At 44.9% G+C, this 64,498-nt stretch overlaps 2 protein-coding genes and 1 long non-coding RNA gene across 3 annotated transcripts; 2 read left to right on the forward strand and 1 right to left on the reverse strand.

Annotated features, from left to right (window-relative positions):
* Positions 1–14,815: 14,815 nt before the first annotated feature.
* Positions 14,816–16,230, reverse strand: LOC146975316 (uncharacterized). Its single transcript, XR_015037339.1, has 2 exons — positions 16,033–16,230; positions 14,816–15,199 (listed from the first exon to the last, which is right to left on the reverse strand). It is a non-coding gene; the product is annotated as an uncharacterized LOC146975316 (long non-coding RNA).
* A 35,575-nt stretch (positions 16,231–51,805) lies between these two features.
* LOC146975317 (uncharacterized) lies at positions 51,806–54,127 on the forward strand. Its single transcript, XM_085794696.1, has 2 exons — positions 51,806–51,929; positions 52,799–54,127. The coding sequence occupies exon 2, from the start codon at positions 52,802–52,804 to the stop codon at positions 54,125–54,127; it is 1,326 nt and encodes a 441-aa protein (XP_085650822.1). The 5' UTR covers positions 51,806–51,929; positions 52,799–52,801.
* On the forward strand, positions 53,994–59,401 carry LOC146975318 (uncharacterized). Its single transcript, XM_085794698.1, has 11 exons — positions 53,994–54,132; positions 54,233–54,292; positions 54,374–54,442; positions 54,555–54,600; positions 55,122–55,674; positions 55,759–56,086; positions 56,436–57,237; positions 57,376–57,582; positions 57,728–58,083; positions 58,173–58,678; positions 58,765–59,401. Exons 3-11 carry the CDS (start codon positions 54,389–54,391, stop codon positions 59,399–59,401), a joined length of 3,489 nt encoding a protein of 1,162 aa, XP_085650824.1. The 5' UTR covers positions 53,994–54,132; positions 54,233–54,292; positions 54,374–54,388.
* Positions 59,402–64,498: the final 5,097 nt, after the last annotated feature.

The raw sequence follows: 64,498 nt of genomic DNA on the forward strand, positions 1-64,498 counted from the left end.
CGAACTGGTACCACTTCACTGTCGGAAAAATACGAGTTTCCTTGAACGCACCATAACAGTCCTCGTCGCTACGTCACCACATTCACGGCGTCCCTTGGCTGCCATGGATGTATTATATTAACTGGATACCGGACCGGAAAATGGCCGCCGTTCATTTCAATGGAAGTTGCTCGCCTGGCGCATACGCCGAAAAAGTTCCTGACTTCCGGGTTTACTTCCGCGTTATCGGGCCCATAGAGCATGCGCAGTTGAGTCACCCCCCATGATGCTCTGCGGCCTCCCATCATGCCCCGGGGCAATGAGAACGAGCAAATCGCGTTCAGGACAAGCGCTGCGCGCTCACGAGTCCTTGTGGATGAGTTAGACCGGTAATGACAGATCTACACAATCAAATTATGGATTTATAGGGCAAATCAACCGATGGTGTTCTCAAAGTCATGGTTATAGACTATACGTGGTTAATTTGTGTTGTTTTATTTTTTTTAAGTAAGGATAAAACGAGTCATTTTTATTAAGGTTAATCTAAAAAAAATAATAAAAGAAACACATGGGATTCCCCACAATAACACGAGCTGTCATAGGCTATTTATCAACCAAATGCCGGTAGGTATCTGTTTTTGTCTATTAATGATCATGCAGTCCGAATTTTAGGCGTAATTAACTTTGCATTTTATCTGTTTCTTTTACAGCTACGTGATAGTTTGGATATTACCTGAGAATGGGCTAACATATAAGTGTTATTCCTAGCCTGATAGTCATTTTTTCACAAACCATACATACACCATACAACGGAAATGTTTAATTACAAGAATGACAAACCATTATCATTCTTGTAATTAAACATTTCCGTTGTGTGTTAACATAATTTGGTGCAAATTGCAAGGTGTTCCATGACAGTCTGGTGTGTGTGCTGCAGCTCCGGCCAGAGACGAGGCCAAACTGCAGCGTGCTTTCACTCTGCCCAGAGGGTGATCGGCTGCAGCCTCCCATCTCTGCAAGACCTGTACATCTCCAGGACCCGGAGACCAGAGCCAGAATTGCTGATGACCCCTCTCACCCTGGACACAAACTCTTCCAGCCCCTCCCCTCTGGCAAAAGGCTCCGGTCCATCCGGACCAGGACCTCACGCCACAAGAACAGTTTCTTCCTCTCTGCAGTCAGCCTAATGAACAATGGCCCAGCTCCCCCTAAATAACCCCAAACCTATCGGCAGTCACTGCACTACAACATTTTGCACGATTAACTTATTTAATAGTATTTTGTATATATCTTTATTCTATTCTTTTATAAAGCATATGTGTATTTATGCGTTGTTGTTTTTTTTGCATATAGTAGCTACATGCGTTTTGCACTGGGATGTTGTAATTAATTCCTTTTTATTTTTTATTTTATTTTAATTCTTAATTCTATTTTTAACCCTCCCTTTAAACTATTTTTGGTACCTTTATGTTTGCGCCTGACATCAAGACAAGTTCCTTGTGCTGTAAACTGACCTTTACTGCTCTTGGCAATAAAAACAGTTCTGATTCTGATTCTTTATAATGAAACAGTTCAACGCTTTTCAATGTAATTGTGAAAGATGTTTTTACTGAACATGAACAATGTAGGAGCCATGTTTATTTACACATCTAGGTGTGGTGTTGCTGTTGTCAGGTGTTGCTGATGATGAGTGGAGGAGCAAACAGTTTTCGACTGTGCTTATAGCGTTTTTGTCTGTTTATTTTTTTTATGTGAACAAGTGAGTGTGGCTTCATTAAGAAATTAAATTACGATCATTATTTCAAGCGCAAAATAAGTTTTGTTTATTGCCCAAAGCAAACAATCAGCAAGGTCATAAACTATTTACAGAATAACAAAGGAAGGTACAAACTATTTACAACAAACAAAACATAACGAAATGAAAACAGGGTGAACAGTGTGATCAAAAAAAAAAAGAAAAGAAAAAGACAACCAAAAAGCAACAAGTTAAAACAAACAAAAAAGGCCACCCTCACTTTCCCTGGTCTATTCGTTAAATATATTTATTTAAAAAAAACAATAAAACCCACTATCAAGTTAGGAAAAGTGCTTGCTGGAAAAACAAAAACAAAAAAGGAAACGAACAACAACAACAACAAAAAAAACCCTAACCCCTAAATGTTCTAGACCTGATAGTGGGTTTTAAGGGCTTCAAAAATGTTATTTAAAAAAATGTCATTTCCCGAAGTGGAAAAATGAACTCCGTCGCGCATAAATAGACCAGGGCTGTTGAATTTGATTTGAGGGTGGCTCACAGAAAACCCACCCAACCCATTAACAAAAGCCCTGACCACACTGTTCACCCATCCCCTGGCCTTATTGACCCTGGCCGGCCTCTCCGCAATCTCCGACCACACCAAGGTCATTGGAGGAAAGTTCTGGTGGGGGTGCACCAGGTCCCGCTTCATGTCCGCCACCAGTTGGACACCCTTCTTCTTCCCCAGGTCGTTGGAGCCACAGACAATGAGGGGCAGGTCGGGGGCCGCCCTGCCCCTCAGGCACTCCTGGAAAAAGGGGCGCAGGCTGTGCCACCTCAGGCCACCCCACCCAAACCAGTGAACACAGGCGTCCAGGCCGAGGTTGGAGCCCACTGTCTCCCTGGCCCTTCCCTCTCCTCTCCGCACGTAGCTGGACCCAATTATCCACACGTTTTTTTCTGTCGAAAAAGGATCGATTTCTTGTGTTAGACCCATGAGCATTTATAAAGAAATTGACATAATAAAAAAAAGTGTAATGCTTTAATCACAGATGCTCTCTTACTGGATTGTTGGGGCTCCATCATGTAACGTTAGCTAACAGCCAGTTATTCCTTAAAACACTGAAAGATCAAGATTACATCAAATGTATTTTATTTTTCCCTTTGATGACCATATTAAGAAATAATTGAGTCCTCGTGATGGTTGAAAGCATAACTTTTTAATGAATTCTTTTTTTCTTTTTTCTTTTTTTTTTTTGGGGGGGGGGGTTATGCCATTTAATTTCTCTCCCATCATAACTGTTACAATTCAATTCAATACAATTCAATAATTAACCCTTTACAAAAACCAAACAAAAACAAAAAACAACAAAAACAGTTGCAGCAACAAACAATTCTCATTGAACAATCATCCAGACTCTCACTCATTCAGGCTCGCTCTGGCAGCTCTTGCAGGCGATGATGCAAACTTTATGCTTCTTGCAAACAGGCCGTTTGCATTTGTAGCAGACAGTGACCACCTTGGCCCTTTTGGTGCCCGTGCACAGGCGCCCCTCCAGGTTTGTCGCCTCCACCACTAGCTGCAGGATCTCCTCAGTGAGGAACAGCGAGAAACAGCTGGGGATGTCGGTTATGCGGCTGGCGGCAAACCTTGTTAACCCCGACTTGAGGAGCTTTTTCTTGACGTATGGCAGCGTCATACTGCTGTCGGGGTACCAGGTGAGGATTTCCCGCGGAGCCCCGGGGCGCCGCGCCGCTCTCTTCCCCTCCCAGCGGGGCCCAGATGAGTCATCCCCCGGCTCATCCTCCGACTCCCTGCCGCTGGAGCTGCTCTCCTCTTCGGGCTGGAGTGGAGATGCCCAGTCCTCATCCTCTGACGGGGAGTCAGAGTCGCTGCTCGGCGAGTCATCAGATTTGTCCGAAGAGGAAGAGGAGGACGACGACGAGGAGGACGACGAGGGCAGCTGACGAGCGGCTGTGTCCGAGCCGCGATAAGGCTGCGACTGGCCGGGGACAGCAGCCGCAGCTTCACGCTGACGCTCCATCTTCTCCTGCTCTAATAGTTGCTCCAGAGCCTGCCTCGGACCCATGGTTCTCTTGTAGTTTGCCATTTTCGACATCTTTCAATTTTTATCAAATCTGTAATGGCGATTCTCCCTCTGTTTGTTTATTTAACTGCCCGTAGGTGAGCTTTATTGTGCCGCATTTTCCGCTCTGATCTGCCGTAGGTGATAAACAGAGCTCTGATCACGGAGCGAAATTATTTAAATCTAACACTACGAAAAAAGTAAAAATGCTAAAAAACTGATATTTTCCATAGACACTGTCTGACCTCAGACAGTTGTAATCATGAAAAAAAAATCCATCTCTCATCACTGAATCTCTCATTTTTGGGCTGTTTCTTGTATAGAAATGAGTGCGCACTACAGAAACTGGCTTCTAAAGGGTTAATTAATTAATTTTATTGTTTGAAATTAACAGTAATTGTAGGAGAGAAGTTAAATAACATAATAAAAAAAAATGATCTCAAAATATAAAACCATTAAAAAGTTGTGGCTCACTAACACGAGGACGCAAAACGTCCTTTAACAGGGTGAAAGGGATTTTTTACTTAAATCTAACACTACAAAAAAAGTACAAATGCAAAAAAACTGATATTTTCCATAAACATTGTCTGACCTCAGACAGTTGTAATCACGAAAAAAAAATCCACCTCTAATCACTGAATATTTCATTTTGGGCTGTTTTTCTGTTAGAAATGAGTGTACATCACAGAAACCGGCCTGTAAAGGGTTAATTAATTAATTTTATTATTTGAAATTAACAGTAATTGTAGGAGAGAAGTTAAATAACATAACAAAAAAAAAAAGATCTGAAAATATAAAACCATTAAAAAATTATGGCTCATTAACACGAGGACGCAAAACGTCCTCCAACAGGGTGGGTTGGGGTATTTGTTTAACACATTCAAAAAAAAAAAAAAAAATTTTATTTTATTTTTTTTAATTTCAACATCACAGAAAAATACATCCCCGCTCCAAACCATTTTGCCATAGCATGATTGTAGCTAAAATGCTGCTCAATAATGGAACGGAAAAGGACGCAAAACGTCCTAAGAGGGCAGAAGGGTTCATATATTTTATCCATTGCATAGTTTCTGCTGATACAGATGTTTCATAATGATATCGAAAATCGATCGATTTAAAGATGAAAAGCATATAGCCTACCTCTCGAAAAATCCCGCGCGCGCTGTACAGTACAGTGCAGTGTGCAGTGACAGTTTGCAGTTTTGGACGGTGTGGGGGAGGGGCGGTTGATTGACAGTCGAATCGGATTTAAAAAGATGCACAAATCTGACACATTCCTTTTTCCCCGATCTCTGGACCGTTGTGGACGTGTGATCGACCCGAACGACAAAATGCCGTCCTGTGCTGCCATCAACTGCATCAATCGATCAGATTGCAAAGGACAACAGTTGTTTAGGTATGATATATTCAAACAAACATTTTTTTCAGTCCGTAAAATTAAATATCTGTCCATAATACATATCCGTGGTAGCCATCAGACGAACGCTAGCTGGCACTTACGGGCATGTAACGTTATTATATAGATCCACGGGTGTTCTACAATAGGCCTATCTGGAGTCAGTAATTTTGATTCATTCATACATTTGATTGATGGAGTGGTGGACCAGCGTGAAGTGGTGGTTTAACCGTGAATGGGGGTTCGTTCCCCGGGCGTGCGACCTTCCTGGGGGGAGCTTGCATGCTCTCCCCTGTCTGCGTGTGAGTCTGCCCCGCTGTGTTACATGCGTGGTTATATAGTTCATGTTTTTGTTTTCAAGTTTTTTTAAAAAGGAATTAAAAGTGATATTCTCACATTTGAAAAAATAAAAGGATTACAAACTAATTAAATTGTATCTGCATCTAGGTTTCTTTAATAAGATATTAACTTTTATAGATAGGCATTGTGTGTGATTCCCATGGATTAACGTAATAACCTGGTAACCTGGCTAAGTGGACCCAGCCTGGCCCACAGAGCCGCAGCGGGGCAGAAATGTATGTAACGTTTTTGTTTTAGGCAGAAGACAGAGAATTCTGTCTCTCTTGGGATGGTGGTTGCAGCTAACTGCTTGCAGACTGCGGTTTCCTGAACAGGAGAGTTTCTTGTATCTGATTCCTTTGATGATCCAATCTAATAAATAGTTGACCGGAACGTCGTTGTTTGTCCTCTCTTGGAATAAAGGAACACGCATGTCAGCTTTCCTGATTTTTCAACCTGACAAGTCCCTCCTGGAACTATAACGAGGTGCCTGGCCCCTGGGGAAGCCTTCTGGACAAAAATCCTGGAGCAGAGGACAGTTTAGTGATACTGTACACAATGGGCCCTATTTTGCTGGCGCAACTCAGGGTGGCGCAGCGAAGCGAGCCCTGACGCAGCTGGCGAAGTGGTATTATCGTCCAGTGCAACAACGTGCGCAGCGGATTCGGTAAATTGGCAGACTGCTGTGCGCTGAGATGGGAGTGGTCGCGCAGCAGGGGGAGGTGTCGACAGATCCACCGTGGCGCAGTGACAATTTGTTGCCGATAGACCGCGCGGAGAGTGCGCCGAAAGCTCGCCAGCTCCAACCTGGTCTACTCTCAGTGCAAGGCGAAGCGCAGCCAGCGCAGTGGCAATTTGACTGCCCAGCGCGCAGTACAGACACGTCACCAAGACCTCACAGGCAGATTTCCACACTTCAAGGCACATTTAAATGCAATTAACAATAATAATAATAATAATAATAATAATAATCATCATCATCATCATCATCACAATAACCCCTATTTATTGTATCTGAATCAGCACATACACCTATATCTATATAGATTGTCCCGTCACACTGATGACAGATCAAAGGCTTGCGTAATGGAAACTCAGCCTGACTGAATTAACACAGATGAAACCAGGGAGGGACTGAGACAGCCCTGGATGTCCCAAGAGCAGGTGTTGACACTACACACTGTGCCGTTGCAGATTATCAGCTATTTATTTATTTATTTACTTATTGATTTATTAGGGGCCAGCGCCGCATCGTCACGCGACCATAACAAATACAACTGAAATGCCTCTGTTAAGCACAGCTGTTTGTTTATGCTGTGATCTGTGCACACGTGTTTAAATATAGGTCAGATAGATAGATAGATAGATAGACCTGGATAACATCATAACCTCCTCCCGGTTACACCCCGCCTTTCCGAAGCCCCGCCTTTCCGACAATAGACTTCCATTCATCGTAATAGCGGGGTTTTCTATTTTTTCTAAAGACCCCGCTACTCCGAAAAGGCCAGTGGGGGAAACCCCCCCACTCCGAACGGACAGACGGACCTAATCAGAAAGGAACCAGAGGCTGTGCAGTGCGCAGTGCGCAGTGATCCTTTTTTCCTTTTTGGGGTCAAACGGATCATGTGCATAATTAACTGCAAAACAAGCAAATACTTCATACTGTATTAATGACTTATAATGTTCATTATGCTTCTAGCCTGTCTAGCCTCTACCTGGTCTTTTTACTAAACTTAACCAACTCCTTTCTTCATTGCCTAAATCCAACCAAAGCATCTCCCTCAGTCAGCTGTCAGCACGAGCGGTGGCTGCAGCAGCCTCGCGCCCCTGTGAGCTCAAGCCGGCTTCAGCCGCGCTCGAGCGGAGGAGGGGGAGAGAAAAAGAAAAAAAGTGTATTTCTATTACTGTGTGGGAGATCTCCAACAACGGAGTCTGGGAGAAAGCAAGTGGGACAGATCTGCCCAGTCTCTGAGCAGCGCACGTTTCACAGACAAGCCACAAAGCAGAATGTAAACAACGTCACACGGTTCAGCACCTTGGACAGCTGCGGGGGGGAGGAGGGGGTGTCGGAGTAGCGGTGTTTCGAAGTGGGGGTATTTCGGAACAGCGGGGTGTCGAAGTGGAGGTGTGTCGGAATGGAGAGCTGTCCCCCCTCCTCCCTCCCAGACTACTTTTGCATCATCAGCCCGTGAGGTCTGTTCGCGCGACCGGACACTGCCAGCTTGGACCGGACCAGAACATCAGTTTCCTCCCGTCTCACTTGCTCTGACAGATTGAGAGCTGTTGCCCAGTAAAAAAAAACAAAAAACAAAACACACACACCCCTTTTCCATTAATAAAGACACTCATATTTAGTAACCTATATTTAAACACGTGTGCACAGATCACAACATAAACAAACAGCTGTGCGTAACGGAAGCATCGCGGAGCGTCTCTCTTTTTCTTTTTTCTTTAGAATTTACCTGAGATGGAGATGTGAATATCTGCTCACTATGATGCCAGGCTGATTGTGGTTTGCTGTGAGAGATGATAGTTTATTTGTTATGGTCGCGTGACGATGCGGCTCAATAAATCAATAAGTAAATACATAAATATAGCAGATAATCGTGTAGTGTCAACACAGCAGTAATCCATCCTCATCTTTCATCTGTGCAGCCTTTGATCTGTCATCAGTGTGACGGGACAATCGATATAGATGTGCTGAATGTCTAGGGGAGCATACGTCAGTCCGACTGCCCACAAGTCCGACGGCTCATTTCTCCGACTACCCATTCTACAGTGTTGAGGTTAGGTTTAGGGTAAGGCTAAGGGTTAGGGCTACTTAAAGTGAAATTCCGGCGTAAGTGTAAACCATGGTCAAACACACCGTAACACCGAGTTAGACCCCCCCTCGAGAGATCAATTTGCCCGACCGCTACATTCACGAGATCCACCAACTTCAGCAAATACCGCAATATCGCCACACACGGCGCTGTCCGGATCCACTGTCTGACCGCAACCAAAACGCCACCATTTGCCCAAAATAATGCTCAGAACTGCACCAAATGTCATCAATAGTACACACAGAGTCCCAGCACGTAGTACGAGTTGTCAAACATCTGCTACCTTTGCCTGTTTTCTTTAGCAAGGAGATGCAACTCAACTCACCTACTTCTCCTCCGGGAGCCGCTCGTTGGTGAGGAAGCCCTGACGAGTCGATCACCGAGTGCACCGGAGTTCCGCAGCTCTTAAAAATGCTCATTTGCGCCTATATCGTGGCCAGCACTCGATAATAATAGTTATAAAGTGATATGCAAGATAAAAAAAAAAAAAACTCTGATTGTATTTCCATGAGGTAATTGTTGATTGAGCTGCGGAACTCCGGTGCACTCGGTGATCGACTCGTCAGGGCTTCCTCACCAACGAGCGGCTCCCGGAGGAGAAGTAGGTGAGTTGAGTTGCATCTCCTTGCTAAAGAAAACAGGCAAAGCTAGCAGATGTTTGACAACTCGTACTACGTGCTGGGACCCTGTGTGTACTATTGATGACATTTGGTGCAGTTCTGAGCATTATTTTGGGCAAATGGTGGCGTTTTGGTTGCGGTCAGACAGTGGATCCGGACAGCGCCGTGTGTGGCGATATTGCGGTATTTGCTGAAGTTGGTGGATCTCGTGAATGTAGCGGTCGGGCAAATTGATCTCTCGAGGGGGGGTCTAACTCGGTGTTACGGTGTGTTTGACCATGGTTTACACTTACGCCGGAATTTCACTTTAAGTCGGAGAAGTGGGAGGTCGGACTGATGACGCAAAAATAAAGAAATGTATGGTCGGAGTCGGAGAAATGGGTGGTCGGAGAAATGGGTAGTCGGACAGACGTCATGCGCCCGAATGTCTATGCTGTAATCTGTAGGTGCTGATTCACATCTTCTCTTCCACGGTGAAATCAAACGTCCGCCTTGCGCGCGCGGCGGATTTAAAGGCGAGGAGAGGAGCTCATTTGATTGGTGAAGATCTGACTCGGCTGTGTCAAACCCACTCCACGCCTTCTCTCCTCCCTCTATGCCATTTGCGCCGGTGGGAGGGAAGTAGGCGGGATGCGCTCCGCTGCGTCTCGAAGGAAAATTGCAAACTGCTCCTGACCACTCCCCGTTGGCGAAGCGCAGGCCTTATCCACTGCACCTGCGCCAGTCTACCAAAGTAGAGCCCAATGACTCAACTAAATTCACACACTTCAGGCACTATTCTACAGATGTAAGCCACAATAATTATGGTACATGTTCCACCAAATACTAACAAAGTGATACACCATGTCCAATCTCCCTCTATTCAGGATCCTGACTATCTCTGGTGTGATGTGTAAACAATGTTGTGTGCCAATCAAATAAAGTGAAAGTATCTCTACCAAAAGAAAAAAGTCACAAGCATGTTTGTTTGTTTTTCCAAACAATTTAATAATATGATTATGAGTTTAAGTGATCATTTAGCATACTGACACTGATCAAACACACACTGACGACGGTGAGGAGGATGAGGAGGAGGACGTCCAGGTTCCTCCGTCCCCGGTGGAAGACGGGGAGCAGCTGCACCGTCAGGCCACACGACACACACACCGACCATGGAGGAGATGTCTCGGTTTACATTTTACCAGCGCGGCATTAATTAAGCCGTAAAATAGAATTTAATTAATTAATTAACGTTGACGTTGTGAACGGAGCAACAGGTGTAGAACATCAGCCGCGATGAGACACTGTTGACACACACACACACACACATACAGCATAAATGACTTATCAAGCTAAAATTACTGAAAAATATGAGTTTTACAGGGAAAGTAATGTAAAACAGTCCGGTTTCACGTCAGTAAATGCAGTCACTACGAGGCGATCTCATCAATTAAAACGTTACGTTTAAGAATACGAGTTGATGAGAGACTAATAACAGACATTAAATATCATAAAGTTAAATTAACTCGATGTGACCAAACAAAAACTCACCTTTGAGCCGTGTTTTCCACTTTTCTGAGTGATTTTAGCGCCGGACAGAGTCTCATTAGTTCAGGCATCCTCGGTCCCGAGACACACACGACCGCGCACTGCTGGTGCACGGACACAGCCGTGACGTCACGGCCAGAAATGAGACTTTTCTGTGGCTTTTCTGGCCGTTAGAAAACATTTTGACGGATAAAAAGTCCATGACTTAAAAATATAGAATACAAAGATTAGTAATTAACGGAGGTTACAGCTGGAAGTGTCCTGTGAACAGTTTTACAGGCTTCTCTTTTACTATTGCGGTCTATGGGAAAAATCCTTCCTGGGCCGCATGGGATTTTTTGTTGCAGTACCACGGGTGGCCACTGGGAAAAATCGGCGTGCCTGCTGAGAGGATTACAGGGGGGCTGTTGGCTGCACACACAGCCCTGCATGCCGTTCTCTCTCCTCATTGGATAAAAACTGTAGGATACAATAAATGTTTTCTCCTGGGCTCAGAGCAGAGCAGAGTGACTGACAGACCCGTGTTTCAGACCAAACACTCTATAGAAGTGATTGCTGTCGGAAGATATAACTATTTAAGACTTATATTAACACAAATATATCACTTACTTCTGCTTTAATGTCGAGCATATTTGCGTCGTGCCAGATCCACGAATTGTGCCGCCAGCAGAAATTTGCGTGTATTCACATCTTTGCAATGACTTTGTATGTAATCTCATGGCGCATACAATTCTATGTACGGTGTGAACACACTGTTACACTGAGTAGAAGACCTTTGAGTAGTACCGGTACTAACATTTAACTGAGTGTGACTGACATGTGCATGGATTCATGTTCTTGAAGGTGGAGGGTGGTAGATGAGACGCTGTCAGGACGGGGGGCAACCGCCATTCCCACGGGGTCCGACCGCTATTCAGACATCCCGCTATTCAGACATCCCACTTCCCAGAATGGACTGCACTCGTTTCCAGTGACAAATACAGCAGCAGGTACGGTAACATAGCGTTCTGTGACTGCTATAATTAAGGGCTGTGAATGGCTAAAATAGTCATGACCATCAATGCATTCTGTTCTGACCTTCACACCACATCCAGTTTTGAGGACTTCTGTTGGCTTCATCAGACATTTGCCACAGCCTTCCCATCCAACAGTGGTTCTGGGGGGGCCTGATTGGTGAGTTTTCCTCATAATAGCACTACAGCTGGTACATCAAAATTGGGAAATAGATAGATAGATAGATAGATAGATAGATAGATAGATAGATAGATAGATAGATAGATAGATATGATAGATGTGTACAGTGTGTTAGTTTTGTTCCAGATATATCAGGCATTTTATTTCTAGAAGTGTGTATAGATCATGGATTTATTTATAAATATAGAGCAATACTCACATTTCAGGATGGTCTCAAAGGCGCCCATCAAGCTTTTTTCAAGGGATGGTGGTAGCTGAAAATCTAAACTGTATTTAATTTCAGCTACCACCGTCTCGCCAACCTCCTTCCCCAGCAGCAACAATGGGAAGTATCCCATCCCAGAGAAACGGTCTAGCTGAAAAGAGAACATACAAGCATTAGTCGATTGCATTCTGGCCCAACAAACAGAACAGAAACAGAAAAGAAAGAAAAGAGGGGGGTTAGATAGATGAAATTCATTGTTTACCTGGCGGATGGTCTTCAACGGAACATCTTCCTTCCCAAGTCTGACTTTTCACTTTTTTCACCTGTGAGACCTGAAGAAAAAGGGCAAAACATTATTATAGCTTCTATTTATAGGTCAACAATATTTCTTAATATTTAAGGGAAAACAACTAACCTCAACTACCTCCCCACTCACAGTGAGGAGGCCTTCAGCCTCGGTGATGGCCTCCAGGTCGACCATCTTTTAAGTCTTTGTCCCCTCTCCACAACATTTGGCGGAATTCTTAGGGTGGTAAAGGAGAAGAAACAGGTCTCTCTGTTTAAAATGATTCTGTACGGGGGGGTTGTCTCCCCTCAGCCCATACCCCCGCATGATGTAGGATTCGCCTTTAATTTTTAAAGGCAAATCACAGCTGTTTGGTTGTCTGCTATTACAGCATTTTTATTCATTTAGCTGTTTTCAGGTTTTGCTCCTCCATTCTCATCATATATCCAGTTAATTACACGTGGCTGCTCCTTTATTTTAGAAAGGGTTGTCCGGGCGTGTGGAAATGACATCTTGTAGTTTCATTCTGAAATAAATACACAATTAAAAAGTTACAACTACATTACGTAAAAAAACATTTAAATACAGACCTCAGAGGCCCACAGTTACACAGGTGTGTATCTAGATAGCGTCTACCGCTCCATTTATTGATCTCTCACCGGCTTAGTTGTAAACAAGTGCACATGGCCAGGCGGAGGGTTAGAGAAAAAAACCAACCAGACTTAGTTGCTCTCTAAACGGGTGTATTAGGACTATTTTCTGATGGTACTTCTGGAGTCAAAGGAAAAATGTTCCCATACAGGGGATTTAAATGTCTGGGCAGTTTACACAGAATCTTTGACGCCTCTGAGTAGATGCATTTGATCATTTGTGACTTTCCTGCTCCAGCTCCACCATTGATGTAAATGAACAGCGGCTCTGGATTTAGGCGACAAACCTGCGTAATGCACCAATCAACAATGAGATGACAATGAGCATGTCAGAACTTACCTCCACCACCTCCGTTTGGACAGTCAGCAGGTCTGTGCCTTCTTCACATGAGGCCACGGGCCGAGGTGGGGCCGGTGGGTAGAGGGGGGCCTCGCCCTCGGTCACCTCCACCTGTGGACCCTGAAGAACACTGTGGACTTGCTTTCACCTGATCGGGCGGAGCCATAGACTGTAAAAAGAATGGACGTAGCGTCCGTGACGTCCCCCATTGGTTGTGGGGAGTCGTTTTTGTGACTCCAACATGGCGGCCTGAACAGCGCCATGTTGGATTGGCCGGCCGAGAACCCGCCCACTGGCCTCGAAGCAGCTGTCCACAGAGCTGCTCGGACCTGTCACTCAACGTTTCCGCGCCCTGATTGGCCAGAGTTTTAACCTTATAACAGTAAAACGGTAGAGTTAAAAACAAATTCACCCCCCTCAGAGTCTGTGTGGGGGTAGAAACTATCGATTGAGACCAGAAAACGTTCTGACACCAGGCTTTTAACATGTTTATTGAGGATGTAAAGTGGGTGATTTTAACATGGGGGTCTATGGGGAATGCTGCTTTCTGACACCAGCCCCCAGAGGAAGAAGATGGGATTGCAGTTTGTTGAACGTGGAAGTGAGCCTCACTTCTCAGACCCACAACTGCCCCCTTGGGCGGAGCCTGTCCTCTCAGGCCATACCCTTTGATTATGTACGAGCTGCTGGCGTTGAGGTTTTGACCTATCCCTTCAAATAGAGTTTTTTTATTTTGGTGATCCCTGGGTCTGGTTTGGGGTCATACTCCCAGCTGATCACCTTGTGGTGCTGCTATGATTTTTAATTACTGTTACAGTAATAGTATCCGCCATATGCAGACCCACTTGAAAAAGACCCAATCGACCAGATGTAATTTAAGTTATATAAATAAATAACAAATATAATAATTCATAATAAATATTAATATATAATTATATATATTAGATAAATAAATAATAAATATTAGCCTAATTTAAAGTATTTTTATTAATCTATTTATTTATCTATCATATACGCCTATTACTGTAATTATCCTCTATCTTACTGTAAATATTAGTGGCCTGTCTATTATTGGGCTCATTCTTCTTGACAAATAAACCATTTTTTAAATTTAATTTCTCTTATTTAGAAGGACAGACTGACAAAGAGAGAGAGAGACAGACAGATGTAAAATGTTTGCTTTTCTTTTTCTTTCAGAATGGCCCTGAGGGAGATCACAATGAAAAAATATGGTCCATATGAGAAATTGAGATGAAGGTCCTCTCAATTGAAGATGACCACAAGGTGACAGCGTGGGAGTTTGACCCAAAACCGGCCCCGGGGGTCATTAAAAAAACAGAGTGGCCATCACTCTGTGGCCAAACAGACCCTTTTTGAGGGGATTGGGGAGAAGCTGTACCCCAACGGCAGCTTTGTAATAAAGGGCTATGTCCTCAGGGCAGGGCTGGACTGGGACAAAAATTCAGCCCGGGCATTTTCTGTCCAGACCGGCCCACAAGGCTACTGATCAGCGGACACAGCGTAGAAGTCCACAAATCTTGCGGCGTCTTCTCTAACGTATACTACAAAGGACAGTCATATTCCTTGATAGCAGTTAACAAATAAAGCACGTAGCTATGAACTCAAGGACTAAAATTGATCAATCAATAAATCTTTATTCATTAGTGTCAAATCACAACAGAAATTATGTCATGACTAGAGGTGGGCGCTACCTCAATTGGGTGAAGGGGGGGGGGGGCAAAGAGAGACGGGGAGATAAGGACAAACAGGGACAATAATAACAAAATATCCTGACAAATAATCTAAATAGAAACATATTACAGACAGTAGCAGCATTAGAGCTGGAACTCATTTGTATTAAAGGTGACTCAGTCATTATGAAACCATAGAGAATTGAAAAAAAAAGTCTAAGAATTACAGGTCTGAATATGCATTCTCATATGTGTATGTGCACAAGTATGTATTGCCCTACTTCCTCGTCCGCAGCCAGCCAGCTCCACTCCTCACCAAATTTGTGACCTGCAAGAAACAGCAAACAGAACTTGTACTCAGTATCTGTGTACTGACAAGTATATGTAGCCAAGTAGCCTTTTTGTGCAAACTGCAAAACCTTTTAACCTGCAAAAGCATGTCACATGCTCAAAACCAAGTATTCGTATCAATGAAAGTGTGTGTATCATAAACAAAAAGTCCTGTCACCATCATTTATGAACAAGATAGTCAAATGGCTTTGTCGTGTTTTCATTAGGACACTTTAGTGTTTTCCAATGCAAAAAAGTCAGATCTTTGTGACCTGAACATGCTCAAGACAGCACAGCCATTAGAGAAGTACAGTAAAAGTAACACATTTACACACAAATTATACCTATTACTCAGTAAACTATAAATGAATTGAAAGATTACAATAAACGTAATGGTAAATATTGTTAAACTATTATTTCCTATAGGTTTACTTGTATTTTGTGCTAAAATTCAAGTTATCTCAGCTTCCACGTGAATGTTTGCTGTTGCTACGGCAACAAGAGACTGCTGACGTTAGCAGCTGTTAGCTAGTTTAGCTAAATCATCTGAACAATAATAATTCATAATATCACAATTCGGCATATTTAAACAAAACCAACCACAACTACCAACAGTCACAGCCCTTCCACTCTGGGCTAATATGTTATCACATGTTAATTTATCAAAGTTAGAAAAATAAGGGCTTTAATCCCTGAGGAGCTACGTTAGCTGCAGCTGCAGCTGCATTCACCAGCAGCCTATGCAGTTATCACATTCAATGTAAAAACGTTTTTTACTTTGTTTTGGACATGTCTCAGAAGTGTAGCCAGCCCCAGGCTAATGTTACTTACCATGTCTGCCTCCACTCGCTCATCATCGTCGGGTCCTCCTCGCTCGTCTCCCGGCGCAGCAGCACCTGTGGCTGCTGGGGGATGTGGGGGTGGGGGGGTGGCGGTGGTGATCCCCAGCACTAAAGATCCGTCAGTTTAGCAGCCTCCATCCCCAGAGACTCCGGCCTTTTAATCGCTGTTTCTCAGCGCCACCCGGGCGTTTCTCAAGTTAGGGAACAGTTTCGAAGACGTTCACTACTATAACTGGCTCAGCAGCAGCAGCCCGTCCACCGGCCCATTGAGGTCCCGCCCCACCCTGGTTCATGTAGTGATTGACAGCACTGTCAGGGCTCTCTGAGCCTGTCAGCCCATGATTGATTGACAATGACAAACAATAGACCAATAATATGTGTCGATGCTGGCACACACGGCTAGCCCTCTGTAGCCTGACCCAATTGGAAGGAATTTAGAAAGAAAGAAAGAAAAAAAAAAAACAGCGGACCGGCCCACATTGGGTCAACGGCCCACCGGGCATTGCCCGGTATGCCCGATGGCCAGTCCAGCCCTGCCTCAGGGGGCACACACCACCCTACCTGATAAATATAACGAGGCAGACGGAGATCTTTAGGGGCCGAAGAGTGGAGGTGAGCGAGGACCTGGTGAGAGAGGGAGAGGCACCGGCTCCACCTCGGCCCGTGGCCTCGTGCGTGGAGGGCACAGGCCTCGTCACGGTGCAGGCCGAGGTGGTGGAGGTAAGTTTTGCCAATGCACATTGGAGCTGCAACAATTAATCGATTAATCGAAAAATAATCGATTATTAAAGGGATAGTTCACCCTAGAATGATATTTCGCTCATTATCTACTCACCCTCATGTGGACTAAGGGCTGGAAGAAGTTTCAGAGTCCACCGTCCCTTCTCTGAGTTACAGGGGGTCTCGGCGTAGCAGTGCATGTCCATATAACGGTTGTAAAGGGACACCAGAGCTCTTCGTAAAAAAACACACACAAAAAAACATCCAAATACCTCCATGCTGCTCGTATGTAATGTCCGTCTTGTGCTGAAGCCCCAAATTGCGTAATTGTCCCGAAAAAAATTAAATAAGTCTATATTTTAAGCTTGTTTGTAGCGGAAGCTTCTCAAAGCTCCTCTTCCTGGTCCGTCCAAATCTCACGTGATTTGCGCCGGCGTCAGTGCGGTTACTGCGAATCACGCGAGATTTGGCTTCAGCACAAGACGGACATTACATACGAGCAGCATGGAGGTATTTGGATGTTTTTTTGTGTGTGTTTTTTTACGAAGAGCTCTGGTGTCCCTTTACAACCGTTATATGGACATGCACTTGTCAGGATATAAACAGGAAAACTGACATTCGTGTTCGTTTATTCCAAGAGAGGACAAACAACGACGTTCCGGTCAACTATTTATTAATTGGATCATCAAAGGAATCAGATACAAGAAACTCTCCTGTTCAGGAAATCGCAGTCTGCAAGCAGTTAGCTGCAACCACCATCCCAAGAGAGCGAGAATTCTCTGTCTTCTGCAATTTGCATCTGGCCAAGACAAAGGCGTTACATTGGTTTTTAATATTTTGCACTATGTGTGTGTAATTAATCCTTATTGGTCAAAAACAGGTGGGGAGTGGCTGTGGTTTAAACTTAGCCCTCCCTTCGTTGGTGCCCTCTGGCTGGCACATGTTGGTCCCATCTTCCCAGCACACGAACCTCTGGGCCTGAAACACAACAAAGCCCTCCCTACACTGACATAACTCTCCATCCCAGGTGTCTGAGGGGTCAGGGCAGATAATACAGACCATTAAAACTCTTCCTCACAATGCTTCATTCAGCAGGCCACAGGCCTCTCATCCTCTCCTCCCTTTGGCCTTGGAGATGTTTTGCTTTCACTGTGGCTCTGTGTGCCCTCAGTTTACCTCTGAATGATCAAACAGGTTACTGGTATTCATTGCATTATGAATTAAGCTGAACACTAATCTATATGGTTTGCTTTAAACTCAGGGGGTTAGTCAAAAATATAAGACACGATAGGTTAGTTAAAACATGAGACTAAACTTTACTACTACTTAAAGTGAACGCATAAACAGGTACATAAAGGCAAATGTTTCACACCACGCAGGATTAACTTGTTTAATTGGGTAAAATGAGTAAGTGCTCAGTCTAATAAAACAATCATCAGTGAGATATATTCATTGTTGATCAGTACTGTCAAAGTGGAGAATATATGTTCAGTGTTAGTTCTGGTGATGAGGTAACTGTGTGCAGCTTTGCAGTCTCCAGTGTAGAGACACAGGTTCAGGTTTATTTCATCAGTCAGTAAAACATTGGTGTTCTGTTTTATTTATTAATCAGTAAGGCACAATATCAACTTCAGTTAGTAAAAGGCAAACATTCAATGTTAAGACAATTTTCACCCTAACACACTGCTACACCAAGACCCCCTGTAACTCAGAGAAGGGACGGAGGACTCTGAAACTTCTTCCAGCCCTTAGTCAACATGAGGGTGAGTAGATAATGAGCGAAATATCATTCTAGGGTGAACTATCCCTTTAAATTAATTGTCAACGATAATCAAACAATCGATTGATTGATAATCTAATAAACAGTTAAGAGTAGTTTTTAACCAACAAACAACTTTCTTCCCTCAGAAATGTGGTGTCAATCAAGGATGTGGTCTGTCTCCTGCTCTATTCAACATTTACATAGATGAATCGGCTAAAAACCTGGAACTTCCTGGACTCTACAGACATACAACACACACACAGCTACACACACCTCGGAATAAATATCACATCCACAGGAAATTTTAATCTGGCCACCAGTGACCTGAGAGACAAAGGCAGAAGAGCTTCCTGGTTCATCCAAAAATCAAACATTGATATCCCTGTTAGAATCTGGATCAAAATATTTAAATCTGTAATTGAACCCATTATATTACATGGTAGTGAGGTGTGGGGTCCTCTTGTAAACCAAGACTTTGAGAAATGGGACAAACATCCAATGGAAAGCCTGCATACCGAGATTTGCAAAAGCTTTCTCAAAGTCCATAGGAACACCCCCAATAACGGATACAGAGCTGAATTAGGCCAATTTCCCCTTTTAATTCGGATCCAAAAAAGAGCAATAAAATTCTATCAACACCTCAAAGCCAGCGACCCCAACTCCTACCACTACAGAGCCCTGCAGTGCCAAGAGGAGAGCAAAGACAGGAGTCCCCTCAGCCAGCTGGTCCACAGGCTCAGCTCCAAGACCACCCTCACACAACCCGGCCCCACCAAATTATACTGTAGAAAAACAAAAAGACAACTACATCAACTATTGGACATGTACAACCAAAACCCAAAGCAAACTGCAATGCTATCTGGCCCTAAACAGAGAATACTCCATGGCAGATTACCTGAGTTCAGTAACTGACCCCAGACTGAGGAAAACCTTGACTATGTACAGACTCAGCGGCCACAGCCTGGCTTTAGAGAGCGGCCGCCACAGACAGACCTGGCTGCCCAGAGACCAGCGCCTCTGTCAGCTCTGTCCACATAGACAGGTGGAGACAGAGCAGCACTTCCTGCTGCACTGTGACGCATACACACACATCAGGACACAGACATACACTAACATCACACTAACAACACCCAATGCTTTGGCAATATTGTATATCACAGTCATGCCAATAAAGCAAATTGAAATTGAATTGAGAGAAGAGAGAGAGGGAGGGAGAGAAGGAAGGAGGGAGGGAAGGGAGCCTTGCCTTTCATTTCACTGATGTGTATTCTTCAACAGGAGGAAAGTACGTGCCGAATCACGCTCTGGCGCGAGGCGGCAATGCCGGAGTTAAAAAATGGGGACATAATAAGAGCAGCGCTTAGATTGACCATTTTACTGTAAAATACATCATGTATCCATGACATTAATCTCCTATGTCTGTGACCAAAAAACATATGCTAGGGTTGAGGTAACCATCCTCGCTGTGACTGACGTGGAAGCAACAACGCTGAAGGTTTGATTCCACGACGGCAAACACGCTCTGATATCAGCAGGAATGTGTCAGCGTTACGAGGCTGCACTTGAAGAGGACAGACTCCATGTGGCATCATTAAAGAGGGAGAGATGATCACTTCCATGGTTCGTGTTTAATCGTTTTGTTTTTTTTGAAAGTTTTTTCAAAAGGTTTTACAGTAGTTCATTGTTCTGTTCTTTTTCTTTGTTCTGTTAAATTCTTGTTCTTGTGTTACTGTAAATACATTTTCTGAAATTTGATTCATTCAGTGGGTTTGTATTACTGTATTATTTCACTAATACTAAACTCACACACATATTTTTTAGAGTAGAAAAATACAAATAAAATACAATAAATGTATTACAGTAAATAAATAAATAATATAAATACAGTAATATCATTTCAGACAGACTCTGAGACAAAGAGAGAGGGTGATAGAGAGGGAGAAAGAGAGACACTGGCTGTGTTATAAACCTCATACTTTCCTACTACTCATACTAACTAAACGTCATTTTGAGTATGCCAATGCGCAGTATGCCAGTTTGAGTATGCGAGGAGTTCCCGGATGGCATACTAGATTCACCAGATTGTTGAGTATGCATGACGAGCTCACTACTCACACTCAAATTACCCAAGATGCAACGTAAACGTGACGTCATCGATCGTCACTTCTGTTGCCGCGGGGGAAAAAAAGCAGTCGGAGGAGAACCTTGTTTTTACAGAGGAGAACATGATCCGCCGCAACCGTACACATGTGAGTAAACTGATGTATTTTAGCAACTTGACGGCATGTATGCGGTTGAGTAATATTCCCAAAGACATATCAGTTCTTCATCCGTTGTTTTGATTGTTACATGTAAGGGATAATGCCCGACGAGGTGTCCATTATCAGAAATGATAATAATGGACACGGAGGCGTGAACCGTCCGCGAAGTCCATTAATTTCTGATAATCGGACACCTCGAAGGGCATTATCCCGCTTATACCATGGTCACTTACGAGAAAAATACATATTAAATCAATTACTTATCATTTAATGTTGTTTTTACCGTTAAAATGTTGTTTTTACTGTTATAATCATACGTCTTTAAGCGGCTGAGCCGAGCGGACTACTTAATAACACTCGACGGCGATAAAAGAAAAAGAAAAAAAAAGGGACCGGCTGTGACGGCAGCGTGTTGCCATGGTGACTCTGTTGACTGCAGCGTGTTGCCATAGTGACTCTGCCACAGCCTGGTAGTTGATCAGTGAAGAGTGAGGTGACGGCTTAAATGTTACGTGACACAAAGTTTTACTTCTTACAGCTGGTGTGTTACAGACTCCAGTGCCGTGATGCGCTGAAAAAAAGTTGTTTTGGTCCGAGTGTCCGTTGCCGTGGTTACCAACAAGCGTTTGAGCCAGCGCAGTAATATTTAGAACGTTATCAGTAGGGATGAGCGAGTACAGCATTATCTGTATCTGTATCTGTATCTGTTAACCATATGAATTATCTGGTTACACCCCGCCTTTCCGAAGCCCCGCCTCTCCGACAATAGACTTCCATTCATCGTAATAGCGGGGTTTTCTATTTTTTCTAAAGACCCCGCTATTCCGAAAAGGCTATTGGGGGAAACCCCCAGTGCGCAGTGCGCATTGATCCTTTTTTCCTTTTTGGGGTCGAAATGGATCATGTGCATAATTAACTGCAAAACAAGCAAATAGCCTACTTCATATGACATATGTTCATTATGCTTCTAGCCTGTCTAGCCTCTACCTGGTGTTTTTACTAAACTTAACCAACTCCTTTCTTCATTGCCTAAGCCCAACCAAAGCACAGGCGCGGCGTTATGGGTGGGCCTAACGGGCCTGGGCCCACCCACTTGTAGGACTGGCCCATCCAAAATGACAGGGTGAACATAACTTTAGTTAATCTAAGGTTTAATTATTTATTTATTTTTATTTCAGATAACTTTACCACAGGTTTAAATGTGTCAGCATTTGGTGATTTTTATTTAAGCAATATCACACAAGAGGGAGTGCTGTTGTACTGTATATCAGCACGGGTGTGATTCGGTCGCAGATAATCACACCGCAGGGAGGCAGAGGGCAGGCTACGCTGCGTCCCTTTGCGTAACTCTACTGAGTGTGAGCGGCACGTACGTTCACGTTGCTTTCGTGACTTGTAAACAAACAGACGCCCCCTCGGTTTTAGCGTCCAGCAGTTTAGCGGCTAATTCAACAGCAGTGATGGATAACTGTACCGGAGAGGCTCAACATGAGCTTCATTTGAGGAATAAACGGCAGCTTTTACCTGACGGGAGACCGACGCCTGAGCTACGGTGGCTAACAGCTAACAGGTAGCAGGTTTTTACCTACTTTTCCTCTCTCCCTCCCTCCCTCCCTCCTTTCTTATACACGCACACACACGGCCCAGGTTGTCTGTCATATCTGTTGTAAACCTTGTAATAACATCTTGTTGAGTGCAGTTAACGGTTTGAGTGTGGATTATTAATTGTTAACGGTTTGTTTAATGTGAGTGGTGGTCATCGCGTCCTGATGAGTTGGGTTTTAATAACAGCTGATAACGTAACTGTAGATGGTGTGGATTGTGATGAGAAGGTGTTGCACATATTTTAAGACTTATCTGTGCAAACCATTGTGCAAAACCTGTTTGTTGTGACTTTTTGCGTGATAAGATGATTTGCCGAATTCTTCTTCCATTCCTGAAGCCTTTTGTCTCAGTGTTAACGATGGCAAAATGTCCAGATATTTTATTACTTTATGAAAATAAATGTCTGTGAGTTAAAAAAGAAGTGGGCTACGCATTTCTGATTTGATTTGGCTTTTCGTGTATTTGGTTAAACACATGAGAGAGAGAGAGAGAGAGAGAGAGAGAGAGAGAGAGAGAGAGAGAGAGAGAGCTCCACTGGGTGAGCTAGATTAACTTTAAACGGGAGAGAGAGCGGCGCACCGCGCTGTCAAAGCTCGTCTCAGCCATAGGTCTCAGCAGATGTGTGCTTTCAAGGCAATATAGACACGAACGAGTCATTCAGGAATAATTTTCAACTCTATGTAGCCTATGTTAGTGTTATTTTTTCCTAAGTAGTGGCCCATCCAAAATTACTGTGGCCCGTCCAAAATTGAAATCCTGGCGCCGCGCCTGCCAAAGCATCTCCCTCAGTCAGCTGTCAGCACGAGCGGCGGCTGCAGCAGCCTCGCGCCCCTGTGAGCTCAAGCCGGGTTCAGCCGCACTCGAGCGGAGCAGGGGGGGAGAAAAAAGTGTATTTCTTTTAGGCTACTGTGTGGGAGATCTCCAACAACGGAGTCGGGGAGAAAGCAAGTGGGACAGATCTGCCCAGTCCCTGAGCAGCGCACGTTTCACAGACAAGCCACAAAGCAGAATGTAAACAACGTCACACGGTTCAGCACCTTGGACAGCTGTGTGTGTGTGTGGGGGGGGGGGGTGTCGGAGTAGCGGTGTTTCGAAGTGGGGGTATTTCGGAACAGCGGGGTGTCGAAGTGGAGGTGTGTCGGAATGGAGAGCTGTCCCCGAATTATCTGTATCTGTATCTGTACTCGGAGTGGGCGGGGTTTAACCCAGAAGTGGGTCTGGTTGTCTTGAAATGGGCAAGGCTTTAACCGTATGTTATTTTAAGCATGCAATTGATATGGATTGATCAGAAATTGTTATATTTATTGCTGATTAGAAAACTATTTACAGGACAGCATCAGCATTGAGCTTCAGATCAACGGTTTTGATCATGATAGCAAACAAAATATTCATTTACACAAGTTTTGCAATAATGAATACAACACATGTGGTTGCAATTATTAAGTAAAATGTAATGAACAAGAGTTTATGTTGAGTCATACTCAACATAACTTTCTTTTTTTTTACTTTAATTTTTTTTTTTAATGATCAGTGTGATTTTTTTGTTGTTGTTCTTTTTTTAAATTTTATTTCTACACCGTGTGTGTGTGTGTGTGTGTAAGAGAGAGACAGAGTCAGCTACTCTGTGTATCACTCATTATTCTGTATCTATCTATCTATCTATCTATCTATCTATCTATCTATCTATCTCACGTATCCTCCATATTATGCTTGTGCAGAAGTTTCCTGAAGGACCGTGGACTGGAGGGTAGGTAAGGTAAGGTGAGGCCACTGCAGCCAGCTGGAAGTGGTCTGGTGTCATGGATGAGGTGTTGGGGGACCGGCCCTCAATCACCCCCCCCCCCCCTCCACTCCCAGTCCCTCCCAAGCGTCACCCAGTGGCTCCCGGGGGAAACGTGACAACTGGGTCACTTTCCTCCAGGAGCGAGCAGAAGAGAAAGCAGAGAGAAGAGAGAGAGAGGCGCAGGAAAGGGAAGAAAAGATGCAGAGTGAAAGAAGAGAGGAAGAGAAACAAAGTATGGAGAGACGAGAGAGAGAGTGGATGGAGTTGAGACTGAGAGAGGAGCGAGAGAGAGAGAGTCGGGCCAGGGAGGATCAGGCAATGCTAGAAACATTTTTGGGGAAAAAATAAAAGTTGCGGGATATGAAGTTGAGAGTGTCAGTGTGTGTGTGTTATTTTATACAGTCATGTGTACAAGATGTGAGTGATTGTGAAAAGAACTAGTCAGACAGAAATAGTAGGATGATCACCCAACAGACCAGACGTTGCTTTATTTAATTTCCCCTCTGATTCCTTTGGTTGAAGTAATAGCAGAAAAGAATACATTTGATCAAGGCACAGAAAGCACAATATATTTTATACACTGCCACAATTACATTGACACCTTCCAGAAACGTATGAACCGTATGGGGATGAGGGAGTTGGGGCAGAGCAGCTTTGGATAACCATGACCTGGATGAATAAGAACCTTCACATGACAGATTCATGGCAAAACATGAGATCAGGTATGTGCTCAGGTGTCTCTGGTATTAAATAATAATTGGATCTAAGAAGATCCAAGGGGATGACATGAAAAATGAGTGTCAAAAAGATGAAGCAACAGTTAAATATAGATAGAAAAGCATTATAATTTTATGATTGTGGTATTAGTAAGTAAATTCCTTTATTGTCCTGAAACGGGCAAGTGTTTTGCAGCAACTGCTTCAACATTTAAAATACATGACAGGCAACAAGGAGATGGAAAGACAAAGAGACGAAGAACACAGCACTACAACAATGACGGCAGGTAATGAACAGTTGCTACCATGTTGTGACCCTAGGAATTTAACAGGAATACTTTCCATATGTTTTTTAGTAAGCAGGTGATTGGTCCACCTGATGTTAATAAGAATACTTTAGCATTTACAGTGCAGAGAGAGAGAGGGCCGGATTTACGAAGATCCCAGATAACGGGCGCTATATTGTTTGCGCCCGCTATAATATTGCGAGTTTGGTTAGTGCACGCAAAACAGCTGATCTACTAAGAGTAACCCGCTAAATGAAAACACGTGCAAACCGCAATATGTAAATGAGGGTTTTGCGCGTCGTAATCGTTTTTGCCATGGGGAGAGTGGACAGAGAGCTGGACGGACGAAGGGACAGAATGACATTTGATCCGATGCATAATGACAGCATGTGTGTTCATCTCTCTCGCGCTCTGTTTAGATAAATAAACACAAATCGCTACAGGGCCCAACTCGTCATATAGTGACGAACAGGCAGCAGCTGCAGCGACAATCACACACCTGTAATATGTGTGTGTGTGTGTGTGTGTGCCGCCCATGATCCAGTGGATTAATAGAGAGCTCAGGTGGGACACATGGATCTAAACACTCTGACCACTGACCAGAGGGATCAAAGACGGGTGAAGGCAGCGGTGACGTGTCTCAGTCCGGGACCGGGACCGAGAGTCGGAGCTGAGCAGCCAGGTGAGAGGAGAGGAGAGGAGAGGAGAGGAGTGCACTGGAGGACAGACGTGCCCCGTGCGTAACGGCGCGTAAAAGACCTTTAACACGGCTGAAAAACAGTTACAAAATGACCCAGACGTGAGGAAATGCAGAGATGTAAGATCATGAGGCTCTGACAGGTATCAAATCAATAAACGCATACGTTTTGGCAAAGTTGTATCAGTTAGTACATGGTTTTCAGACGTGGTGAATAAAGACGCAAAAACAGCCACCGCAATCTCTTCCTGGTTTGGTAAATCACATTGCACACGCTAAATAAATCTATTTGCATCTACTCCTCCCAGTATTTAGCACGTTCTGGCAGAAACGCCCATATTTACATATTCATCAAGGCAAACACGCTAAATGGATCGCACGTGCTATTCTGCCCGTGTGAGAGACGCAATCCTCGGTGCGTCCGGTTAGTAGATCAGGTTCCACATGTGTTTGCGCGTGCAATCACGTTTGCACACGTTTTAATACACGCAAACCTTTAGTAAATCCGGCCCAGAGAACGGATAATAATAATTAAAACAAATATTTATGGAATAAGAAAAGCAAAAACACAAATATTAACATTTATATAGATATAGAAGATTTGGCCGACAGAAATAGAATATTTGTGTTATTTGCAGTAAATCTACTGAAAGAAAGAACAAATGTTTTATTGCACAAGAGACACATTTACCAGAGCCCCGGTAGCCAGCGTGTTTCCAGGTAGATCCAGACAGGCCGTCTTGGTTACCTTGGTTACATCGACCAGGGTGACTGAACCACCCACCATACTTCGTCCTGCCTGGCCATCCTGTACTTTACCTGTTTCCACCTCTTACGACCTGGACGAGGGGTTGGATTTTAAGAGGCACCAACTATGTTCAACAGGGTTGAATAAAACAGTAACATGAACGTTGCAAAGAACAAAAGCACAACTCTGTGTGTGTGTAGGCCTATATACACAAATTAACACGTGTGTTACATTATTGGACAAACTGATTAATCCAGGTGTGTCTGACCTCACAACAATGGTCAGACACACCTGGATTAATTAGTTGGTCCAATAATGTAAGACAGGAAATAAACGAGCTGGCTTATTTCAGGAAGTTGTGGAGCTGTGCATAGAGCCCATTGGTCAGGTGTTTATGTTCAGTTTATTAATGGTCAGAAAATTGCTGCATCTTTTTGCAATAGGAATAAATGGTAAATGGTCTGTATTTTATATAGCGCTTTTCCATCGGAAACGATACCCAAAGCGCTTTACAGTATATCATACATCACATTCACCCATTCACACACACATTCACACACTGATGGCGGAAGCTGCCATGCAAGGTGCTAACCACGACCCATCAGGAGCAAGGTGGGTAAGGTGTCTTGCCCAAGGACACTACGGCAGCAACCGGGAGAGAGCAAGATTCGAACCGCCAACCCTCTGATCATTGGACGACCCGCTCTACCACCTGAGCCACTGCCGCCCCTAAATTGTATTTTACTGCATTGCATTTTTCAAATGTCCCGTCATTCAGACAATTCTTGCCTCCTATGGTCGGAATGATGGTATTTTTTTCTTTTTTTAAACATCCTGCCTTTCCAACAATTACTTAAATTGCGTGTTTTTTTTTTCCCAAAAAGATTTTGCTCTGGTTGGGTTTAGGCAATGAAGAAAGGAGTTGGTTAAGTTTAGTAAAAAGAGCAGGTAGAGGCTAGACAGGCAGACTAGTCCCTGTCTGCGCTCTGCTGCGTAATTACGCACAACCATGTGGGTATTCCTCTATCAGCAGGGAGTCACCTGTTGAGTGGTGGGACCTTCACATGTCTAAATGGTGGGATGTTGGAATGACAGCATGTCATTTAAAGCAGACTTTTTGTGTTAATATAATGCTTAAATAGTTATATCTTCTGACGGCAACCGTTTGCCCACCAAAGTTGTATCAGCAGAAAACTTTAATTCAGATGACAGGCACCTGTGTGTGCGTGTGTGTGTAACAGCATACGTGCATGGGGGGCCCCTGCGGCCCGCGGGCCAAAACTGGTCCAGCAGGGAGTCCAATCTGGCCCTCAGAATGAATTTGCCATGTGTGAAAATTACATAGAAGGAAGAAGAGGCATAATATTGTTGAAATTGCATGTATTTTTGTCAAAACATTTCAGATTGTTCATAATATGTTTTGTAAAAGAATAGTTCATTAACTGTAAACATCTTATAATACAAAGGAAAAAGTTCTTTTTTATTTATAGTACCATGTCATGCTATTATTTTACTGGTCAGCTCACTTGAGATCCAATTGTGCTGTCGTAGACCATAGCTTTAGGTGAGAGAGGGGGAAAATCGATTTAAATCGTGAATCGGATTTTTTGTAAAAAAAAATCGGAGATTTTTTTTTTAGGCCATATCGCCCAGCCCTACTTGACATGATCTTACATGGCAAAGAAATTAAGTAATCTAATCTCACAACACCATGACAAGTTATACTTGTACTGCACAAGTCCATGACCCCTTGCTGCTCTGCATTTACACATAGCACCATAGAGACCTCTCTCATATACATGCTATAATGTGTGACGTTGCAAGATGTGGTTTAATATGTTTGATGTGACTGTGTTCTACCACCTTTAGCTGCAGCCAGCCATTGAGGTGGTGGGAAGCCAGGGCCAGCAGGGAGTCATGAGGAAGGCTCCGATCAAGGAGGTAAAAAACTAAATTAAAGTCAGCAGCACCCGAATCATGTTTTGTATTCACAGTCAAGTCCTCAGGTATTATATCTTAAAGTCCCTGAAAAGTGACACTGGATTCGTCTTCTGAGTTAATCACATCCCAGACATATGTCCTATTAACCATCCTGCCAATTTTGGATGCTAGAAAAATTTGTTTAGTGGGTGAAATTAGGTTTTAAAATCATGACTAAATGAGGCAGTTCTCGCAGCTCTGGAAGTCTGCTGCAAGCACAGAAGCCCCGCCCACTGAGCCCACTTGCTGAGCTTCGTCAAGGTTCAACTGTCAATCAAATGGCCTACCGGCCGGCCAACTATGCTGATGCTACTGCTAACCGTCACATCGTACCCGAGCAGCTACGGGCTTGAGCCTGAGTCTGAGTCCAGCTCTTATCTGAATGTCTCGGATACACACTGAGCAGTGAGGGAAATATGCTGGGGCCGCTGCTGTCAGCACACCAATCTCCACTACCCTGATAACGTTAGCTCGGCGGCTAATAGCCCAGCGCTAACCGTTAGCTCGGTGGCTAGCCTCGTTCGTCCCGTTCACCCCAGCCACTGCAGCATCGGACCCACGGCTCACCGCCACAGCAACGGGAGCCTTGAAGGCTACACCGCAACAACAATGAGGGCCGCCACCGTCAGCACAGGACGAACGGGCCTGGCGTTAGCCGCCGAGCTAACGCTATCAGGGCTAGCAGAGATTCGTCTGCTGACGGCGGCGGCCCTCAGTTTTGTTGCTGGTGTAGCCGTTGCTGTGTCGGTCAGCTGTGGGACGGACGCTGCAGAGGTTCACCTGGACTGTGGCTGTTTTGGCTTTTAGAGTTTTGCCACCAGGGATTCAGGGAGGTGGAGAACGGGATTGAAATCCTGGGTCAGGATTGTCATGTTCGTGTTCCAAGGATGAGGCCGTGTTGATAGCAAGTAACTTAGTTTAATGTCTCATGTTCTCAACAACATACATGTGGCTCCATGCAGTCTTGCTCTACCCAGTTATATGGTACGGTAAGCTGACTACTAACCAGTACTGCCGCCTAGCGGTCAAACATGTAATAACATCCAATCATAACATCCCCCTTTTCTAAGGTAAAATGCATTAACATGAATCATCACATTAGCTGTGTCAGTTATTTCAACCATTTCTCATTCAGCATAACTCTGCAACATATAAGCAGTATAGACAGTTTATATCAGATTGCATAACTCATCTCTAAGCCACTACTAGACCATTTAGAACACATTCACAACATCAATCAATATACATTTTGTTCAACATCTTTAACATGCATATTGAATTTTCTTTGTTTATAAGTTCAGTCTATCAGGCTTTCTGATTTCTCTTGTGGACCTTCTTAACTCAGGTTCGCTTGGAGTAGGTGTGTGAGAGTCAGTGTTACAGTCCATAGCAGGTGTGGGAGTTACCTGAGATTCACCACAGGTTACACTGAGCTCACCAACAGTCCCTTGAGGAGTCTTTAACAGACTGCGACGATTGCGTCTGAGGATTTGTCCATCATCAGTTTTCACCGTGTACGATCGTGGAGCAACTTCTTGCAGGACAGTTGCTTTTGTACTCCATCCATCAGCATCCTCAATCCTGACTGTGTCATTGGTAGACAGTGGAGGGAGATGCTTGGTTGTTCTGTCATAGAATGACTTTTGCATCATTTTCTGTTGTCGTAGCTTATGTTCAATCTTTGAGTGATTCTTTTGCTTTAATTTGTCGTTTTGATGACTCGGCAACGTTGTTCGTAGCTTCCTCTTCATCAGCAGTTCAGCTGGTGATAGGCCGCACTGAAGAGGTGATGCTCTGTAGCTCAATAAAGCCAGATAGGGATCAGAGTCACTGTCAGCTGCTTTCTTTAGGAGTTGCTTGAGAATGTGAACTCCTTTTTCAGCTTGCCCGTTTGACTGTGCATAGTGTGGGCTTGACGTCACATGCTTGAAATCATATTGCTCTGCAAACTTCTGCCATTCTTTGCTGCTGAAGCAGGGGCCATTGTCGCTCACCACGGTGTGTGGGATGCCATGCCTGGCGAAGATAGATTTAGCATGTGTTATGACACAAGTTGATGTTGAGCTTGTTAGTAGCGCCATCTCAGGGAAGTTTGAGTAGTAATCCATTACCACTAAATAGTCTTTACCTCTGAGATGAAACAAGTCCATTCCTACTTTGTGCCATGGTGCTGTTGGCACCTCAGCTACCACCATAGGCTCTTTGCTCTGCTTGTTCCTGTGTTTCTGGCATGTTTCACATTTACTTACAAGTGTTTCAATGTCTTTGTTCAGTCCCGGCCAGAAAACCGTGTCTCTCGCCCTCCTTTTGCACTTTTCGATGCCGAGATGGCCTTCATGTATCCTGTGCAACATGTCCATTCTCAAAGCCCGTGGAATAACAATCCTGCCCTTTTTCAACAGCAGACCATCCACAGTACTAAGCTCACCTCTGACATGGTAAAATTGTGGACACGAACCAGCTGGCCATCCCTCATCCATGTTCTTCATGACATGCTGTAGCTCAGCATCCGTTGCTGTAGCCTCCGCTATTTGTCTTGACTTTGTGTCCGACACAGGCAGTGTAGCCGACACCATGTTCACGTGACACTGTATGTCCTCGTCTGTTGCACTCACACTGTCGCCTGTAGTTGCTCTGGATAGGGCATCAGCAAGGACTAGGTGTTTACCTGGAGTATATATCAGTTCAAAATCATACCTTTGCATCTTCATCATTAACCGCTGAATCCGTGGAGACATTTCATTCAGATTCTTTTTGATGATGGCGACCAGCGGTCGATGATCAGTTTCGACTGTGAAAGATGGCAGGCCGTACACGTAGCTATGAAACCGCTCCAAACCATACGCCAGTCCCAAACATTCTTTTTCGATCTGAGCGTATCGGCATTCAGTTTTTGTCATAGCCCGAGATGCATAGGCTACCGGTTTCCAGTGCTCACCCTCAGCCTGGAGTAGAACGGCACCAATACCATCTTTGGAAGCATCTGTAGACACTTTTATCCTCTTCGTGTGGTCATAAAATGCCAACACAGGTGCTGTGCTCAGTGTGTCCTTGAGTTTTTGCCACTCATGCTCATGTTTCACTGTCCATTTAAACTCACAGTCCCTGTGCAGAAGCTCTCGTATGCATGATGTCTTTGCTGTCAGATTGGGAATGAATTTACCTATGAAATTCACCATCCCCATGATGCGTAGCACCCCTGTCTTGTCTGTGGGCCTTGGCATGTTCTGTATTGCATGTATTTTGTCTTTATCTGGCTCGACACCACGTGCAGACAGCTTGTCTCCCAGGAAGAGGATCTCTTGAACGCCAAACTCACATTTACTCTTGTTGAGTTTCAGTCCATACTTTTGTATGCGTTCCATAACTCTGTTCAGCCTCTCGTTGTGCTCTTGGGCTGTGGAACCCCATATGATGATGTCATCAATGTAGACTCGAACTCCATCCAAGCCCTCGATGATCTGCTCCATCGCTCTGTGAAATATTTCAGGTGCTGACTTGATTCCAAAAGGCAGTCTGAGAAAGCAGTATCTGCCGAAGGGCGTATTAAAGGTACAGTACTTGGTGCTGCTTTCATCCAGTTTCAGCTGCCAGAAGCCTTGTGAGGCGTCAAGCTTTGTGAAGTATTTGGCACCTGACATTTCACTGATGATCTCTTCACGTGTAGGTATTTGATAATGTTCACGCTTTATGCTCTCATTTAAGTCTTTAGGGTCCATACATATTCTCAACTCACCATTCTTTTTCTTTGTGATGACCAGTGAGTTGACCCAGTCTGTAGGCTCATTAACCTTTTTGATCACCCCTAGCATGATCATTCTGTCGAGTTCTTTCTTTAGGCAGTCTTTCAGTGGCGCCGGAACTCTGCGTGCTGCATGCACAACTGGTTGGGCTCCTTCTTTCAACTGTATTTTATATGTGAAGGGCAAAACACCAAAACCCTTGAAAACATCTGAAAAGTTCTGAACAATTGTGTCCATACAGTCAGTTGTTGGGTTTATGGTTGGAACGATGCGATGCACTCTTTTCACAAGCCCCAGTTCTTCACAGGCTCTGTCACCAAGAAGTGATTCACGTCCCTCATTCACAACAAAGAAGAATAGGTGGTGCACTTTTCCTTTAACTGTGACACTCAACCTGCATGTGCCCAAACATTTGATTGGCCGCCCATTGTAGTCTTTCAGTCCAGATTCTTTTCTTTTTATTTGTGGCTTATTTTTCATTGCCTTCACATCACACATGCTTATGAGATTTGCTTTCGCACCAGTGTCCAGTCTCATGGTGACTACAGTCCCATTTATCATTAGAGGAGCTATCCACTTATCTTCTGTAGTGACATCATTTACATTGTCTGGTTTATTTATTTGTTCACTTTCACAATTCACCATTCCAACAAAGAACGTGTCACTGAGATCAGGCTCGTCTATTAAGTTTACACTTTTTCTTTTCTTCCCCTCTTTCCGTTTGGAGAAGCATTGTTTAGCAAAATGATTCTTGCCTTGGCAAGTGGAGCATTGCTTACCAAACGCTGGACACTGTCTAGGCTTGTGCTGTGAGCCGCAGCGCGTGCAGTTTATCATCACGTCCTCCTGCTGTGCAGGCCGGGTCTGTGTGCGTCGTCTCCGCTGATACGACACTGCTCCAACCGCTGCCGCGCTGTCGCTCTGCACCGAGGCGACTGCAGACATCTCGCTGAACGTCCTCACGTGCCTTTGGGACAGCTCACTGGCCTGGCAGATCTTAATGGCTCCTGCCAGCGTCAGCTCCATCTCCCGTAGTAGCCTCTCTCTGACCTTTTTATCCTCCACACCGTAGACGATCTGGTCCCGGACCATGGAGTCACTCAGCGTTCCGAAGTTGCAGGACTGCGCCTTTAGCCGCAAGTCCGTCAGGAAGCTATCAAAAGGCTCATGTTGCCGCTGTGTACGAGACTGAAACACGTACCTCTCGTACGTCTCGTTCTTCTTCGGAGAACAGTGAGTATCAAACTTGCTAAGCACTACATCCAACTTTTCATTATCTTCAGGACTGTCAAACACGAACGTGTTAAATACTTCTATGGCCTGTGGCCCTGCTATCGTTAGCAGCAGCGCTACCTTTCTTGCTTCCGGCTTAGCCTCGAGTCCCGTAGCAGCAACATACAGGTGAAACCGCTGTTTGAAGGTGCGCCAGTTCTCGTCGACATTCCCCGTCAGTTTCAAACTTTCCGGTGGTTTTAAATCCATGTCGCCCATTCGAGTTTACTCCTGGTACCATGTCATGTTCGTGTTCCAAGGATGAGGCCGTGTTGATAGCAAGTAACTTAGTTTAATGTCTCACGTTCTCAACAACATACATGTGGCTCCATGCAGTCTTGCTCTACCCAGTTATATGGTACGGTAAGCTGACTACTAACCAGTACTGCCGCCTAGCGGTCAAACATGTAATAACATCCAATCATAACAAGGATGACACCCGCATCGTGATCCCTGCAGGCGTCCTGTAGGACGGCAACGTGGCACCTAAGCTCATTATAAGATATGAGGAGGGCAAGGTCTGCCACGTTGCCCCTCCAAAAGAACTGTAATGCACACACACACACACACACACACACACACACACACACACACACACACACACACACACACACACACACACACACACACCACTCTACACAGTGACAGTTTAATATTTATGTGTTCATTTTTTTCCCTAACATACCTCTTCCAGGGAAATCTTCCTTAAAGGATATGCATCCTTCCCTGCCTTTATGGGCTGGATCGGGGAGATCTGAACACGATAAATGTGTTAATATCAGCACATTATTTATTTCACCTTTATTTCACCAGACAGAAGTCCAAAAATATACCTCCACCACTTTGCCCACAACCGTTACCAGTGTGGGACTGCTTTTGTTTACATCGCCAGTGGATAATGGTGTTGAGGGCGGTTCCAGCAGCCGGATGGCCTCTTCTTTGAGTGCTGCCTCATTGGGGCTGTGGAGGGCTGATGTGTGGTAGATCTGTGCTTGTTTCGGTACATTGAGCATGTAAGGTGGGCATTCTCCACGGAGGGTGTATCCTTTCAATACGTACGTCCCTCCTTCCTCAACAACATTGCTAAATTGCTCAAAAAGTGTGATTTTTGTTGTGGTGTGGCCATCAGTTACCGCTACTACTGTATTTGTCTTTGTAGTTATGGGCCTGACGCCCTGGCCCTCAAACGCCCAAGCCAGCACAACAGGCCTGGTCCCGGTGGCCAAGACCTTTACTTTGAGCAGTGGCATCCGCTCATAAGGGCCAGTCGGTCGTGTTTTAAGGAGGCTCTGTAATGCCATTCTGAAATGATAACACAAACACAGAAAAGGTCAAGAGATCATATAGCTATCTGGCTGACACAGACGAGTCACAGACTATAAACCTATTTGTGAAATATTTTGGCTATGCCATTATGCACCCCCCTCTCTCTCTCTCTCTCTCTCTCTCTCTCTCTCACTCACACACACACACACACACACACACACACTCTCTCTCTCTCTCTCTCTCTCTCTCTCTCACACACACACACACACACACAGCATACCACATAGGTAGGCCCCTCCTGTAAAGCCTGTTTTTTATTTATTTATTCAGCCTATTTATCTATTTATAGCTAAATTTATTTATATAGGGTTCACGTTACTATAACTTCTGTATTTTGAGCATTAAAACTTACATAGCCTAGTCCACAGTTATTTGTTTATTAGGCCTGTAACGCCCGTCAATGTAATAATGCCCACAAACGTAATAAAAATATGCAGCTTTTAATGTAATAATCCTGCAAACGTAATACATTTTCCACAAACATAATAGCCGCTGCCTACTACAAACATACGATTTCCCACAAATGTAATACCTAACTATTACGTTTGCGGAGATTTATTACGTTTGTGGCGAAGTGAAAATCTTTCAATGTAATAAAATGTAATAACGCAATGAATAATGGTCGCTGTGTTGGTTGTTGTTTATATCTACTAATAGCCTACTGACCGTGCTAAATCCAGCTGCTGACTCTCCACTCCACGATCACAGAGAGCCCACCCCCAAGCAGCAGTTCTCTCTCTCTCTCTGTCTCTCTCTCTCCACCCTGTACCTATCACAATCAATCCTAAGCAAATGTTTATTATAGAAGCAAAAGGAAGTGCGCAATAGCAGGCTAAACCATATGCATTAGGTTCTCATGTCAGCTGCTAGGGGACAGCACGTGTCACAAGTCTTTTTTTCCCCATGATTATATTTTCTAAAGATGCAACAAGCGGGGTCGGAGTGTGTGATTGAAAACCACCACGGTCTGCTCCCCGTTCACGTAGCTATCGCCTCCTTCGGATGCCGAGACTTTGTGTTTATTAGTTTTAAAACATCATACGTCATATAAACAACGAGGCGCGTTTGAGCCGCGGACTCACGGTGCCACCGAGATGAGAGCAGAGTGACACCGGGTCCGAGCCTCTGATCAGCAGGTTTGGTTTTTAGCCAGGACCTCCACTCTCCCTGTAACAAGCTACAAGTCGTTTGTCATTACAATTAGTCCCAAGCAGTTTAAAAGTGAAACATAAGGTAACGATCCTGCATATTTTCTCTTTTCTGTGCTCCTCTGACCAGATGGCGTCCATAGCGGTGTGTTGGCAACGGTCTGTCATACAGAAATGACAATAAAACACACGCATCACATTATGAAAGTGGTTGCGATTTTTTTGGGCTAAAATGGGGGACAACAGAGCTACAGGTGAGCCAGGTGGAGAGCGTAGCTATATAGCGCGTCCTTTATTTTCTTATTTTATTTTTTTTTAAATAAGGCACCGTCCTTACAGGTGAAGCATAAGCACACAGAAGTCATTCCATCTTTAATATAGGCTATACACCCTAGTGTAGATAAGTTACCGTAGATGACAATTTATTAGCCCGGCCATTTAATATGCTAAATCGACTTGGACCTCAGGCGTTTATAAGAACCAGGCGCGTATTTGCAACAGGCTACAATTTATTTTTGCAATGAGCAGCACCAGACCATCATGCAGAGAACAAGGAGGTCACCATAGGACCACTGGAACAAAACTACTTTTTTCCCCGACACATCTTTATTGACATCAGACAATAAATACAAAGACAGTTTGTCTGTGTTACCACGACACAGGGAGCTGATCAGAGCAGCCAATCAGATCAGTGTTATGAACGATAGCGGGAGGAGGGAAGGGGGGGGTCGATCGCGGTCATTTCAGCACTGTACATTAGCGCATTTATCTATTTGTCTTTGTCGTCCAGCGCAACCTGTCCCGCTAGCGCACCTGTGTTTGTGTGTCTATGTGTGTGTCCGCCTGCATGCGAGAGAGAGAGCGAGGGGAGGGGCTGACTGACAGAGGTAGGAGTCGCTGTTGAAAAAAACTTTTTTTTTTCTGTGCAAGGCTATGGTAAACACTTAATCGCCCGGGCGTTTAATTGAACCGGCGTTTATTATGCCAAATGAGGTCGGACCCCGGCGGCTATTAGAGCACAGGCGCGTATTTGCACGCGGGCGACTATTTGGTCATCTATGTATTAGGTCGGAGGGTTTCCCCCCTGTTTAATGACAGGGCTGATACTGACAGAGGACACAGATTGTGATTGACAGAGGGAGATAGCCTGATTTTTTTTTAATTGTTTGATTGATTGCCCATTTGTAAACACAACACTTATCAGTCTAAATAGGCATCTAAAGGTTTATTAATTCAATTTTCCCGCAGACAGCGGCGAGAGAGAGAGAACTGCTGCTTGGGGGTGGGCTCTCCTTCATCGTCAGCAGCTGGATTTAGCACGGTCAGTAGGCTATTAGTAGATATAAACAACAACAATCTAACAACAACCAACACAACGACCATTATTCATTGCGTTATTACATTTTATTACATTGAAAATTGAAGATTTTCACTTCCCCATGGGAAACAAACGTAATAAATCTCCGCGAACGTAATAGTTAGGTATTACATTTGTGGGAAATCGCGTATTACGTTTGTAGTAGGCAGCGGCTATTATGTTTATGTATTACGTTTGCAGGATTATTACATTAAAAGCTGCATATTTTTTATTACGTTTGTGGTTTATTACGTTTGTGGGCATTATTACATTGGCGGGCGTTACAAGTCCTATATGTCAAGAAACTTTTGCTTATGCAACCATGGACAGTTAGCTACTACGTCATTACCGACGCAGTAGGCACTATTGCTCTGCTGTGTCGTCGTCGGCCGAGGGGCCCAGCATGTTCGCGTTATGACACACACACACACACACACAGACAGGCAGGCAGGCAGGCAGGCAGGCAGGCAGGCAGGCAGGCAGGCAGGCAGGCAGACAGACAGACAGACAGACAGACAGACAGACAGACAGACAGACACACACACACACACACACACACACACACACACACACACACACACACACACAGAGAAAGACAGACAGGCAGGTAGACAGGCAGACACACACACACACACACACACACACAGACAGACAGACAGGCAGACAGGCAGGCAGACAGACAGACAGACAGACAGACAGACACACACACACACACACACACACACACACACACACACACACACAGAGAAAGACAGACAGGCAGGTAGACAGGCAGACACACACACACACACACACACACACACACACACACACACACACACACAAATGTAAATAAAAATGATTTTGAATGTTGAAAATTGTTGATATTGATTACTGAGTAGTTGAGTGGACAGATCAGGTCAATTTGCATAGTCCATTGTCTCAGAGCTTTACACAGCATCATAACAACATACCCTGCCCTTAAAGCCTCACATTAACTGGAGGAAGTAGGTATTATGTTGTATAGGCTGCTTGGAATATTGAGTAAAACATTTACGTGATGTGGCACAGTGCAGTCAAGGGGAGTTGATGAAAGCAGGAATTAAAGGTAGGAATTAAAGGCTGCATCATAAAGAGGAAAAGCAGGCTAGATTGATGGGGATAGAAGCTAGTTTAGGGGCTATGGAAAGGGTTGGGGTTAGAGGTGTTTCAGCCAGCAGTTGGTACAGAGCCCTGGAACTCTGCAGTCAAATGGCCTAAAGTTAAGAAAAACACACAAGGGCTAGACATGGCCCAACAGAAAAAGACAAGAGAATAATAATTGTACATGAGTGGAGAGGAGTTGAGAGGGAAGGGGAGGAGATGAGTCAGTGTAACACACGTTGTCTGCCATAAGCCTACTGATAGTCAACCAAACAACACAAGGCGAGGTGCACTGCAATTTTGTCGTGGTATATTTCGACATGGACGAAGGAGACAGCGTAGGGCTGGGTATCGGTACTCGATACTTTTCAGGTACCGACCGAAACAACCCAGTACCAAGTAGTATCGAAACTGCGCCTGTCAATCGATACCTGCAATCAATTCTTTTTGTACCCAGATCAAGAAAAAAAAGACTGTTCCTATGGTTTTGCTCGCAGCCAATCGCTGCAAGTGTTCTTCGATTCAATGCGCGGTGTGATTGGTCCACCACCGCAACAACAACAGTTTGTACGGCGGTGAAGCGGGTCTCTCTCGCGGCACCTGAAGCTGCCGCCGCCGCCCACACACACACCTTCTCTTTTTTTTTCTCTTCTCTCATTTGTTTTTTATTTGACAGTTTCACACAGAACTTTCTGTCGGAGTCTTTCCATGTTTCTTTCTGCGCCAGTGAAAAGGAGACAGTTACATTTTTTCATACAAGATGATTGTCTCATAAACTATTTGATTCATTGCCCATCCCTAGTTAAAAAAAATTTGAATGGGGAGGAGTGGTGACATTCATGTAACCGATTGGATAAATGATACCCATCCCTAAGACAGCGACACCAGACGGCCTAAGTCTAAGAGGAGGTAAGTAATCGGGTTTGCGCTGATAGACTGAAAACCCTTGCCCAGTGTGACCGTTACTAAAGTAATGATAGAACGTTTCTCGCGTTTACAAAAATAACACATAAAAAAGGAAAAAATAAATCACAAGACAGGTCGATTTGGATCCACTGGCACAAATGAGTTCGCCGTGGCAAAAGTTCTTTCATCTCTGCCTTTCCTCACGTCTGGGTCACTGCAGTGTTGTCTGAAGCGCCGTTACGCAGACCGCGTGCAGCGCCCTCGGTGCGCTCCTTTCCTCCCTCTCCAGGGTTACACCCCGCCTTTCCGAAGCCCCGCCTTTCCGACAATAGACTTCCATTCATCGTAATAGCGGGGTTTTCTATTTTTTCTAAAGACCCCACTACTCCGAAAAGGCTATTGGGGGAAACCCCCAGTGCACAGTGCGCATTGATCCTTTTTTCCTTTTTGGGGTCAAACGGATCATGTGCATAATTAACTGCAAAACAAGCAAATACTTCATATTAATGACATAATGTTCATTATGCTTAGCCTGTCTAGCCTCTAACTGGTCTTTTTACTAAACTTAACCAACTCCTTTCTTCATTGTCTAAGCCCAACCAAAGCATCTCCCTCAGTCAGCTGTCAGCACGAGCGGCGGCTGCAGCAGCCTCGCGCCCCTGTGAGCTCAAGCCGGGTTCAGCCGCGCTCGAGCGGCGCAGGGGGGGAGAAAAAAAGTGTATTCCTTTTTACTGTGAGATCTCCAACAACGGAGTCGGGGAGAAAGCAAGTGGGACAGATCTGCCCAGTCCCTGAGCAGCGCATGTTTCACAGACAAGCCACAAAGCAGAATGTAAACAACGTCACACGGTTCAGCACCTTCGACATTGGACAGCTGCGGGGGGACTGTGTCGGAACAGCGGTGTTTCGAAGTGGGGGTATTTCGGAACAGCGGGGTGTCGAAATGGAGGGGTGTCGGAATGGAGAGCTGTCCCCCCTCTCCAGTACCTGGCTGCTCAGCCAGTGTTGCCAGATTGGGTGGGTTCCCGCGGGTTCCCGCCCAATTGGGCGTTTTTATAATCTACTGTGCGGGAAAAAATGGGTTTGGGCGGGTGGATAAAAACTGGGCTGGTTTCGGATCAGTTCGGCGGGTTTTTGTATCCGAAACGGGCACTTCAGATCGTTCTTCCTGTGATCCTCTGTTCAGCAGACAGCAGTCTCTCACACACACACACACACACACACACACACACACACACACACACACACACACACACACAGGTAACCTAATGTGGTTACAGCTCCTCCATATCAGTGCTTATAGAAAGATGATCATGTGTCTGTCTGATCAGCTCTGTCTTGACCTTAAGATCGTGGGTTTGATTCCCATGTTGACAGAGATGGCACAACCGGCAGTAGCTCCGTGGGCCTTTCAAAATTTCCCCAGAGGAAATTTTCTAGTTTGCTATTGCTATTTTGCTATTTTATTATATATAGTTTGTTCTTTATATTTTTCTATTTTATTATGTATAGTTTGTTTTTTAAATCTTATTCTTTATATTCTTATGCTATATGTTGTTATCGTCACTGTGTGTCTGTGTAATGCTGCTGCTGCACTGTCATTTCCAAACTTGGGATCAATAAAGTATATCTATCTATCTACTACTGCAGTATTTCTAACAAAAAAGCACCTTGAATCAACTGGAAACTCTTGTTCTTTCACTTTCATTTTGCAACATCGACAGCTGGAAATCACACACTTTCCCTGAAACCACATGACCACAGCCCCCCCCCCCCTCTCCTACTCAGTGCTGAGACATCAGAGCTGGGTGTAACCTTGTATGCATCAGCATACAGCAACAGGACAGCAGAGCAGAGGGGCTCCCTAAACAGGTAGGTACAGACAGATCAAAGGCATCTGTATTTTTTATTTTATTTTAATATTTTTTTATTGTGAGTATGAAGTCAGTGTAGTCTACACTAAAATTCATTATGAATGGGTGAGTTCTTTAGAGTCATTTTACAGTATATTACAGTCAACTAGCATCCATCATGTTGTTATTGCAGATGTTGTTGTTAATGGTGGCAGAGACAGACAGTGTTTATTCTTCAGCAGGTCATCCTCCAACAATGTTACAGTAAGTCAAGCTGTCTTCTCTATAAGATGATCAAAATATTTGTTTTCATTTTGCAGAGATCAAGTATCCAGCTGTAACTTTGAGGTAGTCATGGATCGTGTTGTTTGTTATGGGTATGTATTTACTGACTTTACTGTACTGAAATTTCACACTGTCTGCTACTAAATTAAACCATTTCTGCAGTGCATCATAGAGGGTTTGGCTCCACACTTGCATTTTATCATGATTATTTCTCATTTCTTTTAATGAGACATTGAATTAAACTGGAATTTTAAGTACATCTTTGGTGAATTAAGCATCACACTATAATTCAGCAGTGGACCCTCCTCAGCTCTTTCTGTTAAGAAACTAAGCTTGAACCTTACCCATCAACATCACAGGTCTACAGGGCAGCATGTGGAGGTGAGGCTCTGGCCCAGGCGCTGGTTGTACCACTGAAGCATGGACTCTCCTCCTTCATCACTGTCTCAGAGCTCCTCCTCAGTGTTAAAGCAGACATAGTCATTCCTGGATGCCAGACCTTTGATGATATCAGACGGCAGATTGAGAACATGAAGCGGACGATGGAAGAGTCAGAGAGCTCGGCCCAAACGGAGCTTCAGCAGGTGGATAGGGAAACCGAGACCCTCACTGTAGAGCAGGGTCGGTTAGCACAGCAGAAAAAACAGAAAACTGATGAGTTGAAATGTTTGAATATAAAGCTGTCGTCACTCCAGTCCACTCCAAACCGTCGCAAAGAAGATCTAGAGACAGAGAAGAGAAACCTGCGCTCAGCAGAAAGCACCCTGAGGGACATGAGAGCAAAGAGGGACAGTGCACAGACAGTGCGAGACGTCGGGATTGGTCTCTCGTTTATCCCATTTGCGGGGTGGATTGCAGGTAATACAGCAGGTTAACTGGTTATTTTAAACATAATCAAATGATTGTTGATATGGACCGCTTGTTGTGTCTGCAATAAAGATTAATAATTACTGTATGTTCATTTCATTTATAGATCTTTAAAGGTTGAGTCTGGAGTTTTGTGCCCAAAAATAACATTAGACTTGTACAAATGAAATCAGTCTTAATCATCACTTATGGGCTTCTAGTCCTGTGTGGTGGGGGCTGTGTCTGCAGCCCCCCCTCCCCGCCTGTATTTTGGTCTTTTGCTCTGTTTTGTTCGGGTTTTGTTATGCACGTGAACGTGTATGGGTGGAGAGCGATTGAGTCGATTTCTATGGCGAGAGAGTCGGTGTTTTGTCTCCAGCCAATGACGGAGCTCAGGTGAAGCTACGTGCAGCAGAGTAGGAGGGCTGGGGCTGCTAGCTACACTAGCTGTCTCTGATGCTAACGAGTGCTAGCACGTCTCTCTCTCTCAGCAGCAGCAGTCAGGACAACTAAGTAAAACTAGAAAATTTCCTCCCGGGAAATTTTGAATGGGCCACGGGAGCTACTGCGGGTTGTGCCATCTCTGTCAACATGGGAATCAAACCCACGATCTTAAGGTCAAGACAGAGCTGATCAGACAGACACATGATCATCTTTCTATAAGCACTGATATGGAGGAGCTGTAACCACATTAGGTTAACTGTGTGTGTGTGTGTGTGTGTGTTTATCTTGTGTAATAGGGCCAGGACTCAATTAAAACCAGGGTCTCTGCAGGTTTCACCAGCTCAAATTTAAGACTTTTTAAGACCTTTTTAAGACCATTATGGATGAAATTTAAGACCTATCATGACAAATAAAAAACGTACAAAAGAAATGCGGAGTCACAAAACTAGAAATTGATTGCAATATATAAGTTGCGTGTTAGGCTTGTTTGTAGTTGAAAATACATTCAATAAAGCACAATGAAGTGTCGCAGGAGCATCTAAAGTAAACTATTTGGGGGCACAAAAAGAAATTGGGGAGTGAAATTAAAAATGTTTATGTAACACATTATTTATTTAATTCACTGGCAACCAACAGGCTGATGGCTTTAAACCTTGAATAATGTTAAGGGTCACACGTGACCCATTTTTACATTGGAGAACAGTAAAAACACCAACACTTCCCCTTTGGCCTGAAATGTGATGACTTCTAAATGTGACCCAGAATCATAGACTGTAAAAAGAATGGACGTAGCGTCCGTGACGTCACCCATTGGTTCTGGGGAGTCGTTTTTGTGACTCAAATATGGCGGCCTGAACAGCACCATGTTGGATTGGCCGGCCGAGAACCCGCCCACTGGCCTCGAAGCAGCTGTCCACGGAGCCGCTCGGACCTGTCACTCAACGTTTCCGCGCCCTAATTGGCCAGAATTTTAACCTAATAACAGTAAAACGGCAGAGTTTTAAAAAAATTCACCCCCCTCAGAGTGTGTGCAGGGGTAGAAACTATCGATTGAGACGAAAAAACGTTCTGACACCAGGCTTTTAACATGTTTACTGAGGATGTAAAGTCGGCGATTTTAACATGGGGGTCTATGGGGAATGCTCCCTTCTGACACCAGCCCCCAGAGGAATTCGAGGGGATTGCAGTTTTTTGAACGCGGAAGTGAGCTTCACTTCCCAGACCGACAACTGCCCCCTTGCCCAGAATAGACAAACATGGAAATATTTCAACTTCTTTGATCAACAGACACGAGCCACAACCTGTTCTGTATTATGACCAGCACAATATTTGACACATGAAGTAAATAAATTGGCTTTTGGTCACCCCTATATATTATGGTATTAAATCGGTTTATAAGTCGCATTTATTTTTCAAACATTTAATTAAAGGGGACCTATTATGCTTTTCCAGCTTTTCAGACTTTTACATATGTTTAAAATGTTGGATAATGGTTCTAGAGGCCGTGGAAGTGTCATATCCTGAGGTTAATGCGTTTGGAGGTAAACCCTGCTAGATAATTGGGATTTCTCTGCACACCTGTTACACTCGGTTGCGCTGAGTTTTTTTTTGACATGAGCTCGCGTCTACGTCGATGCGTGCCGGACTCCCCTACATGGTCATGCCGAGGTCTCTGCTCCAGCCGGCCCCGCCTCCTCCCATGCTGCTCTGTTGTGCCTGGGGTCACAGCGGAGAGCGGAGCGGACTACTTCCTGCTTCTTCCCTGCATGTTTTAGCGCTGTAGCATCACTTTACTAAGTTTTATTTAGAAGTTTACGCCGACGTTTCATGTAAGTGAAGCTGTACCTGTGTGAGGAGCGACGTTGTTCGCCGGACCGACGTAACGCTGGACCGCCGGAGCACCGGAGCTCTGGAGCTGCAGCGGCTCCTCACACAGGCAGAGCCTGTCTGCAGGCCTCCTTGGCCGGGCAGGCGTCCGTGCTCATCGCGGTAGAGAAAACCATCGCTAATAAACATACCCGCAGGTTTTTTAGACGTTTACCGCCGTGTGGTTAGTCTATTTAGCAGAATGTTGGTCTCATTGATGAAATCTTGTGGCAGTTGAATTAGTTTGAATGAAAAGTGAAGCTGTGAGAAGGAGGAGGAGAGGAGCAGTGCTGCTGTAGTCTATGTGCACAAATCACCACATTTACATCAATAAATAACTGTTTTACAATGAACTGACCATTCTGCATATATTTTTAATTTATTTTATATATTTATTTTTGCATTTTTATATTACATGTTACATGGTTACAGTAGCCTACATGGCAAAGACTACTCCATACCATCTTTGGTTAGGGTGAGACTAGGTCATGGGCACATTTCATTACACAATGTAGACTGGTCAGATACATACTGGAGATCTGGCAATTTGCCTACTGCAGATTTAGCTTTTGTTTGCATACTACATTTTGGCCAAATCAGTATAGGTACTAGTCAGGGATGGAAAGAGTACCAAAAAAATCTACTCAAGTAAAAGTACAGTTACCTTGATGAAATTTTACTCAAGTAAAAGTAAAAGTACTGGTGTAAAAATCTACTCAAGTAAAAGTAAAAAGTAGTTCATTTAAAATTTACTCAGAGTACAAGTTACTTAGTTACTTTTTTTGGGGGGGGGGGGGGATAATGGCCAGAGATTGGCCTAACATTCTCCGTGCATGTCTCTGTGTTTCAAATTTGTCCCTTCTCCATCGATACACTGGTCTCCATCATCTTTTAGCTCCTGTGGCACCAACTTGATTCTGACCTTCTGACGCTGCAGTTGTCCAGAGCCAATCGGATGGACAGTTACAGTTACTGGCACTAAGGTTGTCACGATCATGATCATGATACTAACATTTTCAACTCAATATTGATATTAAGGAAAATATTCGATACTCAATACCATTTTCAATACGGATAAAAAAAGGAAAGAAAAATCTCTCTCTCCCTCTTTCACTCACACACACCTGTTTTTTTTTACTGTCTTTCCTGTCTGCTCTCAAGGAGGAGGAGGAGGGGGGGGGGGGGTTACTGTAGGTTCTCTCTCTCTTGCCTCTTTACTGTAACTGCTCTGAAGCAGTGGGCTGCTTGTCTGTTCCTTTGAGCATGGCCATGGATCTGACTGGGCTCCTACATTTAACTCAACGGACTGCCGGTCCGGCCTTCAGCCCCGGTGTGTCTGGCACGGTCACCATAAACGTAGCCGAATAGATGGACATGCCTGATAACGTTGTCTTTAATCATTAAAGTCAGCTTTTAACCGCTAGCTGTGGCTAATGGCTAATATTAAGACGACAACATAGCGACGAGCCCTGTTATGCACAAACTCACGTAGCGGTGAGGGGGAGAGGTGTGCTGCTGCTGAGTGCGTCTGTGAAGGGAGAGAGAGAGAGAGAGAGGCGGCAGCGGCGTAGCTACTTTTGACAACCCACACAGAGTTATATATTTTTTACTTTGTAACTTAAGCTATTTAAAATGTAACTAAGTAAATTTCTTCCAACAATATGTACTCAAGTAAAAGTAAAAGTACTGATTTTAAAAATTACTCAAAAAAGTACAAGTACACAAAAAAGCTACTTAATTACAGTAACTTGAGTAAATGTAACTCGTTACTTTCCACCCCTGGTACTAGTAGTAGACATCGTCATGGTAACGCAATGCTGAGGGAGTGGTTCATTTGCATTTAAAGGGAGGGGCCACTGAAACAGACCGTTTTGCAGAGCCCTGTTTTTGAGAATGCTGTGATGTTTGATCTTAGGGGTATTTTGACCGAAGCACGTCACAGACATGTCTTTAAGACACCCAGGAACTATTTTAGTTTGTGCAAAAAGGAGCATAATAGGTCCCCTTTAATAGCCGGTGTCATATAATGACCAGGCTTTATTTAAAGGCCGGCACCTATAGCGCGGCTGCTGTTATGCATGCACGCTTCTCTGTGGTGTGTAGCCTATGTGTGTGTGAGGATGCGGAGATGAATGAAGGCGGTGAATATCGCTCCTTTTTTTTTTTTTAACACGTTAGTTTAGGCGGCAGCGCTGGAAACCCTGTGATCAGAAACCCTTTGTGGACTCGGCCGAGCTCTCCTCTGCTTCAGAGAGGGACAGCCCTGCACTGTCGGACCTGGCTCTCTGCTCCGTGTCCGGAGCCCAGTCGGGACCGGAGCAGAGACCGAAGACGGGCCGCAGAACACGCTGTGAAAATACTCTGAATTGACGGAGTGAAGCGCTACGGCGCAACGGAGACAGGTCAGACAGCGCAGCGAGGAGAACAGCACATGAGGAAGATGAAGATGAGCCACTGAATGAGGAGGGATTTAGAAATAAAAGCCGTGCTTCCCTCTTGTGGTCATAGCGTAGGTTTTTTTTTTAAATATATAAGTCGCTTCTGAATATAGGTCGCATGGCCAGCCAAACTAGAAAAAAAAACGCGACTTATAGTCCGGAAAATACGGTACATCTTTTTATTTAAAAATGCTCGCCCATGCTGGGCATAAGAAAATTTAAGACCTGTCTAAAATTATTTAAGACTTGAACACAATAATTCAACAAATTTAAGACATTTTAAGGCCTAAAATTTAGATTTTCAAATTTTAGACTTTTTAAGACCCCGCGGATACCCTGTAAAACAATTAATCTAATTAATTAGAGGCTTTGTAATTAATTAATCGCAATTAATTGCATTTTAATCGCATATAAATATTTGATCTGAGAACAGTGAGAAGCATTTTTTTCACATGGATTTTAGTATACCATTGAATGACTGAATAGCTTAACCCTCTAGGCGCCAGAGTTTATTTAGGAAAATATTAAGTTTGGATTTCAGGATTTCACAAGGCTGTAGCTTTTAAATGGTCAGGGATAAATCTATGGTGTAAATGAGAAAAATATTCATAATGACCTAAAGTTTGTGATAGGAGTAAATGTACTCATCTAATTTGCATATTGTGACGTCACCGGGTGGCAGCCCCATTGGATTAGTGACTTCCAGTAAAACTGAATTTGGAACATATTTACACAGGAAAAAAAATTATATTGACATCTAATCCTCAAAGTAAAGGAACAGGGGTGTGATTGGAGCACATTTACAGTCCCCCCCCCTCCGCCTCCCTCCCTCCCAGCCCCGCCGAGCCGTGTCGCGGTAGTACCGCGGACGAGCAGCGGCACCGGCGGGACTCCTCGGCCGCTTCGGCCGCCGTATGACAGACTTCCCCCCGGCTGGGGGAGGGAGGGGGGTCTCCCGGTCGTCGGCGGCGCCGGGGCTCCCCACCCTCCTCCCCCCCGGCCGGGAGTCTGTCATACAGCGGCTGAAACGAGCGAGGAGCCCCGCCGGCACCGCCACTCGTCCGCGGTACTACCGCGACACGGCTCGGCGGGGCTGGGAGGGAGGGAGGGAGGCGGAGGGGGGTTGAAGAGTGTGTGTGTGTGTGTGTGTGTGTGGTGTGTGGGGGGGCACGGTGTTTCTCAAGACCTGAAGATCACTTCCTGGTCGCTCCGAGCTGCGTGAGCTGCGTGAGCTCCGCGAGAAAAAGCAGAGCGCCTGTGCGCCAATCAAACTTTTTTTCCTCAGATATTTTGTAGAAAAACACACCCACAAATGACGTCAGGATTGAAGCTGAACGTGTTCGCCATCTAGTGGTACCAAGCAGTAACAATATAGGGCAGTAGATTTAAAGATATGGGCTGTTTTATCCAAGCATGCTGCCTGTCGCAATAATGCGACTTTGGCGCCTAGAGGGTTAAGCAACAAAACATTGTTTTTTTTTTCAAGGTGGTACTTAACCAAGACCAGCATGCAAATTTGATACAGATTTAAATGGTCTTTCCTGCCAATACACTATGATGATTACTGTAGTATTTAACTAGGCTACATAAATCACAGTAGCATAAACTGATTTGTTGAACGGACCAGGTGATGGGCTGACTGGTCCTGTCTAACTTCTGTGTACTGGGTGCCATTGTGCAGGGTGTTACGTAAGGCAGCCTTCCTCCACTGCAGTCCCTATGGTCCTGGACCCTCTGGCTGGTGGGGTGGGCTGCTTTCAGCTGGGGGGGACTCTATCAGCTGCTCCCACGAGAGGCATTTGACGCATTTGACACCAACAAGGTTTAACTTTAAAAGTTTAAATTCTGTTGCACGTTAACTGTGTTTTAATCACATGAAGGTGTGTGTGTGTGTGTGTGTGTGTGTGACTGTAATCACATGGTGTGTGTGTGTGTGTGTGTGTGTGTGTGTGTGTGTGTGTGTGTGTGTGTGTGTGTGTGTGTGTGTGTGTGTGACTGTAATCACATGAAGCTGGCTCTAGAGTCTGTGTGTGTGTGTGTGTGTGTGTGTGTGTGTGTGTGTGTGTGTGTGACTGACTTGACACATAGTTAGTTAGTAGCTGCATCCTGTGTCAGTCTGATTTAGCTGTGTCTGTGTTTATAAACATTTAAACGAGCGCCAGGTGGATTGTTTATGAAGTTAACGAGCTCTGGCCTGAGGATCAAAGAGGTTACCACGGCGATAGGGGCCCCCGCAGGCTGAGACAGACAGAAACGTGGAGAAAAAGAGCCATTTTCTGCCTCTGCACCGGTCTCACATTTAGGCTTAGGGTGAGAAAACGGTAACTCCTATCAGAACAAAACACAGATCACATTGCTCTAAGGACTTACTGAAAATTTCGGTACGATTTGGTGTTTCTACAGTAAATATGTTGGCGACGCTGGCAGTTTTAAAACATCAGGCCGTTCTGCTTCTCTCAGAAAATATTTGTATTGGACTCAATGAGGAGCAGAGACAGACGTGGCCGCACTTAGAGGCTCAGAGTTTAAATTCTGTAAGTCTCTCTGATATTTTGAGCAGATTAAGAGATCAAGGATGAGCTCGTCTACAACCGTGGCCGAAATTATGTGTCTAGAGTGTAAATTGTGGCCGTTTTGGAGCTTGGATAGAGACTCTAACCGATGATGTCACCCACTCTGACACGAACATTCCGTGCAATACACACCCATTATAATCTCATAATTTCTCCAAAAATGATCATGGTCATTGATCATGGATTGATCAAAAACTATATGACCTATCAAAACATGGAGTAATACGACAATACACAAGACTTGTGTCTACTGTTTAAAGTTTAAATGGAGTCTCTAGGTGAAAGTATGCCTGAGCAGTAGACGTTTGTTAAACTCCAATGATTGGTCTTTTTCGCTCTTTTTTTTCCGCCCGTCCCATTGACTTACATGCAAAATTTTGCGCAGTTTTTCGCGACGTAAGTAAAAAAGTAAAAATTCGTAAACTGTTGAGAAAAGTAATAGCACACCGATCCCGATCAGGACGCATGTTTTGATATATGATTTAGGACTAGTAGCGAACCGAAAAAGCGTCCGGAAGATGAAAAAAAACTAGAAAAAGCATTTCCAAGAATGGAAATGGTGTGACTGCTGAAAGCAGCTGAACGCTGTTGCAGAATTAGCAAATAGTGCAAGCAGTGATCACCATACAAATGTTTGACCAAGGTCGGAATCGAACCCACAACCTCATGGTCAGTAGACTTCCACTCTGCCTCTAGGCCACAGTGCACACACAGTTGCAGAGACTGTTGTCTGTTAATGATCTGCACTCTGTCTCACTCTGAAGTTAACGAGCCCAAAGCTGCACCTGTTGGAAACACTGTCAACATCAAGAAAGCTTGAGAGTCAAGCTTGAATGACTTAGAATGAAAATTTCTGTGAATTTCAGGCTGAGAGCAGCAGTTTCAACATGAAGCAAGTTATCAGAAGTCAACAGAGGACGACTGGGAAAATAATTCACTATAATTGTTGTTGAGGCAAGATTTGAACCAGCAACCTTCAGGTCTTCAGACCAGCAAGCTAACCACTAGGCTACAGACAGAGACAGTATGTGCGGGGCAAAGAAAACCTTTGATAAGAGGATCACTGGCTTCTGCTTAAAAAAAAAAGTAAGGAAAGTGCAGAAATTAACCACAACAAGTAAGTAGAGGACACTTTTGTGAAAATAGTGCAAGCAGTGATGACTATACAAATGGTTGACCAAGGTAGGAATTGAACCCACAATCTCATGGTCAGAAGACTTTGACTTTGCCTTTGCCTCTAGGCCACAGTGTACACACTGTTGCAAAGACTGTTGTCTGTTGATGAGCTGCACTCTGTCTCACTCTGAAGTTAACGAGCTGCACCTGTTGGAAACACACTGTGTCAACACCAAGAAAGCTTGAGAGTCAAGCTTGAATGACTTAGAATGAAAATGTCTGTGAATTTCAGGCTGAGAGCAGCAGTTTCAACTTGAAGCAAGTTATCAGAAGTCAACAGAGGACGACTGGGAAAATAATTCACTATAATTGTTATTGAGGCAAGATTTGAACCAGTAACCTTCAGGTCTCCAGCTCAGCAAGCTAACCACTAGGCTACAGGCAGAGACAGTATGTGAGGGGCAAAGAAAACCTTTAATAAGAGGATCACTGGCTCCTGCTTAAAAAAAAGGTAAGGAAAGTGCAGAAATTAGCCACACCAAGAAAGAAGAGGACTTTTTTGTGACCTGTGACTATTTTTTGGTGAATTAAAATGATTTAAAAAGCACTTAACAGCAAGTTACAAACTGTGGCACTAGCAATTAATGCGTCTCTTAACGACCACCTGTAACCAATTGAGGGTGATGGAGGGGAGCAGAATTCATAACAAGAGTGCTCAACCTGGATTTGAACCAGTGACCTTGGGGTTGCGCTTACTGCATCCTGCCTTGTCCGCCAAAGTAAGCCCAAAGTAAGCCCAAAGTAAGCCCACATCAGCCTATCACGTTCGTCCTGTGGGCTTACTTTTAACCAATCACGTCCCTCCTTGTGGGCTTACTTTGGGCTTACTTTCGACTTTGACCAATCACGTTGCTCCCGCTCCGGCTTACATTCAGGGCCGCCGATCTCGCGATTTTTCCCTATCTGGCCATCTTTCTGCCGCCGATCTCGCGATCATTCCCTCTCTGACAATTCGTCTGTGACAGTGATTTGGTAAGTAGTGAATTACTCTGTTATTTAACGTAAACTTTTACGGTTTTAGACGGTAAATAAACAGAAAAACGTGTCACTTAAGTTAATATAAACTGTAGAATCAAATATTAAAAAGTAAAGTTAGAAAAATCGGCTAATATGCGATAATTATGTGTGGGGGGGGGGAAGCCGCTGAGTAACGTCAGTGTAATAGCGGTACAAAATGGCCGGTAACGGCCGAAAACAGGACAGGTAACTTCACCATCATCGCAGTGATTAACTGAGTCGGCGGTTGTAGGCACAGGTGTGTTAAGAGCAATGATTTATTAATAGTTCGATGGCACAATACGCCCGTATGGACAATAAACTGTATTCCCGTCCATATGAATGAGTGATAAACTGTATTCCCGTCCGTATGAATGAGTGATAAACTGTATTCCCGTCCGTATGAATGAGTGATAAACTGTATTCCCGTCCATATGAATGAGTGATAAACTGTATTCCCGTCCGTATGAACGATAAACTGTATGTAACGTTATGTAGGACAAGAGATTTTACCATAATTTATGTGATGTTTAAGCAATATATCACGACAGGCCGTGGTATATGCTCATTATACCACGGCTAAGGGGTGTTGTTCGGCGCGTGAATAAACTCAGATTAAGAAAATATGTACACTAAATCAGAATTAATTGCTAATCTTGTTTGTTTGCAAAAATTACTGCAATGTCACATTTTCAGTGTTGTACCAAATTATATACAGTATTCACATATTATAATTTTATGTGATTTATCAAGTGGGGACACTAAAATGTTGTGCCTCATCTTTGACCCATATACAGGTATCTTTCAGATAACTAGAGCTAACAGTCTTTTCTTTTTTCATTCAGATAATGTATGCGTACCCAGTTTTTCGTCGCCAGTCGGCCACCTCAACCAGGCTGCTGATGGCGCCCTCGGAGGAGGCAAAGACCCTCACCAACACCGGGTCTGGAAGGGCCAAACCCAAGCAGGAGGTGCTGGCAGAGGCCACTACCTTTGTCACTGGTCATGGTGGAGACCCAGCTGACATGCTCCTGGTACTGGCTCACTGCCAGCTGCAGTTTGGCATGTTCCAGGGCCAGAGGTTTAGATGGCTCCTGGAGAACAGCCTTGGATATGCTCTGTATTTATTGCACAGCATGTCCAAGGAAACCATGCAGGCCAACCCTCTGTCTGAGAACAAGCAGCTGTTCCAGGAATATGCCTCTCAGATCAGAGAGATGACGGAGGAACTGGAGAAGTTAGGCCGTAAGCAGGAGATGCAGAGGAAAGCCAAGGACACTGGAGACCAGGGCTGCTTGATGGTGGAGTTCGGAGATTTTAAGGGTCACTCAATGAAGGAAGTTTATGAGGACCAGAGCCAGAAGGCCCAGGCCCTCATCACTTACCTGAAGACTGCTGATGCCCGGCCCAACACCAACATGGCCCTTTTCAAGACGTATGTCTTGAAGAGACGCACTGCAGCTTCCACTCTCTCCTCTTCCACCTCCACTTCCGCTGCACGTCCACCTGCAGCCTCCGCCTTCCCGTGTTCAGCCTCCGCTGCACGTCCACCTGCAGCCTCCGCCTTCCCGTCTTCGGCCTCCGCTGCACGTCCACCTGCAGCCTCCGCCTTCCCGTCTTCGGCCTCCGCTGCACGTCCACCTGCAGCCTCCGCCTTCCCGTGTTCGGCCTCCGCTGCACGTCCACCTGCAGCCTCCGCCTTCCCGTGTTCGGCCTCCGCTGCACGTCCACCTGCAGCCTCCGCCTTCCCGTGTTCGGCCTCCGCTGCACGTCCACCTGCAGCCTCCGCCTTCTCCTCTTCGGCCTCCGCTGCACCTCCACCTGCAGCCTCCGCCTGCAGCCTCCGCCTTCCCGTCTTCAGCCTCCGCTGCACGTCCACCTGCAGCCTCCGCCTTCCCGTGTTCGGCCTCCGCTGCACGTCCACCTGCAGCCTCCGCCTTCTCCTCTTCGGCCTCCGCTGCACGTCCACCTGCAGCCTCCGCCTTCCCGTGTTCGGCCTCCGCTGCACCTCCACCTGCAGCCTCCGCCTTCCCGTCTTCAGCCTCCACTTCCTCTGCACCTCCAGCAGGATTCCAAAGTGGCGCATGGAAGCCCGCCACTGTGAAATCTCTGCTGGCGCGTGGGAAAAATCTGTCCCCTTCACAGCTGGTGAAAAAGTTACTGTCACCAGTTAAACTCTGTGAGTAGGAGTGTTCATTTTGAATTTCCCCTACAGCAGTCCTACATGTATAGCTTGTAGCGTTTTAACAGATTATACAAACTTGTCTACTTTTTTCCAGCTCCAGCACCGCACCTCACCTCACCTCCACCTTCAAAACCCCGGCAGCTTTTCCCTTCTGGTAAGTATGCACCATCTTACAGACATTTGTCTCTGTGTATTGTTAACAGTAGGCCTAATACTTTCAACATTTCCTCTCCAGACCCTGCCGAGATTGATGATGAGGAAATGGTATCTGCTGCAGCGCAATGTGAGGCACAGCTTAATACAGGTGTGGCATATGACACAAATGCAAATATGATGTGAATGTTTAGCGACAACACTAAGAATATTATTTTGTGGAACATTTCTACGTTTTAAATATATTTTTATTCCCAATACAGCATAAAACCACATCAACCAGGATGCAAACCTTAAAGATGTACAAAGGTGTCGCTGTTTTTTTGTGTTATTTGCTTAACTCCACTCACCCATGTGCTCTAAATCCATAACCTGAATTTTAACGCCTTTTTTTCCACACCCTTTTTCACAATTACACTGTATGCTCCGCTCATTCACACTTTAGCTCCCTCTGAACCGCTGGGATGGTGGACAGTCGTTGTTCTAATTATTACAATAGTAGTTGTTACTGTGTCTGTGTGCATGTTTCATATCTGTGGGCATCCTTAATACTTGTGAATTCATTTTGCATAATTTTCCATGTGCTTACACTGGGTTCTTTGCTTCTTAATATTACTTAATGTACTACACTATCTACTACTAATCTTAACATTGTAGTATTTCATCATTAGTATTATTGACATTGTATTTTAACACTAGTATTATTAAGATTGTACTATTTATTCAGTTTCTTTCTGTAGTTTTTCTGCGCTGTGGCACTTGGTGAGTTGCATTTATGACATATTACTATCAAAACCAACATTCAGCCTAATTCATTTCTCCTTCATTAGCTCTTGCAGCCACGGTCCCTCGCGAGGCCTGTGCTGATCCTCCTCCACCAGCAGCTCTCCTTCATCAACCAGCACCTCTCCTTCATCAACCGCCAGCTGAGCTTCCCAGTCACTGGAAGGATCAGCTTCCACCTTACCAGCAGGAGTGGATACGGCACACTCTGTTCAAGGCCACCCCACGTACCGGCAAGCCAGAGCTAGTGTCACAGCTGAAGCTTTGGTGGTATCCTCCTCAGCCCGCCCTCATTCACACCCAGCCTCCCGCCTCGCCTGACCACTTCTTCTGCCGGCCGTTGTTTTTGTGGATGCCCCAGAAGATGTGGCTGTTTCCTCTGGTCTGTGTTCGTCCAGCCTGCGGCAAGCACAGACTAACAGCTGCAGGAATATACAGAACAGTGCGGAAGGTGCTGGACATCGACGGGTGGTTTGACCTTGCCACTGAGTACCTGGAGTGCAAACGCTGCTCCAAAAAGTATCCTGCTTGGTCTGAAGACATCTTAGGCCAGCTGGATATGGGCCACCGCAGCAAGTTTCCAGCTTTGCTCACTTACAGGTAATTCATAATTAATGTCAACCATTATTGGTGCTTTTATATGTGTGTTTTTTTTTTTGACATTACACTCCTTCCTTTCATTAGATACTCGTGTGGCATCCGTGTGCTGAGGATGATGAGGGAGAGGACAATGGGCAACAGTGTGACCCAGCTCTACAAAAAGCTGCAGGAACAACACAGCGAGGCGTGGATGGAGCGTGTCTTGCAGTACCTGACAGCTTGCGAACCATTCGCAAGGTCCACTGTTGTCTGCCCGTCCGTCTTTGCTGAGCCTCCCTGCTTACCTGCCCTTCCCAAGCCCAAGTGGCTGTTAGCGGTTTACGCCAGGGACGTTCTCAGCCGGCTGCATGAGGTGAAGGCCAAAATCACCTCCATCTTTGGCTCTGTCCTCAAGATGGACTCCACCAAAAAGGTATCACAGCCCTGTTCATATACAGAATTTTGAGTGCATACATAATAGATTGATAGAGATAGTCTTTAATGTCATTGTATCAACAGTACAACTACTGTACAACTACTAAAAGCAAAAGCAAAGCACACAATCACTACACAATCACTTCCTCATGATAATAAAACAAAATACATACAGCATACTAAAACTAAAAACTTAAAACATCAAACAAGTTGAAGCCTCAGGTATCATCATCATCATCATCATCATCATCACCAGGAAGCATAGTAGCAGCATCGGAGAAACAGAGATTTAAATATTGCACTTTTACAAGTAACACAGTTTTTAACTGCTTTTCTTTTCTGAATAGGTCACGAAGAAACTCGCTGGTGCTGCTGCAGGTACAGCTGCCTGGTGCACCAATGTTGGGAACGAGTACGGTCAAGTCCTTGTCTCGGTTCTGACAGCTGGTGAGGGACAAGCACTTGACGCCATGGCAGCTGGCCTGGTGAAGCGGTACAGTGAGGCGGGTGAGGCACCACCCAAGGTGATGTACGTGGACAGAGACTGCTGCAGTCAGCATGGCCCTTGTCGGGTGAAGGCCATGTTTGCAGGGTGGGATGAGCTTCAAGTGCGCCTTGACATCTGGCATTTCATGCGCCGTTTTGCTGGAGGCGTCACCACTGAGGCTCACCCCCTGTATGGCATCTTCATGGCACGCCTGTCCACGTGCATTTTCGAGTGGGACCCGGAAGATGTTGCTGCTCTTCGCCGTGCCAAGGAAGGTGAGCTGGCAGCGAGAAGTGTTGGCCACATCTCGAAGGAGGCGGTGACCACTCGCATCAACCGGAGGGAGTTGGCGCTGCACTGCAGGAGGAGGACCAGAGGGGTGGCGGAGACCAACAGACTGATCGACTCACTGATCAGTCTGTTTGACAGCGAGAGTGGGAAGGACACTCTGGGTGTTCCTCTGCTGGACCACGAACGGATCCAGCAGATATGGAAGGAGCAGCAGAAACACCTTGGCTGTATCCAAGACCCAGAAGACTTCCAGCTCTACATTAAAACGGGCACCTTGAAGAAAGGCGACGTGGAGCTGTGCTGCTACAGGTGTGCCCGTGGCTCTACCTCCCTGGAGTCCTTTCACCTCCACCTAAATAGATTTATTCCAGGTATTGCATACATATGCGTTACTAGTTTTAAACCTCTTCTCTATGTCTGGCTTTATTTTATACAGTACATACTTCATATCATATGTAGTAAATATATTTTACAAATGTGACATGCCTCTTTGTGTATTTCACCTTCAGGAACCAGTGCCAGTGATGCGCATTTCCAGGCGTATCTTCTGGATGGGCTGATGCGCTGGAATGATGACCGGATGGAGGATGCCGTAAAGGGAGCACCTTCCATCCGCTCCTACGGCAGTGCTCTGAGAGAGGCGGTGGACCAGCTCAGCCAAATGGTGCTAGGGAGATGCTGGGATGAGCGCTATCGCACCCCTGGAGCGTACACGGGTAAGAAATTATCCCCCATTCAACATGAAAAAAAACACCTTAATTAATTTTTTCTTTAATAACACTATGTATTTATCAATGTAACCTTTAATGTATTGGATGTTATATTAATAATACTTTCCTTTTTCTGTTTTTTTTTCCCTAGGTGAATTGCTGGGGATGGAGTACCTGTACAGCCAGACCGGCAAGCAGCTGACTCCAGTGCTCCAGAACCCAGAGGAGGAGGACAGGCTGGTGGAGGAAGTGAATGATGAGGACATCCAAGATGAGGGCTTTGTTGAAGAGCACATCGAGGACATCACAGTTCCTGTGCTGTTTGAGAGCGACCCCTCCCGTGCTCTACAAAGCAGGCCCTCATCGTTACCGAGTCCTCAGGCCTCACCTCCTCCGCCGTCTCCACCTCGGCCGTCTTCTTCTCTGCCTCCTTCACACCCTCTTCCTCCACCTCCGCCCTCTCTTCCTCAGACCCCTGCATCACCTGCTGATGTAGACGAGGCTCAGGTAAGACACTTTAATAACTATTTCAATCCAATCTCAATTACATTTTATTTCACATACAGTATATTACTATTAATCAATTAATTTATTAGGGAGCAGTGATTGGACCGGATGGGATCGCTGGGTGGGACAAGGTCCAGGATCTCGCCGTTTACCTGGTGGATCTCCGTGAGGCTTCCTATTACACTGACCTCCAGGTGACCGAGATCGTGCGGCTGTGGACAGCTCTCCCTGACGTTGACAAGCAGCACGTCAACTATCAGCCTCGCCATCAGGTGCGCCTGACAAGTGGCCGCTTTAAGGCGCCGAAGCGGTCTGGAGTCACACCGGGTGTGGAGAGTGTGAAGCGCTGCTTGATTGGACATCCTGGGGGTCCAGCACAGTGGCCCAGCACCAGTCGCTTGGTTGAGGCCATATGCACCAAGCTGTGCAGTTTGCATAAGTCGCCAACCAAGAAGTCTGGTGTCTCCACCCCCAGATGGTCGACGATCCTTGGCAGCTACCACCACATCCGGCAACTGGTGCTCAATGCTCCAAGGCTCATGGCAGAGACCACGCTCCAGCTCTTTGAGCTAAATCAGAGGACACTCATTCAATGGTAGGTCAGGCACGTTATTTGGCAGCACTCATGTGACCCCTGGAAAGCCTTCACATACTGGTCTAACATAAATGATCTTCTCTCAGGTTTCAACGGAGGCAGAAGACACAGGAGATGAGTGTCCTCTCCCAGGGAATGGCTCCAATTCATCAACCAATTCCCGTGGCGCCTAACCAGCTTCCGGCCCCGAAGGAGAAGCTGGAGCTCCTTCCTCCAACATCTGGCCCGCTGCACCAGTTTGTCCTTCCTCCGAATCTGGAGGGACAGGCTCCCCTCCTGCGGCCAGGCAGACGGCCCGCTGCTGCCGCCAGGGAGCGCCCCCTTGCACCCACACCCACTGCACCCACCCCCACTGCACCAGGCACTGCACAGCCCGTGTCAGCTCATTTAGGGAACCTCATCCGTAACCCCGACAACACGCTGTCACTGGTGCTGGCAGCTCCTGGTGCCAGTGCAGGCCCGGCTCCACTTGGTCCTGCATCTACTGCTCCTGTCTCTCGCTTCACGGAGAGGAACAGACGACGACGGGCCCTTGGGGAGGAGGGTGAAGTGCCGAAAAGGAGGTATGTCAGAGGGGTGGCGTACAATACATGTAGCATCTGTGGACAGCCAAAAACTAAAGACTTTGGCCATAGCCGTCATGGCAGCGCCACCTTTTGTCCACAGGCTTCGCAAGGGAAATCTCTGGAGGAGTGGCTAAAGGAACAGAGAGCACAAAAATAAGATTGTAAACTTGTGTATATAGTGTATATACTGTATTGTGTGTTTGAATACAGTTCCCCAGTACAGTAGCTAACAAAAGTGGGTTCAATCACTCAAATTAATTGAGCGATTGTTTTTTTTGTTTTTTTTACTGTAATCCTGCTGACCAACAAACCAGATAATGGGGTTGAAGTCTCTATGTGATGGTTGGTTTCTTCTTCTTCTGAACTCTTTATTTTGCTGTTCAGGAGGATTTTGGCACAGGGTTAATCATACTACAGTTTGGACCATGCACTCGAATACACACGTACAGAGACTATCATCAGCCTTCAAGTATGAGTACACAGGTGCCACGCTACTGATTTTAGCTCAGGTGTTAACAGGACAGAAAATAAAGCAGCAGAAAGACGAGACACAACGAGGTGATGTGCAAGACACAGAGACAATTTGTAGCTTTTTCTTTTTGAACGGAGACCCTTTCAGTCCCGTTCAGATTCACAAAGTCCAGGGAATCGATCCTGACTTGTAAATCCTTATAAAATCTTTCCTGTTAAAGGCTTGATGAAGGCTTTATTCGGCCTGACACACACACACACGCAGCCATATTGCATCTGATCTGACGTCATAGTGAGCTGGACAAAGTGAGTTGAATTGTTGAACATAAAATTTTTTTTTTTAAATGACTCTGGGGACAACACTATAGAAATGGCACTTTGATATAACTTAAAGTAGTCAGTGAAAATAACTCTAGACACAGCCATTAATGTCTAAACAGTTGGCAACAAAAGTGAGTACACCTCACAGTGCCAGTGAACATGTCTAAATTGTGCCCAAAGTGTCAATGTTTAGTGTGACCACCATTATTAACTAGCACTGCTTTTCACCCTCCAGGACATGGACTTCACTGGAGCTGCACAGGTTGCTGCTGGAGTCCTCTCTCTCCCTCTCTCCTCCACGATGACGTCACAGAGCAGGTGGACGTTGGACATCTTGCTCTCCTCCACCTTCTGCTGCAGGATGCCTCACAGGTGCTGCACTGGGTCTAGGTCTGGAGAGTCACCGTCACCCTTACCTTCAGCTTCCCCTGCAAGGTAGTTGTCATCTTGGAGGTGTGTTTGGGGTTGTCATCGTGCCCTGCGGCCCGGTTTCCAAAGATGTGGGGGCGGGAGGGAACATGCTCTGTTTCAGAATGTCACAGTACAGATTCATGTTTCCCTCAGTGAAGTGCAGCTCAGTGCTGCCAGCACTCATGCAGCCCCAGACCATGATGCTACCACCACCATGCTTCACTGTAGGCAAGACACAGTTGTCTTGGTAATCCTCATCAGGCTGTCGCCACACACAATGGATACTATCTGATCCAAACTAGTTAGTTTAGTACATTTTTTAGTAAACAGGTTAGTAAACAGAATATTTTTGTCAGGTTAGTAAAAAAAAAAGGGTTAGGGTTTGGGTTTGGGTTTGGGTTTTTGTTAGGTTAGTCAACAGATCAGATGGTGTCCAGTGTGTGTGGTGACAGCCCGATGAGGAGTACCAAGACACAATTGTCTTGGTACTCCTCATCGAGCTGTCACCACATACAGTGGACACCATCTGATCCAAGCTAGTTTATTTTTAGTAATTATTTTAGTAAACAGGTCAGTAAATAGATTTTTTGTTAGGTTAGTCAACAGATTATTCTTTTTAGGTTAGTAAAGAGATTTAGGTTAGATTTTAGGTTAGTAAAAAGATCAGATAGTATCCATTGTGTGTGGCGACAGCCTGAGGAGGATTACCAAGACAACTGTGTCTTGCCTACAGTGAAGCATGGTGGTGGTAGCATCATGGTCTGGGGCTTATGGCAAGCCGTTTGAGCATTTATTCCATATCCTTGATATCAGGCTTCAGTGTCATTCACTAGTTTGACTACTATCAGCACTAGTTGGATACCTGGCCACACTAGTTAGACATTTTGTCCAACTAGTTGAACAAAGAGTCTTACTAGTCACTCTTTTTCAGCAACTAGTGACACTTTTGTCAAGCTAGTAACAACATAAGCCTTACTAGTGAAGCCAGAAGCCACACTAGTGGCACCAAAATACAAACTATACAGCATTTTGACAGACTTGTGGCCCTCTGGGCTCAACTAGCAATGCTCAAAGTCTTACTAGTGAACTAGTGAGCTGCAAAAGTGCTGACTAGCTAACTAGTAGCGACAATTCACCTCACTAGTTTGCTAGTAAGCTCAAGTTATTTACACAAGTTACACTTGTAAGAGCCAAAATCATCACTAGTGTGACTAGATAGCGATTTGCCCCTTACTAGTTAAACTAGGAAAAGTCTCCTTGACCATACTAGTTAACTAGTGGGACTTAAAATGTTTACTAGTTGAACTAGAGGAAGCTGAAATGCTCACTAGTTCAACTAGTAACACCTTATTGAGCTCACTAGTTAACTAGTGGGGCTTAAATGTTTACTAGTTGAAATAGTGATGCATACAGTATATTACTATTAATCAATTAATTTATTAGGGAGCAGTGATTGGACCGGATGGGATCGCTGGGTGGGACAAGGTCCAGGATCTCGCCGTTTACCTGGTGGATCTCCGTGAGGCTTCCTATTACACTGACCTCCAGGTGACCGAGATCGTGCGGCTGTGGACAGCTCTCCCTGACGTTGACAAGCAGCACGTCAACTATCAGCCTCGCCATCAGGTGCGCCTGACAAGTGGCCGCTTTAAGGCGCCGAAGCGGTCTGGAGTCACACCGGGTGTGGAGAGTGTGAAGCGCTGCTTGATTGGACATCCTGGGGGTCCAGCACAGTGGCCCAGCACCAGTCGCTTGGTTGAGGCCATATGCACCAAGCTGTGCAGTTTGCATAAGTCGCCAACCAAGAAGTCTGGTGTCTCCACCCCCAGATGGTCGACGATCCTTGGCAGCTACCACCACATCCGGCAACTGGTGCTCAATGCTCCAAGGCTCATGGCAGAGACCACGCTCCAGCTCTTTGAGCTAAATCAGAGGACACTCATTCAATGGTAGGTCAGGCACGTTATTTGGCAGCACTCATGTGACCCCTGGAAAGCCTTCACATACTGGTCTAACATAAATGATCTTCTCTCAGGTTTCAACGGAGGCAGAAGACACAGGAGATGAGTGTCCTCTCCCAGGGAATGGCTCCAATTCATCAACCAATTCCCGTGGCGCCTAACCAGCTTCCGGCCCCGAAGGAGAAGCTGGAGCTAGTTCAACTAGTAACACCTTATTGAGCTCACTAGTTAACTAGTGGGGCTTAAATGTTTACTAGTTGAAATAGTGATGCTGACATGCGCACTAGTCACACTATCTTTTTGACCTCACTAGTTAACTAGCAAAGCTAGACTTATTCCTAGTTGAACTAGTGGAAGCAAAAATGTCAACTAGTCACACTAGTAAGACCAAATGCAAATGAGGAGGCGGGTATAAAGTTAAATTGAGGCTTCCTATTTGTTCTCCAGTTCAAAATAAAAGATACCTGCGAATCAGGACTCAGAATTTTGTTATTACTCCACCCACTACTTTTAACTATTCAACATGTTGACCTGAGGAATGCAACTAGTTAACTAGTGGCATCATGCTTCATCTTACATGTTAACTTGTCAAGGCAAAACTGTGACTAGTCAAATAGCTGAGGTCTCGTTAGAGCCAACTAGTGATGCTAAAAATGCTTACTAGGTGACTAGTAGAATCCAAAATGTTTTCTAGTTACACAAGTAGAAGACAATTTGGCCTTACTAGTTAACTAGTGAAGTTCAAAACCTGCCACTAGTCAACTAGTAAGACCCAAATTGGCCACTAGTAACACTAGTTGTTGTCTTTTTGACGTTACTAGTCAACTAGTTACACATGTTCTCTTACTAGTTAACAAGTTAGATCCAAAAAGATTCACTAGTTGACTAGTGACACTCTTTCCGTGGCTCACTAGTTAACTAGGCAATGCTATTTGTTGTCACTAGTCAGATTCTGCACTGAGCATGTAAAGACTTTGACCAAACCTGTTGTAAGTTTGTCTTACATGTAAAGCTATTCTTTGAACTAGTAAGGACTTGCTCAGCACTATTGGGCAACTGTGCACAGCAAGTGAGACATTTCTTTTGCATGTAGGACTTTTTGTTGCACTAGTTGACATCTTCACCAAACAAGTAGATATCCTCATCTTACTAGTACAACAAAGCTGCTTACTAGTCATCAAGTTCATCCTACTAGTACAACTAGTACTGTGATAAAATACCACTTGTTAAACATGTATGTCAGTAGCAGCATTCACTAGTTAACTAGTGACGTGCTAATGTTAACTACTAAGCAGCTTTGTTGTACTAGTAAGATGAGGATATCTACTTGTTTGGTGAAGATGTCAACTAGTGCAACAAAAAGTCCTACATGCAAAAGAAATGTCTCACTTGCTGTGCACAGCTGCCCAATAGTGCTGAGCAAGTCCTTACTAGTTCAAAGAATAGCTTTACATGTAAGACAAACTTACAACAGGTTTGGTCAAAGTCTTTACATGCTCAGTGCAGAATCTGACTAGTGACAACAAATAGCATTGCCTAGTTAACTAGTGAGCCACGGAAAGAGTGTCACTAGTCAACTAGTGAATCTTTTTGGACCTAACTTGTTAACTAGTAAGAGAACATGTGTAACTAGTTGACTAGTAACGTCAAAAAGACAACAACTAGTGTTACTAGTGGCCAATTTGGGTCTTACTAGTCGACTAGTGGCAGGTTTTGAAACTCATTAGTTGACAAGTTAGGAAAAAAACACATACTAGTATAACTAGTACACATTATGTCTCTTACAAGTTAACTGGAGGAACTTCTTGAACCCTACTAGTTTGCAGGTGAAGTTAAAAATGTTGTCATGACTCTTACTTGTAGTTGGTGCCCATCACTAGTTAACATGCTAGATGAGACACACAGCCAGTAGAGTTGCAAGTGCCACTTAGAAGGAAACATGTTCCACTAGTAAACAGCATGCAAATGAATGGGCGGGATAAAGATTTGTATTGGTCAGTGTTCAAATGAGTGCTGAAAAGCCTTAAAGTGACAGCTCTGGATATTGACTTTGAGCGGCAGCGGTTGCAGGAGATGTTTTTTTTTATTAT

The sequence above is a fragment of the Trachurus japonicus genome, chromosome 13 (assembly GCF_045865225.1).
Source record: "Trachurus japonicus isolate A0001 chromosome 13, Traja_1.0".
Taxonomy (NCBI): Eukaryota; Metazoa; Chordata; class Actinopteri; order Carangiformes; family Carangidae; genus Trachurus; species Trachurus japonicus.

Bases quoted from the DNA above. Each gene is read 5' to 3' on its own strand.
- LOC146975317 (XM_085794696.1), top strand. From the start codon at position 52,802: ATGTATGCGTACCCAGTTTTTCGTCGCCAGTCGGCCACCTCAACCAGG.
- LOC146975318 (XM_085794698.1), top strand. From the start codon at position 54,389: ATGATGAGGAAATGGTATCTGCTGCAGCGCAATGTGAGGCACAGCTTA. The intron at 54,443-54,554 runs GTGTGGCATATG...TTCCCAATACAG, and splicing joins TGAGGCACAGCTTAATACAG to CATAAAACCACATCAACCAG. The intron at 55,675-55,758 runs GTAATTCATAAT...TCCTTTCATTAG, and splicing joins CCAGCTTTGCTCACTTACAG to ATACTCGTGTGGCATCCGTG.